The following is a 72,089-nucleotide window of genomic DNA, read 5'->3' on the forward strand; positions in this document are numbered from 1 at the left end:
AGACAATCAATATTCTCAATCCACAAAGCTTCATTCACACATTCTAATCCAATTCATTGAGTCGATTATCCAACCTTGAATCCAAATATTAATAGAATGAGGATCCCCTACATGATTGAGAGTAAAGGACCCATCCCTAAGATATTTTCAATCATTCTTATTGTAATCTTAACCTCTCTTTACATCCCAAGATGGATTCTATGCAAAATCTAACTTGACACCAACACCTACTCTCCATACCAAATGTTATTAAATAATTGGAAATTATTAAAAGAATGTTTTTCATTGTATTGATACATTCTCTATATATTTTCTCAAGCTCCCATCCCAATCTAAAAAAGAACGACCCTGAACATATTTTTGCTTAATATATTTCCTTCATAATCATTCAATTATCAGAAACACCATAGATTTTTTGTTGCCAAAGAAAGAGGTTCTCTAAGAAATCCACTTGAAGCAAACTCAAACATTTAACCATGGTGAGGTGAATAGGTCAATAACCAATAGATGGATACTAAAGACTTCCCATGGTTGGAGAAATGTGGTGGTGGCAGTAGTGAAAAAAAACTAAAATAGGCATGTCCATAGAGTCATAAGGATGTTCAAGGGAGTGAAAAATGGTTTCTTTGACTAAAAATTAGAGTTTTCTATAATATAATGTGATGGATAAGGGTGGAGAATGGTCACAATGGGAGTCAATATTGAGTAGATGGGGTGAAAATGTAAGTGCTCTAACTAAAGGAAACTCAATATTTCCTCCATGTAGTATGCAAAGAACATGATGAGTGGGGAGTTCCTTTCTTCGAAAAAATATTTGTACACTTTCCAAAAGAATATAATGGTGCTTTGAAATGTACAAACACAAAGACACTTGCTCCAATATGTGATAGTTTTCATGAGGGTTTAGGGGTGTAAATGCAGAGGGTTGGGGCTCCATTGGTTGGTAATGGTGTGGGGGTGATGAATGGATGACGAATGGGAAAATGGTCTATTACTAGTGGTGGTGTTAGAGGCCAAGTGTGAAATATGGTGGAACATTAAAACCATTCAAGCTAATGGGTTCCTGGGAACAAAAAAGGGTTGGTTATCAATGAGACAAGGAAGAAGTATGAGGTAATGACTTGGCACATGCGAACAAGTGATTCTCAGGCAAGGTAATATGACATGGATACTAGTAATGGAAAGGGTACTACTATGTGGGGAAATGCATGGGGGTGAAATATTACCAACTAAATCTAAATGTTTTACTGCTTAGAAGTGGAGCATGGGGGCCTTATGGTGAACTCAAGAGGAGTGAAATGGACTATACAAATATATTGGAGGGATAATCTACCATGCTAGTTGAAGTAAATGATACCTCAAGCATGAGTGTGATTCCTTATGTGTGGGGTATCAACATCGACGAAAAAATGGATCTTGTAACCATGAGCCAAAAACCTCAAGTGAAAGTACTATAAATATGCAATAATCAAGCAACTATTGTAAAAAGACAATAATAAAGTGTGGCACACCTGCGTAGTGTTGAATTTTGTAGCTATGGTTGGTCTTCATAGTTAATATTTTTGACCCTTATGTATTTATAATGATAAATATAAAACATTTATTCATGCTACTTTCAAAAGAGAAAATATGTGACATGTTTTCCACGTTGGTTTTTAGAAGAGAAATTTTGAATTTCTTGACTCCAAAACTTAAATTTGGCCCTCCATGAAGTATGATTGGCCTTCCCCTTTTGTCATACCATTTGAACTCCTAGACAATTATAAATAGACTCTTCTACCTCCTCCAAATGGGAAACTCGATCATCATCTATGTAGAGGAAATTATGATCATCTAAGGCAAGGAAGAAGGATGGATCTGAGGTAGAATAATGGATGAGTATGAGCCAAGAAAAAGGGGAAAATCTAAGGTAGAACATAGGATGGATTTTAGGCAGAGATGCGAGGTAAAATAGAGATATTTTAGACTTATTTTTACGCAACCATATCACAAAAAAATAGATCAACGACTTCAAAATTAGCCTCTTTGAGGGGGAAACCTCCTTTACATCACATAAATGAACAATTCTTGGATGATAAAACCTGATTGGTATATATAGGAGTCTAAAGGGTCACAATATAATTAGAGTCTACATAACAATAATAATGTAATGGCACAATAATAACAATAGTGGGCTTCTATGGGGCACAAAAATAACAATATGGTGGTTACATGGGCACAACAATAACAAAAGGGGCTACACTAACAATAAGAATAAGGGGGCTACAATAGTATTATAGGGACTAACATCCCCCTTTCCTTCAAAAAAATTTTCTCCTCATTGCTTGAGTAGTTATGGATGCTTATGTATAAAATTATCATCCTCCCATGTGGAATCTTCAGTGGGTAAGTTCTTCCACTTAATGAGATACTCTAAATTAATCAATTTCATAGCTATTAGGTTTTTGTTTCCATGACTGCTTCAGGCTCAAATATGATTTTTCCTTCTTCGTCAAGTTCTGGAAATACTGTTTGAACTGGGATCTTGTCACTGATAACCTTATTTAAGCATGAAACATGAAAAACTGGGTGTACTCAAGAAGATGTAGAAACTCTAATTTGTTGCCATAATACCAATATTTTTCAACAAATTCTATGGACCATAGTACTTGGGTGATAATTTATTATCCTTCTTAGCTTGCTTGAGAGAAATTTGATTGTATGGTTGTAGTAGTAAAAATACCTAGTCACCTACGTCAAAACTTATTTCACTACGATGTTGATTTTCCTGTTGTTTCATTCGATTATGTGCCAGAGTGAGGTTCTCCTTTATGAGTTGGAGAAATTGTTGTTGATGCTTGATCTGATCTTCCACTACTTGAACCTTATAATTTTCTCTTAAAGATTATGTGATGGACTGTGGAGGATACCCATAAAGTGCCATAAATGGGGTCATTTTTGCTACAATATTGAAGGAAGTGTTATACCACCATTCAGCCAGAAGTAACCATTTGACCCATTGTGTTTGTTTATCATATACAAAGCAACGAAGATATCCTTCCAAACATTTTTTCACTATCTCAGTTTGCCCATCGAATTGAGGATGATAAGATGAACTATGAGCTAATTGAGTACCAAGACAAGTGTACGTTTTAACCTTGTACAAAAAGTACCTACAAACGAATTCTTGAAACATAAAAATAAGCAACGGTGAGAAAAAAAAACAAATATACACAAATATTTTTTCTTGGATCCAAAAACCGGACTACCAGATTGATTTTTCGTTATGTTTCTTTCAATATGTGTGTGTGTGTGTGTGTGTGTGTGTCGAAGCATTCATAAAACCCAATACAGAACCCTAGATTAAAACATAACCATAGTTACCTTGACTAGATCTATAAAATACCATGGGAAGAAAACCATCATGCCCAAAACCATGTGAAAAACCCATGCACAAAACCATGGGTAGGTCCACCCACCATCTTTGGGTCTACCTCCCATCCTTGGATTCACATAAAAAAAAAATCGGGCCACTACCCCCAACCTCATGCGGGAGGGCTATCACCCCCCTACAAACCCCCCAACAAGGGGTGGGGGGGGGGGAGGGGGGCTCCCGGCCCTCTTGTGACCCCCCGCTGCACCCTACACAATTTACATCAAATAACACTAGTCGTGGAAAAAATAACACACACCCAACAACAAGTAAATAATTTCGTCCAAAATTTTTCAAGGGAAATAGGATATCTATCACTTACAATAATCTTTGGGTTACCATGTAGCTTTTGAATTGTTTCCATAAGTGCAATATTAATTGTACTGGCTTTAAAAGGATGAGATAATGCACAAACATGTGCATACTTGGTAATTCTATCAACTACCACCATGATGACATTCTTTCCTTCAGATTTGGGTAAACCTGTGATAAAATCCTTTGAGACCTCCTCCCAACGTTGACTTGGAATGGCTAAAGGTTGTAACAAACTCGGGGTCTTAATTGTATCAACTTTATTTTGTTGGCAAAACAAACATTCTGCCACAAACTTTTGGATGTCATATTTAAGGCCATCCCAAAAAAATTCCTTTTTGACACTATGGTAATTTTTTTTAAATCTTGAGTTCCCTCATACAGGGGAGGTGTGCAATTCCAAAAGAATATTTTGTTTGAGTTGGGAATTCTTACAAAGATATAAGTGATCTTTGTACCATAATTAATCTTTTTTCAAGATAAATGTATTAGATGCACCGGGAACTTGCTATAATTTTTGAATGAGTGTCCACGCTTCTTCGTCATTCTTCCATTCATCTCTTGCTTCAGTTATCCAATCAAGTTGGATAGTAAAAATAACACAAAGAAATGCTTCCACATCCTCATCCTTTCTTGAGAGTGCATCTGCAACAACATTTTGCTTCCCATTTTTGTAGATGATTTCAAAGTCATAACCCAACATCTTTGTGGCCAATTTTTGCTTCTCTTCTGAAGATAATTTTTGTTCCAAAAAGTATTTAAGACTATCATTATCTATTTTTAATTTCAAGTCTCTTCCTATTAGGTAAGGTCTCCATTTCTTTAGTGCATGTAGTATTGCGAGCATTTCCTTGTCATCAATAGGTTTGTGTAAATACTTTCCCTTGATTGGAAGAATTTCAAAAGAAACAAGCCTTCCTTCTTGCATTAAAACAACACCAATTGGACCATTTCCTAAGGCATCACATTCCACAATGAAGGTTTTTGTGAAGTCCGACGTAGCTAAGACCAGTGCTTGCCACGTTTCCTCTTTAAGATGTTCAAAGGTCTTAGTTGCTTATGAAGTACAAGAAAATGTATCTTTCTTCAATAAATTTGTTATAGTATAGGTGTTGTTATTATCCCATAATTCTTGGCAAACTTGCGATGATACCCTGTCAACCCAAGAAATCCTCAGAGATGCTTTAGGGTTGTGGGTATTTTCCATCCCTTAATGGCTTTAATTTTGTTAGGGCCTGCCTTAACACTCTCATGAGATACAATATGACCCAAATATTCCACCTCTTGTACTCCAAAGAAACATTTGGAGCTTTTTTCATATAAGTGCATCTCCTCCAATAGTTTGAGCACCCTGTCAACATGTTGAACATGATTCTTCCAAGACTTGTTGTAGATTAGTATATCATCAAAAATTACTAACACAAATTTTCTAAGGAAGGGTTTGAAAATGGATTTCATCAAACCTTAAAATGTGGAAGGTGCATTAGTAAAGCCAAAAGGCATGACCAAAAATTCATAATGACCTTCATGAGTTCTGAATGTTGTTTTTGGATTGTCTTCAATCTTCATTCTAATTTTATGATATCATGAACAAAGTTTCAACTTTGTGAAGTGAATTTATCCATGTAATTCATTAATGACAGGAATGGGAAATTTATCTTTAATAGTGAGCTTGTTGAGCTCCCTATAATCTAGACCCATATGCCATGATCCATCCTTCTTATGCACAAATACTATTGGAGTAGAGAAATAACTTTGACTAGGTTGAATTATACCGACCTCTAGCATTTCTGCAACCATACGTTCAATTTCACTCTTTTTGGCATAGGGATATCTGTAAGGCCTGATGTTTGGAGGAAAACTTCTTGGAATCAAATGAATAGCATGATCATGATCACGAATAAGTGGTAGGCCTTTAGGAGTCTCAAATACTTTGGAATGATTGTCCAAGACTTTTTGTAGATTTGGAGAAATAGATGATGTCAATGTTTTAACCTCTAGTGAGAATAATTGTGTAATTAAGCCTCATTTTTATTTCTTCAAAAGATTTGTCATGCCATTAGAGATGACTATCTTCCGTAGTTTCGTTGTGATACCCCTTAATTCAACTTCCTTTCCTTCCCAAAATAATTTCAAGAAAAGTTCTTGAAAATTAAAAGTTATCTTCCCTAAATATTGTAACCATTGGACTCCTAGTACAACATCAACACCACCCACTGCAATGGAAAGCATTAGAATATTAAATACATATTCCCCCATGATTAGCTTAATATTATGCCACTTTCTAGAGAAATTTATAGTTCCTCCATTTGAAACCATCACTTGACACTCTGGTGCTGGATATAGAAAGCAATTAAATTCCTTGGATATCTTACAATGAATAAAATTATGCGTACTACCCGAATCAATCAACTTTATTACATTTTTCTTCTTGATATATCCTTATATCTTGAGAGTTTGAGGAGTGGTAATTCCCACCCATGTATTACAAGATATGGTCAGATTCATTTCTTCTTTCTCTAGGGTTGGTTCCTGGTGTATATCCTCCTCTTTCTATTTTTCTTATTCATTTTCTTCCTCCTTTTCACGATCTATATAAAATAATTTATTCTCAGCACACTTGTTATGAAACCAGCTCAAGAAAAGATAGAAAAGATAGATCAACGCCTTAGAATTCAGCCTCTTCGAGGGGGCAACCTCCTTTACATTACATAAATGAACAATTCTTGGATGATTCAAATGACAAAACCTCCTTTCTATATATAGGAGTCTAAGGAGTCACAATATAATCCAGCCGACCTAACAATAATAATATAAAGCCACAAAAATAACAATAGAGGGATTCTATGGGGCACAGAAATAACAATATGGGGGTAATAGGGGCACAACAATATAAATAAGGGGTATAACTATAATAGTAATGGGGTAATCACTAGTATTATAGGGACCCAACATGCCCCTCTCCTTCAAAAAAGTGTTGTCCTCAACGCTTGAGTAATTCTGGATACTTCTGCATAAAATTCTCATCCTCCCATGTGGAATTTTCATCGGATAAGTTCTTCCACTTGATAAGATACTCTGAAATTGATCGATTTCGTAGCTGTCGAGTTCTTGTTTCTGTGACTGCTTCCGGTTCCAATATAATTTTTCCTTCCTCGTCAAGTTCTGGCAATATTGTTTGAATTGGGAGCTTATCGCCTATAACCTTCTTTAAACATGAAACATGGAAAACTGGGTGCAATCGAGAAGCTGCAGGAAGCTCCAATTTGTATGCCATAGTACCAATCTTTTGCAACACCTTGTACGGACCATAATACTTTGGTGATAGTTTATTATCCTTCTTAGCTTGCTTTAGGGACATTTTCTTATATGGTTGTAGCCGTAGGAATACCCAATCACCTACATCAAAACTTCTTTCACTGCGATGTTGATCTGCCTGTTGTTTCATTCTATTTTGTGCCAACACGAGGTTATCCTTTAAGAGTTGGAGGACTTGTTGTTGATGTTCGATGTGATGTTCCACTGCCTGAACCTTAGAATTTTCTCTTAAATATGATGTGATGGATGGTGGTTGATATCCATAAAGTGCCATAAATGGGGTCATTTTTGTTGCTGTATGGAAGGAAGTGTTATACCACCATTCAGCCAGAGGCAACCATTTGACCCATTGTGTATGTTTATCAGATACAAAGCAACGAAGATATCCTTCCAAACATTTGTTTACTATCTCAGTTTTCCCATCAGATTGAGGATGATAAGATGAGCTATGAGCTAACTGAGTACCAAGACAAGAAAATAATTCTATCCAAAAATTTCCAGTGAAAATGGGATCTCTGTCACTTACAATAATCTTTGGGTTTCCATGTAGCTTTTGAACTGTTTCCATAAATGCAGTAGAAATTGTACTGGCTTTAAATGGGTGTGATAATGCACAAAAGTGTGCATACTTGGTAAGTCTGTCAACTACCACCATGATGACACTCTTTCCCTCAGACTTGGGTAAACCTGTGATAAAATCCATTGAAACCTCCTCCCAACGTTGGCTTGGAATGGATAAAGGTTGTAATAGACCCGGTGTCTTAATTGTTTCAACTTTATTTTGTTGGCAAACCAAACATTCCGCCACAAACTTTTGAATATCTGATTTAAGGCCATCCCAAAAAAATTCCTTCTTAACCCTGTGGTAAGTTTTTAAAAATCTTGAGTGCCCTCCTAAGGGAGAAGTGTGCAATTCCATAAGAATCTTTTGTTTTAGCTGGGAATTCTTACAGAGGTATAAGCGATCTTTGTACCATAACAAATCATTTTGCCAGCTAAATGTATCAGAAGTACTGGAATCTTGTTGTAGCTTCCGAATAAGTTCCCACACTTCTTCGTCATTCTTCCATTCCTCCCTTGCTTCGTTTATCCAATCTGGTTGGATAATAGAAATGGCACACAACAATGCTTCCACATCCTCATCCTTTCTTGAGAGTGCATCTGCCACCACATTTTGCTTCCCTTTTTTGTAGATGATTTCAAAGTCATAACCCAACATCTTTGTGACCCACTTTTGTTGCTCTTCAGAGGATAATCTTTGTTCTAAAAAGTATTTAAGGCTATCATGATCCGTTTTTACCTTGAAGTGTCTTCCCATTAGGTAGGGTCGCCATTTCTTAAGTGCATGGAGTATTGCCAACATTTCCTTCTCATAAATAGCTTTGCTTAAAAACTTTCCCTTGATTGGACGACTTTCAAAAGCAATGGGTCTTTCATCTTGCATTAGAACAACACCAATTCCATTTCTTGAAGCATCACATTCCACAATAAAGGTTTTTGTGAAGTCCGGTGTAGCTAAGACCGGTGCTTGGCACATTGCCTCTTTAAGATGTTCAAAGGCCTTTGTTGCTTCCGGAGTCCATGAAAATGAATCTTTCTTCAATAATGTTGTTAGAGGTGCTGCTATTCTCCCATAATTCTTAACAAACTTGCGATAATACCCTGTCAACCCAAGAAATCCTCGCAGATGCTTTATGGATGTGGGGATTTTCCATTCCTTAATGGCTTTAATTTTGCTAGGGTCTACCTTAACTCCTTCATGAGATACAATATGACCCAAATATTCCACCTCCTGGACTCCAAAGAAACATTTGGATCTTTTTGCATATAATTGTTTCTCCTCCAATAGTTGTAGCACCCTGTCAACATGTTCAACATGATCCTTCCAAGACTTGTTGTAGATTAGTATATCATCAAAAAATACTAACACAAATTTTCTAAGGAATGGTTTGAAAATTGAATTCATCAAACCTTGAAATGTTGAAGGTGCATTGGTAAGGCCAAAAGGCATGACCAAAAATCATAATGACCCTCATGAGTTCTAAATGCCGTTTTCGGAATGTCTTCAATCTTCATTCTTATTTGATGATATCCTGAACGAAGATCCAACTTGGTGAAGTAAATTGATCCATGCAATTCATCCAGTAATTCATCAATGACAGGAATGGGGAACTTATCTTTAATAGTGAGCTTGTTGAGCTCCCTATAATCCGGACACATGCGCCATGATCCATCCTTCTTGTGCACCAATACTACTGGAGCTGAGAAAGAACTTTGACTCGGTTGAATTATACCAGCCTCTAGCATTTCTGCAACCATACGTTCAATTTCACTTTTTTGGACATAGGGATATCTGTACGGCCTGATGTTTGGAGGAACACTTCCTGGAATCAGATGAATAGCATGATCATGATCACGCATAGGTGGGAGACCTTTGGGAGTCTCAAATACCTTGGAATGATTGTCCAAGACTTTTTGGAGATCTGGAGAAATAGATGATTCCAATGTGGAAACATCTAGCGAACATAATTGTGCAATTACACCTCTTTGCTCCTTTTTTAGAAGCTTAGTCATGCCATTAGAGCTGATTATCTTTCCTGGTTTCCCTGTAATACCCCTTAATTCAAATTCCTTTCCTTTCGTAGAAAATTTGATGAAAAGTTCTTGAAAATTAAAAGCTATTGTACCCAAGGATTGTAGCCATTGGACTCCTAGTACAACATCGGCACCTCCCATTGGAATGGAAAGCATTGGGATAGTCAATACATATTCTCCCATGGATAGCTTGATATTATGGAACTTTCCAGAGCAATTTATTGTTCCTCCATTTGCAATCATCACTTGACACTCTGGTGCTGGATATAGGAAGCAATTCAATTCTTTTGCTACCCTACAATGAATAAAATTGTGGGTGCTTCCTGAATCAATAAACACTATTACCTTTTTCTTCTTGATTTGTCCTTCTATCTTGATGGTTTGAGGAGTGGTAATTCTCGCCAATGCATTACAAGATATGGTCGGATTTATTTGTTCTTCATCTAGGCTTTGTTCCTGGAATATATCCTCTTCTTTTGACCTTTCTTGCTCCTTTTCTTCTTCCTCTTCACAATCTATGTAGAATAATTTCTTCTCAACACACTTATGACCTTTTGTGTATTTGCTATCACAATTGTAACAAAGCCCTTTTGCTCTTTTTTCTTCCAATTGTTGTGGTGTCAACCTTGTAGGTTGTGGAAGACTAGGGGCAACAACACTTCCGTCTTTATAGTTGTGAGTGGTATGCTTCCTAGTTGCCATAATTTTGCTTTCCAATTTTCTTGCTAACCTGAATGCCTTCTCTAATGAATCAGGTTCCCAAAGGCGAACATCATGTTGGATATTATCCTTTAAAGACCCTATGAACACATCAATCCTATGCTCATCTGGAATATCTTTTACCCTTATGTTCAATTTTTGGAACTCCTCAATGTGCTCCATTATTGAACCCTTTTGTTTGAGACTTATCAATTGGCTAAAAAAAGTGTTGCTTTTTGTATCCTCATAATGTGCTGTCAATTCTTCCATAAGAATTGTCCAAGTGATAAATTGTTTACGAGAACAAAGCCATTGATACCATACAAACTGATTTGGCTCCAAATATACAGTTGCCATACGTACCTTTTGTGCGTTTTGCACATTATTGAGATCGAAGAATTGCTCCATCTGTAATATCCATGTGGCGGGATCCTTGCCATCAAACTTCCTCATATCGATTTTTGGAATATGGTGATTCTTCGATCCAACATTAGCGTCTATGGAATCATGATTAACATTTCTTTCGTTCTCATCATGAGTTTCCTTTACTACCTTTTCACCATTAGTAAGTATTTCTTGTAGAAAATTTGTCAAATCTGTCTTCAAATCTGCCATGCCTGTCTTCAAATTTGTGTTCAAATCTATCTTCAAATTTTCCATCTTAGCTTCCATGCCATTCATCTTAGCTTCCACGCCATTTATCTTAGCTTCCACGCCATTTATCTTAGCATCTATTAACTTTTGTGAGCGTGACATTTGTTGCACTTGTTCTTGTAATTTTGATATATCATGTAGCATTTCTTCCTCTTCTTCATGAGTCATGCTAGAGCTTTCAGGTTCCTTACTAGGTGTTTGCATTTTCTTTCCTCGGGGCATCAATTACCGATAATAATGCCCTACAATGCCCTTTTAATTCCTTCAAAATAAATTTTCAAACCAAGCTTAAGCAAAAATTTAAAAAAATCTACACACCTTTTTTCACTTTGTAGGAGCTCGATATTGCCTCTGATGTATCTCTGTACTTTCCAATCATCTAGTTCTGAATTTGTGACCTGTAGTAGCTCTCTGTGTCCTCTTTACAATGCCACTAGTCTGATCCAAATTGGATTCTCCAAGAAAGAGTTATGCACAATCTCCCAAGATGACCTGATTATAGACCTTTCCAGAAGAGCGAAGTTGTATGAAATGCCACGTGTACAATTTTCGATATTTGGTTCTGAAAAAGATATACAAGAAACTACAATCCATCCTATTTTTGTACCTTCTTACGAAATTTCAATCTGATCCCCAGAGAGAAAGTTATGACAATTTTCCCCAGGTCACCTGTTTTGAATGTAATTCAGGAGTCTGCAAAAAGACCAACTTCCTCAGATCATATCTCCGAAAATATCACGCAAAAATCTTTGAAATTCAGACCCAAGGTTCAGCGCGATTTCTTCTCAAATGGGTTTTTTTTTCGACTTCTGAAACGTCACAGAAAAAAAAAGTTATAGCAAAAATTCCACGATGACCTTTTGGAGCAGCGAAACCCTAGAATCCAAAGCTCTGATACCAAATGTTATGAAACCAGCTCAAGAAAAGATAGAAAAGATAGATCAACGCCTTAAAATTCAGCCTCTTCGAGGGGGAAACCTCCTTTACATTACATAAATGAACAATTCTTGGATGATTCAAATGACAAAACCTCCTTTCTATATATAGGAGTCTAAGGAGTCACAATATAATCCAGCCGACCTAACAATAATAATATAAAGCCACAAAAATAACAATAGAGGGATTCTATGGGGCACAGAAATAACAATATGGGGGTAATAGGGGCACAAAAATATAAATAATGGGTATAACTATAATAGTAATGGGGTAATCACTAGTATTATAGGGACCCAACAACACTTATGACCTCTGATGTATTTACTATCACAACTGTAACAAATCCCTTTTGCTCTTTTTTCCTCCAATTGTTGTGTTGTCAATCTTGTAGGTTGTGGAAGGCTAGGAGCAACAACACTTCTATCTTTATAGTTGCAATTTGTAGACTTCCTTGCTGCTATAATGTTGCTTTCAACTTTTTTTTCCACCTTGAATGCCTTCTCCAATGAATCAAGTTCTTAAGGGCGAACCTCATGTTGGATGTTACCCTTTAAAGTCCCTATAAATACAACAATCATATGCTCCTCTAGAATATCATTTACCTTGATATTAAATCTTTGGAAGTCCTCAATGTGCTTTGCCACTGAACCCTTTTGTTTGAGATTTATTAATTGGATAAAAAAAATATTTCTCCTTGTATCCTCATAATGTGCTACCAATTATTTTGCAAAAAATGTCTAGGTGAAAATCGATTTACGAGAAAAAGTCATCGATACCATACAAACTAATCTGTTCTAAATATAAAGATTCAATATGCACCTTTTGTGTGTTCGACACATCATGTAGATCAAAGAATTACTCCATCTGTAGTATCCATGTTACTGGATCCTTGCCATCAAACTTCCTTATACCGATCTTTGCAATGTGGCTAGTCTTCAACCCACTATTAGAGTCTCTAAAGTCAAAATTCATATTTTTTGTCCTCATCATGATTTTCACGGAGCACCTTGTCACCACTAGGAAGTATTTCATGTAGTAACTTTGTCAAACCTTCCAGGTCCCTTTTCATTTATGTTTTTAAACCATCCATCTTAAAATTAATCATTGCTTCCATTTTAGATTTTAAACCATTCTTCAAACCATCCATATTAGATTCTAGTTCATTTTTGGTTACTCTTTACGAGAGTGAAATTTGTTGCACTTAATCTTGTAATTTTGATTTATCATGTTGCATTTCTTCCTCTTCTTCACATGTCATATTAGAGCTTTCTAGTTTCTTACTAGGTATGTCCATGTTTTTTCTTTGAGGAATTTCAGAATGAAACAACGATATATATGCTTCAACAAGCCCTTGAATCACTTCAAACTGATTATTTAAACAAAAGTTATGCAAAATTTTAAAACAATTACACACGTTTTTCTTTCTTTTTTGGAGCTCGATATTGAAATTATTGTATCTCTGTAATTTTGGCACTCCAAGGTCTGAAATTAATTCATATGGTATCCCTCTGAGTCTTATTTCCAATGCCACAATTCAAACCAAAATTGGATTCTTCAAGGTAACATTATGCCCAATCTCCCACGATGGCTTTTTTATGGACTAGTTCAATAGATCTAACTTGTAAGGAATGGCACATGTCATTGTTTCATCTTTTGGCCCTGAAATTGATACAGTAGAAACTACATTTTGTTCACTTTCTTTCACTTTTTACAAAATTCAAATCGGATGCTTGAAGGGAAATTTATGACTATTTTCCCTAGGTCACCTATTTGAGACTTAAATGTGGAGCATGTAGAAACCCTAAATTCTTCAGAACATATCTTAGAAAATATAGCAAACCAAGATTTGAAACTCCTATATGAATTTCACCATGATTTTGGCTCCACTTGGTTGAAATTTAAGCTTCTAAAGCTTCACAGAAAAAAAATTTAGCGAAAATTCCAAGATGACCTATTTGAAGTAGCGAAACCCTAGAATTCAAAGCTTTGATACCAAATGTTATGCAACCAGATCACAAAAAATATAGATCAACGACTTAAAAATTAGCCTCTTCAACAAGAAACCTCCTTTAAATCACATAAATTAATAATTCTTGGATGATACAAATGATAAGACCTCCTTGGAATATATAGGAGTCTAAGGGGTCACAATATAATTAGAGTCTACATAACAATAATAATGTAAGGGCACAACAATAAGAATAGTGGGCTTCTATGCGGCACAACAATAACAATATTGGGGTTACATGGACAAAACAATAATAGTAGGGGCTACACTAACAATAAGAATAATGGGGCTACACTAGTATTATAGGGACGTAAAACTTATCTAAAGGGAAGTTGACCAGGTGTGACCAGGGTTGTGTTTGACTTTATGTTGACTTGATGTATCTCTATTGAACTTAATGATTTATCTAAGAAAAGGTAGCTACGTTTTTCCCTTATGTGGGATTTTCCAACGTAAATGCTTGTTTTCTTGATTTGGTTGTCTCTTTATGATCGTAATTTCTATTGTTGAAGGTCTTGTATGTAATTACTTTATGGTGAATTTGAATGAAAGAAAGATTAAAGTAAGAAATCATAAGTAATTATCAGTTTAGAAGATCTATTAAAAATATACATGGTATCAGAGCATGGGTTATATAGATGATCTAGGTGGAAATTGGTAGAAACCTTCCTATTCCACTTGGACCCCCAACATTTTTTCCTTTTAATTTCCTATTTTCCAGCACAATTTACTATTTCGTTAATTTTCTATTTCTAGTAGATTTTCTGGTCCTGAACTTCCAAAGTCGTTTTGAGGCCCTAAACAATGTTTTTTTGGAAAAGGGAAAACATGACTCATTTCAGTAGTCAAAAGTTCTTTTCCTTGTATATGCCTTTATGATGGGCTATCTTGCATGCCAAAGTGAGATTGTATGCCAAAGTTACAACCCTGGAAAGTGGATGTTCCAACTAACCTCATAAGGGCCCATAAGCTTTTAATACTTCATATCCTAGGGTTAGGTTTTTTGATGTTTAGAATTTCTCATTGTTTCTTTATGATAAACAAGCCTCATTGTAACTTAGTTCAAAAGGCGTGTAGCCATCACATCTCCTCTTAGAGCTAAGCTACCATCACCCAAGCTAGTTTGTTTTCATTCTACATGTAAACAATTTTCCAGCTTTTTTTGTTTTATTAATTGAAGTTATATTTCTTTGTATCTATGTGCTTTTGTTTAAATCTTTATTTCATTTCATTCCTTCATAAATCTAGATTAGTGGTATCAAAAAGTTCTACTCTTTCTTTGTTTTTTTGTGCATGTCCCCAACGAGGTCATGGTACAAGGAGTTGGGACTTGAACTGGTTGATCCCTTGTAATACTAGCCTTTCCAACCCTAACGACCTCCCATGGAAAAAGAAAATAAATATGGGGGAGTAGGAGATCCTTTCAAATTGTTTCTCAAAAAATCCCTTGAGCAACAAAGGAATGAGATGATGGATAATTTTTCCCAGATCCTTTGGCGGATACCAATGGGTGAAGAATATTCATTTGACAATCACTTCGAAGGCACCACCCCCTTTAAGGTACATGTTAACTTCAAAATTCCTATATTTGAAGGCCATATAGATGCAGATGCTCTAGATGGATGGTTAAATCTGCTGAAAGGATAATTTTCGGTCCATAATTTTTCCGATAGAGAAAATATTACAATTACACTCCTCAAGGTTGCCCCCCATGTTAATGATTGTTGGCATTTCAACTTGTTTTAACTTGTAGAATTATTTTCTTAAGTTTTCATTTTGCTTTCACAAGTGTCGCATTGGTTTTCATGTTTTTGTATCGATGGTCATTGTTGCAGTGACTCTCCTCACATACTTGATTTTCCTTCTATTTTATTAGTTGTTGCACTTGATGTACATGGATTTACTCATACTTAGTTAGATTTTCACTGAACCTCACATCATCGCTCACTTCTGCTCCTTTTTCACACTTCCACAGGGCAGATTTCTACTCTCCTTGGCCAAATCTTGCCTTGCCTAGTTAGGACTTGGGCAATCCTAAGGCTCAAGCCATAAGCTTGGCCTCTCAAACTGCATAATGCATAGTACATTCTAGCTCCAATTGCACATTGCGCAGTTCTAGGGTTCAACCTGTCACCTTGGCCATTGAGACTATGCAATGTGCAGTCTCTCCTAGATGTTGCCCAGGCTGGGACTGTGCATTGCGCAATCCCAAGCCTCAAGCTTCATCCTTTGTTGGGACTGCGCAGTGTGAAATTCCCACAGGTAGCAAGTCCCTCTTTCCAATGAAAATTGCGCAATCCTTCCCATCAAATGCTCAATTTGCTGCTTGATCATGCCTTGCAAGTATATTTTCTTAATATTGATATTTTCTTTCCATGAGTATCATTTTTGTCCCACAAGTACAACACTTGTGAAGCACTTTTCTCCGACATTAATTATTACCATGGCACCAAAGATATTTGCTTCAAAATAGACCACTGAAAGTAGTACTAGGGAAGTAGTTGAGAAAACACTAGTAGACTTTCTAGTGTATGCAGACACTTAGTTATTTATAGAAAAGGGGTCAACACTAACATGACAACAAGTTAATGAAGTTCTTTTAGCAAAGAGCCTTGGGCAGACCTAGAGGACCGACATGTTTATCTCACTATCTAGCAATCAAGATTACACAAGGTTTCATGAAGGTATCCAACCTTCCCATGTGCAGATGCCATCAGCTGGATTGTCTCACACATTGATGAGAAAACCATGACATTGAGTAGTGCCAACAGATAAAATCTTTCTACCTTTTAGGAAGAAGATTAACAACACATGTATCACTTGCCTGAGCCAGTGAAGCTCATGGACTCGTTGTTCTATGCCACCCACAACTATTTAAATACACGAGACATTGTGAAAGGTTGGGTGAAAGAGACATTGAAGTTTCGACATACACCCACCCATGTATACAATAAAAATTCCCTCAAGAAGGCCTACCAACTCTTCGTTGTCTTAGCTTGCAGGATCCATGGTCAACAGAGCACAGGGACCTTTCCAGAAGGGTGAGAAGTCTTATTGAACCAGGTTGTGAGTGAGGGGAAGTCGTTCAACTCGTCAGATATCTTGGCTTGATAGTTGAGAGCCCATGTAGCACAGGCTCAGAGTCCTCTCGATGGTGAGCAAGAAAGGTTCTATATGTATGCATATTTACTGGATGTAATATTTACACAACAGCAATTCCCTGGCATGAACTGGACATGGACACTATGATAATCTATCATGCATATCTATTACAATTTTCTTTTAGATTGTAGTCATCGAGGAGTAATAGCATAACTAGTTGACCACTTCGTCATCTCTCTTTACAAGCTCTTCTTTGAAGAAGATCCACCTTACACGTCACAAGGAGAAATGGAGGCGATAGAAGACATCGCAAATTGGTATGCCTCGCTTGGTGGAACTTTCCTTAGAGTGTTCGACGAAGAGAAGCCTCTGCATGTTTTACCCAAGTATGACACAGATAAGCTTGTCATGAAAGAAGTATCATATCATCTTGCCACATGGTTTTCAATAAATTTTTACAGGAAGAAGAAAGCACCATGGCCCACTCTTCCTTTGCAAATTGGATTATACGAGATAAAGAACTTGAAAGTTACAGATGTCGAGGGAAAGGAAATATTCAGGTTTTCGTTCGGTTCTCGGGACTTTAATCCGCATTATCTCGTGCTACTTGTAAAGACCATTGTGCGAGAGTTTACTTTCCATGGATCAACGGGGCATTCCACTAGCCAAATGAGGATCCGTGGAGGAATTGATACAATGCCTCCAAACTCCATGAGCTAGTCAGTTTAGTAGGGACTTCACAGGTTGCTCCACGTATGGCAGCAACTCCATAAGAAACAATAGCAAAAGGCAACTATCCTATGTAGGACAAGGGAATGAGAAATATTGTAGAAAGTCTAGAGGGATAACAATGATGCAAGATAAAATCAAGTCATATTATTATGAAGTAGCTTTAGCAATAGAAGCAAAGAGGAAGAATAGGACACAAAGAGAAGAGTGGAGGAAGAGAGAAAAGAAGAGGTTGCAGGAAGCAAAACTGAAGTTGCAAGATCTAGAGCATAAACTGAAGGAAGAATGAGAATTGAGGAGGGAACAAGAAGAGAAGTGTAAGCAGGAGGAAGAAGAAAGGAAAGGCATAATAATAGAAGAAACAACAATGATATAGGTTGAAGAGTAGGAACAATACCACCCAATAGCTGAGGAGGAAGGTGAACGGATGTAGGATTGGGAGCTTACTCAAAAGATTGAGCACTTGATCGAAGAAACAAACATGGAGATGGAATAGGAGCCCTAGAATAAAGATATTTATCTGATGTCGAGCGCACCACAAGTCACCATTTAGTCTCCACCACCTCCAGTAGTTGAGGTAGTCCCAAGCGAGGAAGGAGATGTTGTTCCCCTTGATGATGATCTGATAATGGATGTGTACAATCTTTCATTTGATGAGTTCCAGAAGATAAGGCCACGAGATGTTCCCTTGAGAGGGATATTTAGTTACATGAAAATGAGGAGATTTTAGCTCTAAAGGAGGAACCTTAGGATGATGTGGAGAAGCCACATGTAGAGGAGTAGAGAGTGGAAGTGCCCACTCATGTAGAGACTTATAGAGATGGAAGGAAGTGTACCAAATAGGCTCACAAATTTATGCATGATGCTAGAGAGAATGTGGGATCACCCACATCACAACACATGCAGATGAGGTCACGAGATTGGTACACTATCTACATGGCTCTGATGAGCGAGAGTGTAGAGGTTGAGCCATCCTCATTCGAGGAAGTTGTGTATCAACCAGTATGGTTTGATGCCATGGTTGAGAAGTATGAATCCATTATTAGAAAGAGTGTTTGGGAAGTGTTCCCAAGACTAGTAGACAAGTTAGTGGTGAGTTCTAGATGGATTTACAAGGTAAAGCAAGCAGCAGATGGCAGTGTGGAGAAACACAAGGCCAAATTTGTGGCTAGAGGGTTCTCTCAGGTGGAGGGAATTGATTATGATGAGAGCTTTGCTCCAGTAGAAAGGTACTCTTCAATCATATCTATTCTAGCACTATCAGCGTAGATGGGATGGAAGGTACATTAGATGGATGTGAAGACAACATTCCTCAATGGTATGATTTAGGAAGAGGTGTATATTGAACAACCAGAAGGATTTTATACCTTCAACAAAGAGTCGCATGTGTGCAGACTCAAGCGAGTGTTATATGGACTAAAAAAAGAACCTCGTGCTTAGTACACTAGGATTGATAGCCATTTCACTGGGTTGGGCTTCATCAAAAGTGAAGCAGATGCAAACCTTTACCATATTGTGGCTGAAGGTAAATTGTTGATTATAGTATTATATGTTAATGATATTATTCTAATAGGTGATGAGAAGTTGATAAAATCTTTCAAACAGGATCTTGCAAGAGAATTAAAGATGAAGGACTTGGGGCTCACGCATTACTTTATTGGTATGGAAGTATGGCAAGGAGATGGGGAACTATTTGTCTCTCAAGGAAAGTATACCAACGAGATACTGAAGAAGTTCCATGTGGAGAGCAAAACACCCATGGAGACTCCTCTAGCAGGTAATTGGAGGAAGGAATATATTACTTTAGGTGAAGTAGTGGAGGCTACTATTTATAGACATCTTGGCAGTTCACTTATGTATTTGGTGAACACATGACTAGGCATGTGTTTTGCAGTTAACCATCTTAGTCAAGCCATAGTTAATCCAACAAAACTCTATTGGAAGGCAGCTAAACATGTGTTGATATACCTCAGAGGCACCACTCAGTTTGGTATTTGGTATAGATGGACATAGGAAGTCAAGGTTCAAGGCTTCAAAGATGCAGATTGGGAAACGATTACATCCGACATAAAGAGCACATTAGGAGGAATCTTTAGTATTGGGTCAACAATAGTTTCTTGGTACAACATGAAGCAAAGATCATTTGCACTCAGTTTAGTAGAAGCAGAGTACATGGCTTCGGAAATCAAGAAACTTGTGAGGCTATCTGGATGAGGAAGATCCTTGTTGGGTTATTTGGTCAGCGGATGGATCCTACAGTGATTTACTGTGACAATCAGAGTTGTATCAAACTCTATGAGAATCTAGTTTTTCATCATCGTTCCAAGCATATCGACATCCAATATCACCATCTATGAGATTGTGTTAAGAGGAGAATCATGTTTATGGAGTACATTCCTACAGAGGAGCAGGACACGGATATTTTGACAAAGGCATTGTTAAGATGCAAATTCCATTTTTACAGAGGTAGGATCGGGGTAGCAGATAATACCTTTCTTGTTGAGAGGGAGTGTTGAAAATGCAACAAGAAAATCCTAATTTAATTTTGTCCTTGAATTAAATTGGGAATAAAATTGTAATTCCACATCTCATGACAACTTGTAATAGTTAACTAAGTTAATTTGACTTAGTTGGCTCAGTTAATTTGAGTTGAGGGTCTAACTAGAGTCATGTAGAGTGTCTCCTACAATTAGGTGCACTAGTCGAGTTTATTTTGATTTGTAATTATTTAATTCAGTCTAATGGAGTTAAAGTCAGTTAAAGTAGTTCCAACTAATGGAGGAATTAGTGGGAGGTCTAGTAGTGGGGTGCTTCTTGAAGTTCAGTGAGGTGCTTCTTGAAGTTCAGTGGGATGATGCTTGAAGTTCAGTGGGGTGCTACCTGAAGTGCAGTGTGGTTTTGTTTGCAATGATCAACCAGTAAAATGAAAATTCACTTTATTGACCGTATTGGACCCGCCAACATCAGGGGATCTCCCCGGTATGAAGTCCCAACTAGACCTCACACTATTTGGTGTAGGAGTCCCATTCGGTACGATGACCTAGTTTCCATGATCTTAAATATATTCCTTAGCTCTTGCTTGTTAGCACGTGAGAGTGGTCTGCTTTGTCTTCAAACAATGAACTTCGCGTGCTTGGTGATTGATAGTGTTACTTGTGTCAAGGTTCCTTCACCACAGAGGGTAGTCCATGCGAGTGCGATGGTCATTATAACAATTTTATGGGAAAGGTTCTAAATGATGTCTGATGAGGTAGTCCACACAAGAAAGACAATGTTAATAACTGATACAACACATTTTCATAAACATATGTATTAGAGAAAACAAAACAGTTCAATTATTTAACACAGGTTAAAGCAACATGCATTACAAGTGTTCCAAGATAAGTATTATAAATAGTTACAATACATGTGCGAAAAGGTGTTGGCCTGTTAGCAGCCTTCTGAATTAAGCGAAAGTTCTAGGACACATCGGTACAACATTACATCACTAACCCCATGGGTGGGGCATTGGAGCCACTGCTCACTCCTCAAAGAAAAGATTACAGACTCTCAAGGCTATGTGGGAGGAGCCAAGGTGAAAATTCTTTTGCATGTGCAAATGAGATCTATTTATAGCTAAGGGTAAAATTGGCCCTTGCAACTATTCAACTTCCCTCATGACTATTTGACTTTCATGACTTTTCAGATTACAAGTGGGTCTCTTAGACTTCCACATTACATTACATTGATTTACACAATATGGCCAACAATAGTGATGTGGCTTGATATGACTCATGAAACCACTCGAAGGGTTGATTGATCAACTTGCAGGTAGCACAACTTGGAATAGCTTACTAGATGCTTGTGCACTATTCTAGGTGACAGTAGGTCGAGTTGATGGAGGGATGAAGGTTCAGCTGTTAGAGGGGGATCCAATTTTCATAACTTCAATAAAGTGGCTAAGTGTGTGAGTGAGTGAATTTATGCATACGTACCTTACAAACACACACTCACATGAATTGACGACAAGACAATGCAAACCATCAAGACACACTTGCCCAACATGACTGACAGATGGTGTGAGCAACAAGCGCGACATTTGTGATAGATCGTTGGACAACCGCGGTGACGCCTGTGTGACAGTGCATACAAATTCGTGTGTGAGTGCGACATATGTTTACATAGCGAAAACAACATGTACACACAATGGAAGCTAAAGAACAAGTTCTTCATGTAACCAAATAGATGGCTACATGAAACCATCAATTGGTACATCTCTTTGGTTACATGAAGAACTTGTTGCATTACATGTAACCATCAATTGGTCCATAAGGTCATCAATCTGTGGGATCAGGTACCTATTCCAGACAGTGATCTTGTTCAACACCCGATAGTCAATACAGTCTCCAAGTCCCATCCTTCTTCTGTACCAACACGATCGGGCTCCCACAGGGCGATGAACTTGGCCAGATGTGACCTTCAGCTCTTGAATCTACCTCTTGATTTCGTTGTTCTCCAGAACGGAGCACTGATAGATTAGTCCATTGGGAAGCGACGCACCTGGGGTCAGATATATGGAGTGCTTGACCTGACAGTGCAGAGGCACCCCTGTGGGGGAGGTGAAGATGTCCTCATACTCCTCGACGACCTTGTCCATCTGTTGTTATAGTGTGGAGGGGCCCTTTCTAGATGTCGTGGCCACTATATTCTTCTTTCCCTGAGGGCATATCATCAGGAAAAAAATTCCCGATTTTGGAATTGAGCTTACTGCATTTTTTTGTAGTAACAAAAGAGATGGCGGTAGGCCGTGCTACATCTAGTATCATGTACAACTTATTTCCAAAAGTAACAGTAACAGCATGAGGCCTTGGCTCATACACAACATGTCACTTCCATAAGTATTGTTGGCCTAATAATACATCACAAACATCAAGGGGAGAAATGTCACATAATACCTCATCTGTGAAGGGCTTGATGCTGTATGGAAGTTGGCATTGCTGGCTCACGAGAAGATCCCGTCCTTGGTGAAGCCACCCGATGGTGTACGGTTGTGGATGTGTTATGGTCAGTAAGCCCAACTGCTTCATGACCTCTGCCGAAATGAGGTTCTTTTGGCTCCCGTTGTTGACAATGGACTGTAGCAAGGAACCCTTTACCCACATCTGGGAGTGGAAAAGGCACTCCTCCTCCTCTGGATCTTCGGGTTCCTCCTTCTGGATATTTGTGGTGACAACAATGGCGTTGGGCTCCGGATCGATAATTTACTTCCCTTTGTCATTCCCCTTGTTGGGTTCTAACTCAGAGTCGGAACATGCATCTAATTCTGAAGCCTTTAGCTCGGCCACTAGTGACTACATGGCCCTGTTAGTGTCAGTCTTTCCAGCCTTCCTCCAGTGATCAAATGTGCTCTTACAAAGTGATTTTGAAGTGTCAAGGTCAAATTTTGTCATTTCAGTGAGTCTTCAAGCAAAATTTGGTCACTAGGCATTAGGTCTAGGGTTTGCCCAAATGTCAGTCCATGTCACTATTCAGCTGAGTCTATCATCATTCATATGGTTGTCGTTATCATCTCAGTGTCTAATGAGTCATTCTACACCTGGTCCATGCTTCAGTTGCCACCCAGGCAAGGTCATTTCCCTCTCCTAGGGTTTTGAAGGCAATTTCTCTTGGACGGTCAAATCATCGGCGAAACTTGTTTCCTGATGTTCATACACCTTCCCCTATCCTTAAAGTACCTTAAAAAACACTTCCCATCCCTTAGATCCGCCAAATTCCTCATTTTTGCACAAACCCTAGTTTCTAGCTACAACCTGGCAATTTTCTAGGTTTGGCCTGTGTTTTGCCCTTTTCGACCCCTTCCCCTCACTCAATCTCAGAGATTCCACTTTCCCCTGCTTCCTAACATCCCTCCCCACTCCCAAAAATTTCCCCAAGAATTTAGAAGCCCCCTATCCCCTTCATTTCGCTTCATTTCGACAAAATCCCTTGTTTCACACATCGGGACAAGTTGTACTCAAATGATGTGTCAGAGCAATAAAAGAGGAATTTTGGAAATTTGAGAGATTTTTTTGTCCATAACATGCCAAAGAAGAAAAACCTCCTTCACTTTTTGCACAGGTGTCATGGTTTTAGAGAAATGCCAAAATTACAATCGCCGGATCCAAGGAGTTTGGCCAAGGCCCAAAAATAGAGAAAGAAGACCAACCCCCTCCGCATCTTGGCCAAGGCTTCTCTCACTCATCATGACACTCACTAGCCTCTTCACAGCACCAAGCACAAAATTTTTTGGAAGTTTTGGCTCATTTTTGGCATTTTTGGGCAATTTACAGGTTTTGGCTTCTCAACGGGTCTCACCCCCGGTGAGACCCTTTGTCATCGTAGCTCTGTTTTGTAGAAACTCAGCATTGGTGGATTTTTCATGCAAAGTTACATATGCCCATCCATTACCTTGAGTTTTCATGGAGTTTTGGGCCTCCAAAAGGTCAAAATACAGTCAAATTTTGACTTTCTGCCCCTTTTTTGAGCTGCAGAAGTAGTCTTGGGATAATTGACTTTTGACTGGGAAAATGACCTCCAAATCTAAAAATTATGGTTGGGTTGGAAAGTAGACTCCGATACCTTTCCAACGAGCTATCCTGCACCTGATTCTGACACTGGGAAGGCCTCCAAACAGGGCTCCAAAGTGCGCGACCCGTTGAGCTGGATGTGCGCGACCCATTGAGCAGATTTGGCCAGATTTGACCAGTTCAGCCCAAAATTTGCAGATTAGCACCAGTTTGACTTGCTGAGGTCGATGATGATCCTTTTGACTGTAGTTGTGGCACTTTTTGGGTACTTTTACTCTTGTTTTACTCTTCTATAAGTTTCTCTCATGTAAAAGAGTAAATTTGACTGTATGAACTGGTTTCCAAGTTTTTAGAGGCAAGTTGTTTTGACTGCCTATTTTGTAGTGCTTAGTTTATAAGTGGTTCAAACAACTCCTAGAAGGATGATCTCGATCCCTAGAGGTGGGGGAAGAGGTTAGATCATCTATATTATGTACTTTCATGCTCATTTTCAGGGTTGGACCTTGAGGGAGGAGCTATCATTGTATATTTCACTTGTATCTCTGCAATTTTTGGCTAAGGAAGACCAGGGTTTTGCAGTCATCTTTGGGATTCTTGTGGACTCATATGTTGATGGTGTGTTTCTACATGTTATTGTAAGCTTTGTTATGTGATTCATTTCCTTTCTATACTGTTTCATATTAAACAAATGAAGTGATAAAGTTAGAATTCATGCTAGCCATGCTCTGCTTTTAAATTTGTTTAATTTCTATGTTTTCTGTTGTCTAAAGAGAATTCAAATCCATTGTTTGCTCTCTTTAGCCCTCTCATCTTTCTTCTAAATCATCCCTTTCAGCTAAAGACATCAAGACAGGTTCCTACCTTGCCCCAAAGACCCCCCTGCAGAAACTGTGTCCAATCCCCGCACCCTAAATTGCAGTTCCTCAATTTGCCACCAAAAACCCCAAAAACCCCCAAATCAACCTTCAAATCAGTTTACTAGCCTAATATCAGTGTTACCTTGATTGGTCATCTCTTCCTATTGAAAATTTACCGAGATTGACCGGAGAGAGCCTTCTCCTGCCCCGTAGGGCTAGCTACGAGACTGAATGGTTTGATGTAGCTTTGAGATTTGCCTTTTCAGCCTGAGGTGAAATTTCAAGCGCTAACAGGCCCGACACTCACTTGTGTTGTGAGTGGAGCTCTTATGGAACTCACACCACTTTCCCATGTCCTTCTTTGACTTCGTGGTGTTGTTCTTTTATTTCGACCTTGGAATGTTGTCCTAGGCCGCCATACCTTGGCTTTTTCCTTTGTTTTGCGGTCTGGGGGCACCTTTCCCTTGCTTCGGATTCACAGATCCAAAGTCTCTCTTCTTCTATTTAAGCTTTTGCTCAATCTTGATGGAATATTGGTATGTCGTGCCAAGTGAGGAGATGTCCAGGAACTCCATCTCATCCTAGATTTACTTGTGTAGGCAATCATAGTACTTGAGAACCAAATGCTTCTCAGAATCCTTGATACCCAACTTCATGCAAAGGGTATGAAAAACATTGGTAGACTCTGACACGTCTTGGTCCCTTCCCTATCGTAGCGTTGTCCACTTCATGTATTTATCCTCATAGCTCCCGATAGGGTAGTACTGCTTCTTGATGGCATCCCAGAACGAGTTCCAAGTGGGTGCGGCTAAAAACAGTGAGTTCATACTTTCATCCTTCTGTTCACAGTAGGTTTCCCACTAGTCCTTGATGTGGGGGGATGCTTTGAGAAGTGCAAAAGTGATCTTTTCCCGGCTAGAAAAATCATGAATGGAAAAATATCCTTCTAGAAGAATTCACCATTTATATACAATGTCCTCATCTATTTGACCCTCAAATATGGGAATGTCAAAGTTAACTTGTACATTAAAGGGTGTGGCACTCCCAGAGTAGCTGTCAGAAGTAGATGCGTCGCCCTTGGGTAGTCGCTGAAGGATCTAGGCAAAGTTGTCCATCATCGTATTCCTTTGTCGCTCGAGGGCTTCTTTGAGGAAGATTTTGATAGGATCTCCTACCCCATGGTATTTATTTTCATCTACCATGGGAGGTCGTCGTGATTTGCAAGGCTAGTCTTGCAAAGGTTTGACCCATTCAATCCCTAACTCCTTATATCCTGACCTCGTTGGGGACATGCAAAGAAAACAAAGAAAGAGCAGACTGCTCTGATACTACTGATCTGGATTTAAATTGGAATGCAACAAATTACAGATATAACCATAAATACAAAGATGCAGTATAAATAACACTTCATTTCATTAATATCAAACATTGAAATATGCTTACAAATAGAATGGAAATAAGACTAGCTCGGGCGATGGTAGCTTATCTCTTAGAAGAGATGTGGTGGCTACATGCCTCTGAACTGTGTTACAATGAGGCTCAAAGGCCTATTTATTGTTGAGAAACTATGGAAAACCCTAAACATCCAGAAACCTAACCCTAGGAGATGAAGCGCCAAACTATGGGCCCCATTTGGGTAAATTAGTACATCAACATCCTGGGGTCATAACTTTGGCATACAACCTCCATTTGATGCGCACAATACCTTGTTAGAAAGATATATCTGAGGACTACAACTTCTGAGCGATAAACATTGGTCGACGACCCATGTTTCTCTCAGTTTTCCCAAAAAACTTCGTTTAGGGCCTCAAAACAGCTCTGAAGGTTCAGGACCCGAAAAATTGCAAAAAATAGTAAATTGTACTACAAATAAAAAAACCGAAAAACTGAAGGAAACAATGGTGGGGGTCCAAGTGGAATAGGCGGGTGGTGTGGAAAGAAAGAGGCCACGAGGCCGAGGATTTCCAAGCTTCTCAAGATCCAGCATGCATAAATGCTCTGAGGGATTGTGGGCTACTTAAATTCTTCCAGACCACAGGGTTGAGGGCGCAGATGGAGGTTCTACCCTATTTGATCAACCTTTGGGATGTAGATCGAGTGATCTTCATCATCAAAGGGAAAGGACTGGAACTAGAGGAGATGGACATCTATTTTATCATGGAATTATCCCGTCGAGGAGAAGCCATTCAACTCTTTGGATCTCGCCAAGGAGGTGAGAGTACTAGGAGTCTAGTCCATAGATACTGTCTTAGAGATGAGATAACCAATGAAGGTAAGGTGAAGATTGAAAAAATCACCAATAACCTCATTCTGAGAACAATTTTGTTCACCATGGCACGTGTATCTAGCATGCAAGCTCTTCATGAGGCTTCCAAGTCTCAGTTTGAGTACACTATTTCTTGTTTAACCCCCACAATTTTCAACTAGCGTGGAGGCATTTTGGCAAACATGAAGCACCAACTAACCAAGGGTAAGCACGGACACCTGAAGCAATTATGGTTTGGTTCTATACTGGTGACCTTCTTCTTGGAGCAAATACCACTCTTCTGGTATCAATGGGCAGAAGTACCACATCTTGCCCCCCGAGATCCGAGGCTCGTGAGATGGAGCCAGCTCATGCCTCGAGGAGGCACAGGTCAACATATGCACTATCCACCATAGTTCTTTGCATGGCTTGAATTCCAGTTGCTTATGGTAGATGACTATGCTTATGCTAGCACAAATTTCAGAGGGGATCCAGATCTACCTCTACCACCAGGCGAACAGTGGACCGACGTAGGTAAAAACTTGTTTTTTGAATTTTTTCAAGTTTTTATGATTTTTATAAAAGTGTGAACTAAGACTCAACTTATGATAAATGTGCAGATGTGGGACCAAAGAGACCACTAGGAATGTTGCCAATAGCACGGTGATCTTCCCATCTAATAGTGGCTGTGGACTATGAGGAAGGGGTTGACCCCTTAGGTGAGATGGAGCGCAATCTGGAGGCAATCACTTGAGGGGTTCCAAATTATGCCACCATCAACGATGTTGCACTACGTTGACAGAGACATACAATGGGAGTCTCTCTGAGACTGCATCAGCTGCTAGGCCAATTGATTAGAGCAGCCACGTGCTACCATGAGCACAATGTAGTTTGATGGTTCTTCTAGTATTTTACACAATTTGTAGGATTTGAAAGCCAAGTGTCTCAGAACACTAAATTTGCTAATGCATCAGTTAATGTATTTAAATTATGTGGAATATGTTGATATGTAATGTAATCAAAATTTCTTTCCAACAATCTAACACATAGATACATACGCAAGATTTGTGGATTTCTTACTGAATAATGATTGTTTAATTGTAACCCATCGAGTTGTGAATCCAACTTAACAACTAAATCACTAATGCCAAGAGCAACTGCGTTTGACAAGAGTTCAATAACGACACTATATTCAACAATATTATTGGTTGTTTGACCAAGTTAGATACCTTGTAAGTTAATCAGCTTGCCATTGGGGTCATAAAGTACCCATGCAGCGGAAGATAGGTTTTGCACACTACGACAAGAACCATTAGAAAAACAAATGTAATGACCTGAATACATCTGCAAACCGAGTGGAACGCGGGGTAAGTATAAAAACATATGTCTGCAAAGAAAAAAAACACACAAAAAATCAAAACGCACACTAATGAATTAACACACTAATGTAAAAAAGTTATCATTTGAGCCTCACACATAATACTTTTTGAGGCACATCCCATTACAGGGTTGTGACAATGCATTTGCCTCATAATCACATAGCTCATAGGAACCTTTCTATAAGACACACTTGACAATGTAGGGCCCATGCCACATGGGATTGAACTTGCCTGCCCCCAACTTATCGTTGGCTTGATTGTAAATAAGGACCAAGTCACCTTCAACAAAAGTGCGAGGAGAAACGGTTTGGTCAAAATGAGCTTTGACCCGTTACTTTTGAGCTTTGATGACCATCATGGCGATGCGATGAGTATCGTCGAGTATCTCCATATATAGTAGTCGTTCCTCTTCAAGCGAGGTATTCATAAGAAGTTCTTTAGCTAGCTTAAGCAAAGGGATTTCGCATTTGATTGGAAGAGTTGCCTCTAAACCGTACACCAGCTGGAATGGAGTGAATCCAGTGGCTGTCTTAGCAGAATTTCAGTAAGCCCAAAGAGCTGAGAATAACATTAAATGCCAATATTTTTTGTGCTTCCCAACTGTACACCGAAGCATAGTAATCCAAACCTTATTGACTGCTTCAACTTGGCCATTAGCCTGTGGATAATATGGAGTCGATCTATCATGTCAAAGACCCAACTGAGAAATTAACTCTGCCATCATGTGCTGACAAAAATGTGATCCATGGTCAGTCACGATAGCTTCAGGGACACCGAAACATGCTATAACGTGGTTAAAAAGGAACTGCGTGGTAGTAATGTCGTCAGCATTATATGTAGGCATTTCCTTGGCCCATTTCGTAAAATAGTCGACGTCAACAATAATATAACCATGCCCCCCTGTCGAGCGAGGGTTATAGGTCATGAAATCAATGCCCCATTTGGAAAATGGGCCATTGGTAATTACTGGGTGTAGGGGTGTGGGTGGGGTGCGATTCTTGTGGTTGAAAATATGACATTCATGGAATTTTTGGACAACTAGAATGCAATCTTTGAAGATATAAGGCCATAAATAACTGGCATGAAGGATCTTCTGAGCAATGGCATATCCAGACATATGACCACCACAGGTGTTGTGACTTGTATTTTGTTGTTTTTTTTATTTATTATTTCATTTGAAAATCACTTCAAAAGATTTTTAAAAAATAAGGGCAAGAAGGAGGGGCAATAAGATATATACTGGAATCCAAATACATGAAAGAAATAAAGGAAAATGTTAGATTTACAAAGGAGAAAGTATAAAGGAAATGACTAATGTGATAAATTCAAATTGCAGTTATATGGAGCGGGCCTTATATATACGTGTGTGTGTTAATGATGTGATTAGATTGCAATCGCAAAAGGTGCAGCGGACATCTACATGAACTATACCACAAGAATCGTCGATCGCCAATTGCGATTCTTGAAAACTATGCAGAGCTTTGAAAAGGCCAAAGGTTATATGGGCACACATGTATATATATATATATATATATCAAACATAACTCTCGGAGTCGAAATGCAGAAGAAATGAAGAAATAAAGCGCATTTTTGAAGAAAACAAGTGTTAGAAGAACCGGACCCGAAATATTATATGCTACATTTTAAAATTCGATGGATCCGCGTCAGGGATGGTGGCATCACAGATAAACGTTGATTGCAATCAGCGATTGGGTTCTAGACCCGAAAACTTATATGGCGTATTTTATAAGAGTGATGGGTCCGAGGGATATGAAACACTTATGTTATATGTAGGTGACCCCGCCGATTGTGATATGCGATAAGGGTCGGACCCGAACGCATATATATCATGTTTTAAAGTCCGGCGGGTCCACCCTTTATGCATATATGTGTTGATAAACACCGATTGTGATTCATTGATTCTGGACCCGATATTTGATGTATTGTATTTGATAATCCCTCGCGTCCAATTATATTATGGGCCATAAAGGTTTATGTGATATTCATATATATTGTGTTGACGCAGTTTTATATAAAGTTTTATTATAATGGATTATAATAGAAGGGTGGACTTGAAAGCATATATTTGTTATATTCTAAAGCTCGACAGATCCGCCATCGTTGTGCAACACTTTATATATATAACATGCCGACTGTGGGCCGATAGCGATATACATTAGGTTATAGAAAACTTACAGACCATCCGATCTAAAAAGCATAGATCAACAGTGGAGATGGATTGGCGGGAAGGATACCTTGGGAATAGTCTTAAACCTGTATTGAAAACGAAAAACATATGTTATCATATATTTCCATTATAAACGCATAGTTCCAGTATTTTCATGGTTATTGTAGCTAGGTGTGTAAGTGAAGTTTTACAGATGTTTTTGGTCTGATTGCGACTTGCGATAGAAGTCAATGAAGTGTGGAACGGGTAGATTTGGTAGTTATAAAGCAGAATTTATGTTGAGTCCCGGATTAATGTTAAACGTTAATTTTTTTGTGTAATGTTGGAAATCAGGGATTAGAGTGTTGAAGAAGAAGACAATCTAATATGTTTCTTGGCATTTTGGGCAATCAAAATGCAATGTAAGCCCAAGATTATGCAAGCATCATTACAGCGTTTACAAAGGCATTTGGCAGTAAACCGACAGAGCAAGCCAGAAGTTACCATATGTTTCTAAATTCAGTTTTGTTTTTTTATTTCTTGTCCTTCGAGGTGTTTTTACCCTCTGTAAATTCTGTAGCAGTTTTGTTCATATAGTTATAAAGCAGTTAGATAGGTTTCAGAAATCAATAACTGTTCCACATGTATAAAAAGTGGAAAATTTACTAAGAAAGGGCTAGAATTTTGGAGAACCAGGCCACTCCATTTATGATAATATAATTGATTAATAAAATAACCAGAAGTTTCCAGGAGTTGTTATATATAATTTGTAAGTTTCACTGTCATGTGTCATGCAATGTTTTCTTCTTTTTAAGTGTAGTAATGAAGTTGCAGGGTTAAATCCCTTAAAGAGTGTTCCTATACTTAAAGTCTTCATTTCCTTTCTAAGTTATAGACAATAGTTTCTGTGAGAGACCAGCGTATTGTCTATGATTTATTCCTCATGATCATAATTCCTCTAAGTTATAGATAGTAGTTCCTGTGAGAGATCAACATATTGTCTTTAACTTCCTTTTCAAACTTTCCTCATTCATCATTTATATTTAGCAACAAATGGAATTCTGAGAATTTCATATCATACATGTATTAAGGGTCTAAGACCAAATTTTCCACGTCCTTCATTTGGAAATCTAATAAACAATAAGTGACAGTAAATAATTTTTATTAGTGTTTTAAGCACGATTTCCCTACAGCTAGGAAATTGGTTTCTTAAGGAACAACAACAGGCACCGGAGTGGCAATCATTTAGGACCCGCTCATCCTCTTCAAGGGTGAGACATTTGCGAAGGACAGAGTCCGCGCCGACCCAATACAATGTATCACCAATGATCCGATAAGGTTGGGACTGATGCCAGATGTGGTGTCTGTCAGAGCGGGACAACTTAGATCAGAAGGTCTAGGTTTGGAGATAAACAATAATGTCTCCATACCAGGGGTCAAGAGTGTTGATTAGAAACAAAGTTTCATCAGGTATCTACTCAGTGAAATTGGTTGGGGTGCTTTTATATGGAAGAGAACATATTAACTCAGAAAAGACGAGCGATTTCTTTGATTTCGCAGCAGAAAATTCCAAATCAAACTCTTGCAGGATGATGATTGATTTGGAGTACTTCCCCCCCAACAACTGACGAGTCAGTATATATGTCATGGGGTTGTGTTGTACTATGTTACAACCCCCACCCCATTTATACGAATAATAGTTGATATTTGACATTTAAATGGGGACCCTTTTTAAATTTATTAGTCTTTGAAAAATGAATCCTAACTCTAAGAAATTGCCTTGAAGGCTCTTAGAAAACAACCCAAGTTTAGGATCTTTATCACAAATCAGATTTCAAATTTTTCCCATGTGATAATTATAAACATATTTAATTAGATCTTGAATTGCGATATGCAATGAAACCCCCCGTTGCGATATTCTGATCAAAATGCCTTGAGAACACGCGATCACACTTCGCAGAGTCGGAAATAAATAAGCTATGCCATTGTGTCATCATTTAATGATTTGCGAAATGCGATATTGCAATTTTCATAATTGCATTTCACATTATATGTAGGAAACGCTATATTACAACGTTTAAAAGTTGCGATGCGCGAATAAAGCACCAAGTGTGGGAAGTTATTGTGTTTTAATATAATAATGAACGGTTTGATAGGGTAATTAATATTTAGCAGCCCAAGGAGAAGTAATGATGTTTCAAGTTATGGCTAGTTAATGCTAAATATCTCATTCAAAATCCCCCCACGATTCAAATTCATTTCAGATAGCTTTCAGCCTTAATTTCCATATATCATCTACGCTGATATATCTCTTCCATTTCAGGCAAGCTTCAAAAGACATGTCATTGCGAAAGGTGATGCAAAAGCAGAAAAAGCAGAGCATTATAGAGTCTGAGCTATCAGAAATGTCTCCTATATTCTCTGATACAATCTGCAGCGCCGATGGGGGAGTGATAGCATGGGAAGTCATATACAATAGGCTTGAGGATGAGCGTCCCAAAATTACGGTCATAAAGGCAATGACGGATTCAATAAAACCTTCGGGAGTCCAATTCAAAGATGCTTCCTGTTCTTTCCTTCACAGAATAGGAGCGAGAGTGAAAATACTCCCATATATTGATATGATTAGGTGGGTGGTGGAAAATCTCACTATTGAAGACAGGCAATTTGGGAACTCAAGGATGGAGCTCATGGGATCATTCAAAGCTAAAGACCTGAAGAAAATGTACCATATACCTGACCCTTAGGACATATATGACAACTCATACCTTTCCAACTTCGCAAAGAAAAATGAAGAACCTTTCAAGATGATCCAAGGTTGGAGGGTACTGGAGAACAAGTTCAAATTTGACAAAACGGGTATGTATCCTGTAGCCTCCTTAGCAAACCCCTACAAATATGCAGCTTCTATGTTATGTAGGCTATATGGATTACCTAAAAATACTAAGTTTTCCATAGAATGGATTCCTTTGATTGATGCCTGTGTCAATTACCACATTATGAATTGGGCCACTATCCTATCTGATAACCTAGCCACTTCCATCTTCGAGTATCGTCAAAAGAGATCCTCCTCTGCAGAGAACCTTCCTCCATTCTATTTCAATGCTTACATCATGGATGCCATCTATTTCTACACTAAATTTCCAATCATGGGTTGGAAATGGACCTTGCAAGACCCCTACCCTATCCATCTCAACCATAAACAAATTTGGGAATCCCATTATATACCCCATTTTTATAAAATATTCCATGTTGTTATTTTTCCATTGCATCAATTAATTTTTAATAAGAAAGGCCCCACGTTTTCCAAAGAAGCCGCTAAGTTTACATACATCATGGTTTTTGGCAGTACAATGGACCCGCATGTCCTCCCTTTGTATGTCTCTGATAAATTATTATCAAGAGAAATAGCCCACCAGACTGTGGGAAAAGGCTTGACCAAGACCCTAAAAGATAACAAAAATTCACTGTGGCTATATTTTCCTATTCGGTGCGTTCCTTTTCATTATCAAATTTTAACCATGCAACCAAGAAGTCAGTAAGGCTAGACAGCCTCAGGCTCCATACTTTACCGAAAAGGCAATTTGATCGATAAAAAATAGCACATAACATTACTACTGCAGTAAAGATCAAACCTTTTAACCATGAGGATAATAATTCTGAAGACCTTTTACAGTCATCTGAATCCTTCGAACAAGCATTCGAGTGGGAAAAGGCAAATCTGAGTCCTGAATATTTTGAAAGCTTTCAGGAGTTCAGAAACAAAAGGCTCGAAATAATTCTGCTGCATTTGTTAAAAATCGAGGACAAGCCTACACCCAGTGTGACTGTCAACAGTGAGGGACCTAATTCTCGCATAGAGTCTCAAGTGGATATAGGGAAAGCACTGGATATAGGGAGGGCCCAAGACACCAAGAATACAACAGAATCCAGTAGGAGGTTAGCTGAAAAGCAGGGTATGAGCGACCCGACTAAAGATACCAATTCTGAGGTCAAAAGCAACAGTTTGGAACAAGAGTGGGACCAATTCGATAAAAAACTACAAGGCACTCCTAAGACAACAGATGTTCAGGAAAACACAGAATATCACACTCCTCTACATACCCAGAAAATTATAGAGTTTGAGCCAATGGATGAGTAAGGGACAACTTCGCAGTAGACAGAAATCATTCCTACTTTTCCCACATCTGAAATTGTCCTAAAGGTGACTGAAATTCCTCCTTTAGATGTGTTCTACAACCCACTTCACAAGGCCGTAGTAAGGAGAGAGAGGAAAATAAGGAGGATAGAGACACCCAAGATCCCACCTGGAAACAAGCTGATGGACATAGTCTGGAAGGATATTCCTTCCAATCCAGCTAAAAACTTGACCAGACTGTCATAGTTTACAGGGGCATATGCAACTGCCACCATGGATAAAGCTACCAAGATATCTATTTTGTTAAGGGAAAAGGATGAGAAGATAGCACAGCTTGAGCAATAGTTGCAAGTTGAAAAAACAAATGTGAACCAACAAGCTGCTAAACAAATCGCTCAATTACAGCAGAATATGGAAGTTCTAAAGATAAGCAATGAAACATACACTTCTACGAAGAATGTGCAAGTTCAAGAATTTCAAGAGGCCATGGAAAAATATGAATATATCCCTACTGTCGAGGAATTCATCAAAAAGGCACTAGAGCTAAATTCCCTTCTACTGAAACAACAACAATTTGGCCAAAAGATGTCACATATCGCACTTTATCTGATCACCAGTGACCAGCTAACGTATAAGGCAATTGACCAAAGAACTGAATTTACTGATCTAAACACATAATTCTCAGAATTATTCGAGTGGCAAGAAACAAAATAGGGAAGGAGGGCTAATTTGCCTGAGATAGAGGAGACATAAGGACATTCTATTCATGGATTGGGATGCAAGGATCAAAAAAGTTGAATCAGTAGTAGCAAGAGCAGTCGGGGTGTCGAAGAACAGAGTAAAAGTGGTAACCCACACTTTGTATGCCACCAACCTGTTGAAAGAAGGCAACCCGAAAATACTGCCCGATTTAAATGACTTGCATAAAAGATGGAAGGAAAGAGCAGAAATTCAAAGGGAAGCGATCGTAAAGTTAGAAAATACTGACTGGGAGGCATATTGGCAATACCTTGTCAAGCCACACAGTCAAATCATGACCCTCAACTGCTCACTCCATTCAACTCAGTGGATGCTGCCACCTCTCATAGATGCTATTTTTGCAGGACAATTCAGAACACAGTTTGGGGCACCTCCTCAAGTCAAACTGATGGCTGATATATGCGATTTAAAATAGAAGTTAGCACAAAACAAGTCATCATCATAACTTCTGCTCATCAAGTCATTTTTATTTTTAGAGTTAGTTAACTAGTTAGGAGGAAGGTTGTTTGAAACCTCCTCAAATTTTGTTGTAATCTATTTTTGAACATTAGTTAGAATAGTATTTATACCCTTCTCATGCATTTAAAGAAGTGTCCATAATTTTATCAAAAACATTTGCAAAGAATGCACTTATGTAAGTTTGTGAATGCCTTGATAAAATTATGGAACATGGTCGTTTCTTTTAAATATAAGACTACTTTCCTTTGTTGATGCACTACTGTATATTTGGAAGATAATTTGATTTGAAGAAAGGAGTTGATCTATGTCATCAGTCAAATGAGCAAAACTTCACACATATGGTACTTATATCTTTTATGATTAGTTCTGTTTCAGTTTAATTAGTGATAACACTTCATTTTCATGAATTGTATATGAGATATGCTCTTTATGTTAAGTGTTAATTGCACTACTGTATGATGCCCAGCTGAAATTGTTTATTTTCGTATATAATCATCAGATATATGTGATATAGTTTATACATTTCTTTGACTAACTATTTAGTCAAAGAAATTATCTTTACATGTTATCACCTCTGTTTAATGCATGATTGATCTTTATTATCACATGTCAAATAGATGTCTTTTTAGATCGCATATCGTAGAAAATACCCAGGTTTATATTAGATTAAGTTATCTAGATATTTTCATGATAGAATAGGCCATTTAGTTATCACTATCCTTACCATAATTGCTTGAAAACCACCCACTCTCATTTTAAAACCCACACTGGGAAACTGGTCCCATCATCCCCAGTCGGAGCCACCACTTTAAACAGAAAAGGAGTTGTCTTAAGGTCCAGACCGGGTGGTTATCCCCCATGTTGGAGCAGTAGAAATCTGAGGCTTCAACAGGTTGTAATCAGAAATCACGGTGGTTTTTCGTAAAAGGATATAGTGTTGAAATATTTGGACAACATGAAATGCCGCCAAAGCAAGCTTCTCGACATGAGCATAGTGATACTCTGAATCAAGAAGGTTCCAGATCAGATAATAAACCATGTGCTCATTTCTGTCATCGTCATCCTAAACTAACACCATGGAAATAGTGGTATCAGTCGCATCCAAATACAGGATGTAATCGCGACGGTAATCGGGGGGATGCAGTAAAGGAGCACTAATCAGGGCTTTCTTCAAAGCATCGAAGGATTCTTGGGAACTTCATCCCAAATAAAAGGGATCCCCTTCTTAAGTAGGCGAGTATAGCCTTTGGCAACTTCATCATAATTCGGGACAAATCGACAGAGGAAATTATCTTTTCCCTACAAACTCTGCAATTGCAGCAGTGACGAAGGAGGGGGTAGATTGATTATGGCCTCAACTTTCAAAGGATCAATCCTGATACCTCCACGAGACACAACAAAACCTAAGATATAGCCAGACTCAACGCAAAACACACACTTGCGTGGATTGAGATGAATATTGTAATGCCTACATCGTAAAAAGATAGCTCTTAAGTGATCCAGATGGTCATGACATTTAGTCGAATGAGCAGGAAAGTCGTCAAGGTATGGATGAACAATGTGTCGAATCTCATGGAATGCATAGGACATTGCTCGTTGAAAGGTAGTGCCAACATTATTCAAACCGAAAAGAAGTTTTTTGTAAGCAAAAGTACCCTAGGGACAAATAAAGGTTGTTTTATGCTGATCTGTGGGCGAAATGTTAATTTGGTTATAGCCAGAAAATCCATCCATGAAAGAAAAATCTCACTTGTTGTGCATTTGTCGATGATCTGGTTGATAAAGGGAGTAGGATAATTGTCTTTAGGACATGCGCGATTGATATTGCAGTAATCAACGCAAACACATATCGTGCCCTACTTTTTGGCAACATGGACGATATTGGATACCCAATCCATCAATTGAATAGGATAAATGAAACCTGCTTTCAAAATCTTTTCGACTTCTACTTTGATAGCAGCAGCCTTTCGAGGGTGCATAGGGTGAAGCCATTTTCGAATAGACTTAGCACTAGGATAAGTTGGGATTTCATGCATCACTATGGATGGATCGATACCAAGAATTTCCTCATATGACCAAGTGAAAATGTCTCGGAATTATTTAAAAAGTTGAGTATAAATCTTGATCTCATCTAGAGAACAAGAAACCCCAATATGGATGTTCTCGACAATCCCTGGTTTAATGGAAATGTCAAGAGGCATCGTAGCAGTGATGTTTCCCATATTACCCTCCAACAAGACTTCATGTACTCAGATAGGTGTCTAAAGTGGAGGTGTAGGAGAATGAGAAACTTACGCTTCAGAACAAGAAGGCATCTCATTGAGGCAAGGGAGAAAGGAAGAATGACGATGTGGATGGTTTCATGGAACTTCCTCCATAGACATGACCTCCATGATTATCTCGTCAGTGGGGAATATCTCGTTCAAGGGATCCGAAGAATACCAAGAACCAAGCTAAGGGGATGGCACATAAGTGTCTAGGTTCATACTGAAGACAGTATGACTTCTTGAAGCAGCCATCGAAGCTAAAACAATTTCTTGATCATTTATCTCCAATGGACTTAAAGGCATAGCATCACCAAATGAGTCAATTTGATCTTCGGTAGGGATAATCCAAGGATCCGTAGAATTCGAGATCATATTGACTGAATGAACATTTGGAGGCGGGAGAGTAAAAGTACCCATTAAGGCAGATTCTTTAAAGAGACCTTCCCCCACGCTCTCGTAAGGAATCTCAGTATTTCCCACATAAGGAACATTACTGTTGGATGAACTAGAAGAAAAGAAAGATAGTTGATCAACTGTGACTATTTTTCCTTCATGAGGAAAACGAAGTACGTGGAACAAAGAAGATACCACACAAAACATGGTGTGAGTCCAACTTCAATAGTCTTGCCTTCTAATGTAATCGATAAGTTCGTGAGAATACCGTATGGTCATGAACCTCTTCCATCAAATGCTTCCAAGGTGTTCAAAGATTGGTTAAGAGGAGGAGAGCCAATGGCTTTCCAACACGAAACTGACATGATGCAGGTAGAGGCATCTTCATCAATAACTGTTCTATGAATCATCTTTCCTTTGATAAGGACCTGGATCAAAAATGAAATCTGATGAGGAAGAAGAGGTACATGATTCTTGAGATCGAAAGTAATCAGACTTGAATCAGAAGGATCAATATCGCCTATAGCAGACAACAGTGACTTCCACTACGTTGGACGGGATTGAGGAACCTCCAAAGAAAACATCACCGAAGGTTCCTGAGCTAAATCCTCAACAATATTATAATGTTGTGCATCTCTAACATTCGGATTAAAATATGACTTCCGAAGAACACTTTTAGGGGGTGGTTGGATGACAGACTCACTGTTAGGGCACTTGATGTAGAGCGGACCAGAAGAGGACGGACCAGAAGTAGAAGGGTTATCAGTGACTTCTTTCTCCATTGTCTTCTTAGACATAGCTTGATATTCCTTGCTTCGAGTAGTGATCAAGATAGGTGATGAGCCTTGCATCATGAACACTTGGGAATCTAAGGAAGCAAAAGACTGAGGTTGGTCTACCATTTGGGTCTGTTATGACAGAAAGGGTTTTTTTAAGATAGTTGGAGTCCCTTTCAGTAAGCAACTAACTTCAAATCGCCGGGGAAAATCCTTAGTGTAATGATCCTTGTCACAAATGAGGCAAGGATACTTTGGATTTCTTCGAGAAGCGTCATTAGTAGAATACTTAGGAGGGTCCTATTTTGGGGCATCGGCTTTGGCCTTTCCTTTGCCCTTCTTTTTACCTTTAGAGGATTTATTTGCTACGGTAGTCTGGACAACATGAACCTCAAGGTTTTACCAAGATTGGATGAATTCTTAAAGGGATTAGTGGAACCAGTTTTCAGGACCAATTATTGCTTCGAAGAAGCTTTTGTGGGATCCTGAGACACGGGACCAATCACATCGTCAATAGGTGGTGTATTCGAAGACTTCGAGGCTGTCAGATCCAATGATGGTCTCAGAGCATCAGGTAACATCTAATACAATGTTCCATATTGTGAATATAATAAGTCTAAATACTAGGCACGAGCGATAGCTTTCTCTTCAGTATCACATCCACCCATTGCTGTGTCCTTAGCAATTTTGTTGATGAATGATTTTGTGAACCATTCCATCAATAACTCATCAGCAATCTCCAACTTGATGAGGTGATGTCAACGTCTCCATTCATGGATATGATTAGAGATGTGGGTTGTGGTGTCTTACTTAAGTGACATAAGCAAATGGGTGCCAGTTTCATAGCAAACTGGAAGCTGGAAATGAGTGAGGAGAGACATAACGAGAGATTTGAAGTCACCGTAGGTTCTGTTAGCACTTGAAATTTCACCTCAGGCTGAAAAAGGTAAACTCCAAGGCAACATCAAACCACTTAGCCTCGTAGCTAACCCTACGGAGCAGGAGAGGGCTCTCTCCGGTATATCTCTGTAAAGATCTTCAACGGGCGAGATAACCAATAAGGAAACACTGATTTTAGGCTAGTAAACTGATAAAAAGGTTTGAATTGGGAAGTTTTAGGATTTTGGTGGAAAATCGGGGAAAGGCAATTTTGGGTGCGGGGATTGGACACAGTTTTTGCAGGGGGTTCTTTGGGGCAAGGTAGGAGACTGTATTGATGCCTTTGAATTAAGTGAATGGATAGGAATGACCGGTGAGGGGCTAAAGAGAGCAAGAAACCTTCAAGAGTTCTCTTTAGACAGATGAAAACATAAATATTAAGCAAACTTAAAAGCAGAGCATGGCAATCATGAATTCTACTTTAACACTTCATTTGCCTAATTTGCATAAGGAAAAGTAAGGAGATGATTCACATAAAAAACTTACAAGTACAAAGAGAAACACACCATCAATACATGTAACCACAGGAATCCCAAAAAGGACTGCAAAACCCTGGTCTTTCTTCCTTTGCCAAAATTGCAGAGATACAATGATAATACAATAGAGCTTTCTCCCTCAAGAGTCCAACCATGAAAATGACCAAGAAAGTACATAATATAGGCAATCTAACATCTTTCCTTGCCTCTAGGGGTCGAGCTCACTATCCTAGGAGCTGTTTCAACCAATTCTAAACTGAGCACTAAAAACTAGGCAGTCAAAACAACTTGCCTCTATAAGCTAGGAAACCAATTCATTCATTAAATTTTTGCCTATCTCATGAATGAATCTTCTAGAAGAGATAAATAAGTGTCAAAATATCATAAAATTACATCATTTACAACAAGAAGGATCAAAATCTACTCCAAAAAGTCAAATCCAGTCAAAAGTGCGTTTTGCTGAGCTGTAGGTGAATTTCTGTGAAAACTGCCCAACACGTCGTGCCCTGATCCTGAACACGTAGCGCGCCTTTGGAGCTGCTTTTGAGGCAATTCTAGGTGTCCAAATGAGGCAAAAGTGGGCTTGTTGGAAAGATCTGGATGTCTACTTCCCAACCCAAGTGGAATTTCTGAATTTGGTGGCCATTTTCCCCTCCAAAATTGCAATCTCCCAAGACTGCTTCGTGTGTGTCAAAAAGGTGGCAGAAAGTCATTTTTTGCTTTTTTTTTTTGACCTTCTGGAGGCTCAAAATTTGATGAAATCTCTTGGTAATTACTGAGCAGGTGTATCTTTGCATGAAAAATCTAAATATGCTGAGTTTTCCCGAAATGGAGTTGCACATCGAAAGGGTTGCGCGCGGCGCGCGACGTGTTGGTGGAGAAAACCTGTTTTTTGCCCAAAAATTCACAAGTGACCCAAAAATGCTCAAATTTTTTTGAAATTTGTGTTGGAGTTAAGTCATTTAGCATCATGCTCCTTCAAGGAAGCCTCAGCCAAGATGTGGAGGGGATCGGGCCTTTTCCTTCGTTTTAGTGCTTTGGCCAACCGTCTTTGGAGCACCTTCATTCTTGCTTTGCATACGTGCATTTGGGCCCAATAGTGGTTCTTCATGTTCCGGAGCAGGTCCTTATCTTTGTTGGCCTTGGCCAGCAACCTCTCCAAATGAGCATTGACCTGGAGAAGCATAGCTTCTCGCTCAACGGGTACCAAATCACCGGGTCTCTTACGAGCCAAGTTGCGGTCTTCATGGATCCTCCGCAACTCATTAAGAGTGTGCTCATCTTCAAGTTGCTTGTTGCGCTGCTCTAAGTAGGTGATTTTCCAATTTTCCATTTCCAATCTTTGCTGCAACAAGTCATTTTCAGCCCTTAGGTGCTGGATGATCTCCTTTGGCTCTAGGCTAGGAGAACTGATATCAAGGTCAACAACATCTATGCTTGGATCCCTTGATGGCCCCTCATCAATATTGGGCTTCTTGCCTCTCTCCTGTACCTGTGCTGCTGTCGGAAGCGAGGCCCCTTCCACCTGGTGTGGAGATAACACTCGCGGTGCTGATGAAGAAGGCGAGACCCCTTCCACCTGGTGTGGAGAAAATACTCGCCTAGCTGATGCAAATAAGGCCCTGTGGCCTTTCTGATATGTGACCCATGGAGGGGAGCTGACATGTCTGGTCTCAAGAATATCATGCTGCTGTGAAGGCCCTCCATCCTCATGAACAACCTCAGGGGGTGGTGATGCTGGTGTTGTGAAAAACTCTCGAGAGATAAAATCCTCCCATGGGATACCCTGCTGAGCCAACTGATGTATGACCACAAGCGGATCAAACCATAATGATAGATTCTCCTGTGTTGCTGTGCTGGGCTCTTTCTCTGCATCAAGGGCACCATCTTCTCAATATTCCGACACATGAAAAATGGTATGTTCATCATCCGTACCCGTGTGAAATGCATCAACAAGCGAATATGGTACGAATACAAACATGAAAATCTGCCCTCATAGGTGAAATAGCGCATGATGAGCCTCATCAAGGGAGCATACTCATCCCTCAAAAATCTGAAAGGAAATACACCAGTCATATACCTCATGTAGGCAGGTTTAATGTAGGGCTCATACTGAAATCTGTCCAATAGTTTGCGCTTGTTCCACTCTTCTCCCACATTGGGTATCCCTGTTGCTTGAGCAAAAATTTCAGATGAAAATATAAAATCCACCCTTGCAAGATTTACATGCCCATCATGCAGATGCAAAACAAACAAGTGGACCAATTCCCTATGGTGTTGAATTTGAGAAATCCTCTCGCAAAATTCATAACATGAGAGGTGGTGGAAACATGTGACTGCAAGTGGACAAGCCTGCAAATAGGTCAAAGAGGTGGGCTCCTCTCTCACATGGTGACCACTCTTACCACCCCTGTGAGGCCTCCTTTGTACCTCAACCTCTGGTGTTGACTCACGGTCATCACTTTGCTCATAGTCGGTTTCGGTTTCTGACATGGTTTCAAGAGCAAAGTGGCTGAAATGTACTGCTGCTTCTGCTCAAAAATCTGTTGTTTTAATTGTTGAAATTTTGTTTCAAGGGGACAAATAACACAAGGGAGATGTTAGGGAGGGGAGACTTTTAAGGGAAATTAGGGAAAATACATGAAAAAGGGAATTAAGGGAAGGAATTATGACATATACAACATCATACAATTATAATTTGCAAGGGTTTTATGGGAGATAGGGTTTAGGGTTATATTATTGATTTTTAGGAATAGGGGTAGGGTTTTAGGGCTTTTGGTATTTTTGGTAGGGGGATTAGGTAGAAATGATATGGGAGGTGGTAAAGGGATGTGGGGAAAAAGTGGGGGTGAAAAGGATGACCTTGAAAACAGCAAAACAAACCCTAGATTTACTAGCACTTTGACATTCTTAAGCAAATACACATGGACTCCTCATTTGAAAATAATGGCTTTTAAAAACATTCTCATGCTCTTTCAAGCTTTAGCAAACAATACATTTTGATGATTGGAGGCCTACCTGCAACCTTGAAGAAATTTGGGGTCGTTTTGCAGTTTACAGGCAATTTTTTGTGGATGAATTCCCAACACATCGCGCGCAGGTCTGGACGGGTCGCGCGCGCCCAACACGTTGCGCCAGTGCTTTTTTTGAACTACTATGACCCCCTTGACACGTCGCGCCTGCCCAACGTCGCGCGCAGGTCTTGACGGGTCGCGCGCGGGCTCTGTCTGCAATTTCTCCCAATTTCTCTCCAAATCGCTTTTCACTATTGCTTTGAGGCAAATGATGATCAAATGGAGGGAGGGAGGGGCTTTATAGGCTTAATTTAAATTAATTTCCCCTCAAACCCTCTTTCTAATGTTTATAACTTGACACTTTTTCAAAATTTAAATGTTGCTGACTTTATGGTTTCCTTTTGTCCTGAAATTGGTTGAACTAATGCTTTTTCTTGAAAATTTTTGCAGGGATAGCTTCTGAGGAATCTTGGCAAAGGGGACCAGGGCTGCATGCTGACTTTCGAAGAATTTTGAATTTTTACAACTTTTTACAAAAATGAGAAAATGACCTTGTCTTTAAAAACAGGGTTTTTAAATCCAAGGTAAAAATTAGTTGTACAAGATGAAATCTTTTGAAGAAATACTTTGATGGTCTTCCCTCTGGCCTGTTGGGCATTTATTGACTTTTAAAGACATGACCTCAAAGACAAATTGGAGCTAAACCCTAGACCTAGGACTTTTGACCTCAAGACAAGACAAGAAACCTTGAAAGAGTTTATTGACTGAAGCAACTTGATCCAGCAGTGCCAAGAGGGGAATAAAGACACCAGCTCCTCCATCAGGGTTATGGCATGCCTAATGGAATGCAATGAGATGACACTAACGAGACACCTACTTATGCAAATGCAAAGAGCTTTGATCGTTGATGGAGGGCTACTAGACCGACTCTAAAAAGTTCCTCTAGGAAATTTGATGTACTACTTAGCAGAAACACTTGTGAGAGTCCTTTGAAAGAGTCGAAGACAGATAGAATCATCGACATACGAAATGGAGGAGCACCAGAGGTGATATGCTATCACGTGGGCTTGTGGATCCTCCTTCGTGTTTCCCTCGAATTTGGGGCAATCGCTCGGAATCTTCGTTGGAACTGGAGGCAAGTACAGTGAATGAAGAATGGGATCATTTGTGAGCCTCGAAACATCAAGTAGTTCCAACGTAGCCAAGAAAGGAAATTGCATGTTAAATGACATATAGGGCATTTGAGGAGACCCAAACCACGAAGTCCATCCTTGTTGGTAAGAATTTTCCCCCCACAGTCAGGGATTTTGTCCATATGGAATCTGGTTTTGTCCCCACTAAAGGTTACCTTGCCCGTAAGGAGGATTCAACCCCGGGCAGGTTTGATACTACCCTGCCATAGGCCACTGATGAGTATTGTGTGCGGAATACAGGTTATAAGGGGTTATAAGGATTTTGAGCCTGCTGCTGCAAAGGTTTACCTTGACCTTGCAAAGGCTGGCCTTGCTGATATGCATATAAGGCTTATTGCTGCCAAGGCTGACCTTGTTGCTACAAAGGTTGGCTTTGCTATTGTAAAGGTTTCCCTGCGACTGCAAAGGTTAGCCTTGCGAGGACAAAGGTTGGGAGGATTGCTGAAAAAATTGCGTCTACGACTGCAAAGGTTGTTGCGACTTTTGAAAAGGTTGCCCTTACTATTGCAAAGATTGTCATTGCTGCTATGAAGGTTTCCCTTGTTGTTGTGAAGGTTATCCTTGTTGCTACAAGGGCATTTGGATAGTTCCTGGGTTATACCTTGAGGGTATTGATAGTTCCTGAATTGGAACTGCCCATATCCACTAGGCACAGTGGATTGGCTAGGCTGAGCATAAGGCCCAACTTGAGGAATGTAAGGCGGATTTACCATAGCTTGCGAACCATATGGGACATAAGCCGGTTTGAATGGAACCTGAGCCATATATGGCTGCTGGTATTGGACGTTACCTGACCTAGATGGACCAACAGGGTTAGGAATTACGCCATAAAAGGGTTGATTTATTCCAACCATGTGAGTTTGTTATCCACTCACATTGGTTTCGCCAGACATAATGGGGATATTCAGATCTTGCCCCCCAGGTGGTGGCACAGTCTATCTACTCGCTGGAGAGATAGAAGAACTTACCGAGACCTAACCTGAGATGGTCAGTTGAACCAGAAGAGTCGGTCGAAACGGCGAAAGAGGTTGAGACGTAATGGTAGGTTGAACCAGAATTGAATTGACCGCAGTTTAAACAATCGATCGAGAGGTAGTGTTTTGAATGAACGGACTTGATTTAGGCACAGTGCCACAGACTAGATGGGGTTCTAATACAATGACGAGGCACTAGGAGTGTCCGAAACCAACTGAGCTAAAGAGGTATAACCATGCAAAAATATGGGCTCACTAAGCTCATGATAAGAGAGAGACGAGACTATTCTCGTATAAGGAAAACCTTTTGGAGGGAACTCATATCCCTGCTCATCATCTATGTGAGGAGAGTGGGTAGCAGAAACTTCTGAATGACCTAGAGAAGAGACTAGGATCTCTCCTTCTGACTCCATAGATGGAAACAACTAGCGATGAGGAACCAGAGATGTACAAGGAGATAACTTCAAAGGAACAATAGGCCGATCGTACGGACTATACGGACACTATGGAGATATCACAACAGGATTGAACAATGAGTTCGGTGGATAAACAACCAATCTTTGTAGACTTTCTGGAGTCTACGAACTCTCAGGTGTCCGGATAGGATTATCAAAGGAATTCAGATCATGTTCTTGTGGTGACCAATAATATGATGGAGGCAGGTGAGAAGACAAAGGTTGGATACTCAAAACGATTCCAAGTTCAACACCTTGATCCTAAAGCAATTGAAGAAGTTTCGGATGAACTCCTTTGGTGGACCCTTCGGTATCAAACAATGAAGGGGAACTATGAGATGGACTCAATGGATCAGCCATGATGGCTTCCCCTCAACAACAAAAAGGAAAGGAAACAATTTGATTAAGGTTTTAACAATCTTGAAATTAACAGGGAATTACTCAATTTGGTCTAAGAAGCAACTGCTTGGGATTGACATGTTTACCGTGGGCAGTTAAATTTTAGAAACAAAAACATTGCCTTTTCATTTTTTAAGAGTCGAGAAAAGGGAGAAAAGGTGACTCTAGTCGCTTTCAATAGTTTTGTGAGCGTGAAAGGACAAGTTGCTTGATGATATTTTCAAATTTAAAGAGTCAGAAAAGATCAAATGACTACTCAGGTGAATCTAGGTAAAAGGAGTACCAAGTAACCGTGAACTGCAATATACACCTTAGCCAATAAATTGACCAAGGACTTGATGTACGTGCATAAAATATCCCTGAATGTTGTGTTCGGTGTATCACGTTTATAGGGCAGCAGACTCGGCTTCCTATGGATAAAGGATTGAAACCTAGAGGGGTCTTGCTTTATATACGTGACTATACGAGGAGCACAAGTCCGTGCTAGCGCTGTCTAATGCCGAAGCGAACGATAACTGCTAAGTTTTAATGACGTCAGAACACGTCTCTAACCTAGACCACTAGATATGATCGTTAATGTTTCAAATTATCCTTAGGTTAATTGATATATTTTAAAGTTGATCTTGTAATTATGTCTCAATTTTAGGGCCTTAACGATGTTTCTTCTTCCTAAAATGCAATCTAGATGATGAAATGAAATCTTTCAATTTGATGAATGTTATCTATGTAGGGAATAAAATCACTCAAATCATGCATCAAAACAATGCAAAATGCATTTATGGCCATCTTCAAATGCTAAATGCAAAATATGAAATCTAATCTTTCATACAGTAAGAAAATGCAATCTCGAAACAAATCTCAAAGCAAAAATTTCCTTAAGATGTAATGATGATTTTTCTCTTTTTCAAAAATGCAACTAATGTAATCTAGTGTAAAGGAAAAGAGAATGCAAGCAAACGAAGATGTATGAAAATCTCTTTCACATCAATGATTCGAATGCAACGCAAAATGTTCTGAAAACTAGGAAAAGAATGGCACTTTCACTTTCAGTTCGAAACATAAAAACTTCAAAGCAAACACTTTCTTTTGATTCCACAGAGACAAACGATTTGTAATCTATCATTCTTAAAATGAAGCTTAAGTAAATTTCACTATATCCACTAATGAAAATAAATTAAGGAGAAAGAACTAAAAATTGATCTACAAAGTATGTCTGAACACACCAAGACTCTTTAACATAGGCAATCGACCTCTGGTCTCTGATGGGAAGACCATCGAGTGTACAAAGGTTGACCTAGAAGACCTAGAACCCTAAAAGGCTAATCAAACTTCAAGGACGCTAAAGTCAAGCTAAAATACAATTTCAATTAGACAAAGAGAGAGTCAATGAAAAACACACTTGTAAATCACAGGGAGAACACAACTAGCACTGAAAATCAGAGAGAAAACCCTAAATTTCTAAATTTTCTGCAGTCATTACACCTGTTAGAAGTAAAGAGGCGATCATCACTACTGTAACTAAAAAACGATATCATCGCGACCGTCAGGCTCAAATCCACAATGGTTGAGGAAAAGGACAAAGAAATCCAAAATTTTCAAAAACAACTCAAGTTAACAATCTTCAAGCATTTACTAGACAATGACACTAACTACAAGTAAGCAATGAAGTGTAAAAATCAACGGTTAACCAAACTTGTCAAAGACAAGGTGAAGGAAAGGAAGGAAGGGGTCATAGGCTCCCAGTGGAATCATCATTTTGTTGACAAGGTTAATACTCTCTACAGACAAAGACGATCCCTCTAGCCTAATGAGTGGGTCTAGCAACTGAAGGGACAATCAACTAGACATCTTCCTAGGTTATGATTGAGAAATAGAACAAGAGAGAAGGCCTACCTTGTTCCAATGCTAATCTGATTTCCTTTGTTGATATCCTTGAACCGCTCATGTCATGGCCTTATTCCTACTTCTTTCAGTTCTTATGTGCTTGCACAAATGACCAATAGACAACAAAGCATGCCAAAACTGATAGAAAATCCAATAATAATCTGTTTAGCTAATCAAGGAATGCCAAACCAATACATACATGAACATATATATTTTGGGAAGATGAACCAACAGTTGTATTATTATTTAAAGAATAAAGGGGAAGCTTACAACCATAGCCTTGACATTGAAAGGCTCCCCTTGAGTGGTAATCCAAGTCCAAGCCAAGAAACTCCCCAACATTCCTTCTCCAAGTCTAATGAATAAGCTCTAAGCACAAGATCAGCAATATAGGGGTGCAAATGGACATAGATCAACCATTTGGGAATGGTAGAGGGGAAATTTATAGGTTGGGAGAGGGAGTTAGGTCTCCTCCAAAGATAGGATTAGACCCACATCTTAAGGAGGTAACTCATAAGGATGAGACCAAGAGGCCAAATGAGGAGGATTTGACCTCATCTATGCCAAACCACCTCCATCTCGTCGCTCTTGAAGCTTCTAGATCATGAAGCTTCTCATCCTCTTTGGGAAAACTTCCTTTTTGATACCATCACGAGTATGAGAGAGAAAAGAGCAATGCCATCGCTAGCTTAACAAGGTGCAACAGGCGGTCATAGCAGTTTTGAGCTTCATAAGGGCGATGACTCTCAATTTAGGGTTTTAAGAATTATTTCTTTAGGGAAAGCTCCAGGGATTTTCCAAGAAAATTTAAAGGAGGGATCTGAGTTGTATACATCTATGAGTATACTATATAATGATCATGTTTTAGGCACTTCAAGGTATGTCACAAGGAAGTGCTGGAGGCGTGACAAAATGTTGTGTAACAACCTCACAGTGTTTGGTGTAGGAGTCCCATTCGGTACGATGGCTCGGTTGCCATTATCTTAAAGATATGACTTAGATCTTGCTTGTCAGCACATGAGAGTGGTCTCCTTTGTCTTCAAAAAACGAAGTTCACATTCCCGGTGATTGATAGTGTTACTTGTGTGAAGGTTCCTTCACCATAGTGGGAGAGGGTGGAGGTGAGTCTCTAGTTGAATGGGAAGATTCCCAACTCTATCAAAGACACACAATGCACAATACATGCACAGCTTTCGGTGGAGCAGTCCATACATATGCGATAGTCACAAACACACAATGAAAGGGTAGCACGTACAACACCCAGCGGGGCAGTCCGCATGAGTGCGACAATCGTTATAACAAGTTTATGGGAAAGGTTTTGTTTGATGTCCGTGAGGCAACCCACACGAGCAAGACAATGTTCACAGCTTATACAACGCATTTTCATAAACATATGTATTAGAGTAACCAAAAATGTTTAATTTTTTAATGTTGGTTAAAGCAACATGCATTACAAGTGTTCCAAGATAAGTCTTACAAACAGTTACAATACATGTGTGAAAATGTGTTGGCTTGTTAGCAAGCTTCTGAATTAAGAAAAAGTTCCAAGACACATCGGTACACCATTACATCACTAACCCCATGGGTGGGGTGTTGGAGCCACTGCTCGCTCCTCAAAGAAAAGATTACAGACTCTCAAGGCTATGTGGGAGGAGCCAAGGTGAAAAGTCTTTTGCATGTACAAATGAGGGCTATTTATAGCCAAGGGTAAAACTGGCCCTTGTGACTGTTCGACTTCCCTCATGACTGTTTGACTTTCATGACTCTTCAGATTACAAGTGGGTCTCTTGGACTTCCACGTTACATTACATTGATTTACACAGTATGGCCCACAATAGTGATGTGGCTTGACATGACTCATGACACGACTCGAAGGGTTGATTGATCGGCTTGCGGGTAGTGCAGCTTGGAATGGCTTGTTGGATGCTTTTGCGCTATTCTGGGTGACAGTCAGTCGAGTCAATGGGGGGGTGAAGGTTCAACTGTTAGAGGGGGATTCAGTCGTCAAAGCTTCAGCAAAGTGGCTAAGTGTTTGAGCAAGCGAATTTGTGCATATGTGACCTTGTAAACACACACTCACATGAATTGACGACAAGACACTTCAAACCATCAAGACACACATGCTTATTATGACTAATAGACGGTGCAAGCAACAAGCACGATGCTTGTGATAGATCATTAGACGACCATGACGACACTTGTGTGACAGTGCATACAACTTCGTGTGTTAGTGCGACAGATGTTTACATAGAGAACACAACATGTACACACGAAGCGAAGACCTTGAACATCACTAGAACGAGGCCACAAGCATGACATAGAAATAAACATGTGGAAGACGACAGTTGGTCGAACAAGTGAAAAAGAAGTGCAACATGTAGAAGCAAGACATAAAGTGAATTTTGAGTTTGCACACATGCATTTACTGAGGACAAGATAATATGACAATGGAAAGCAGTCCTGCAAACTCAACTAAAAGGTGTACTTTGAAAGATGTTTTGTACTTACCATACTTACCCTCAAGATGATCATGCATCCGATGGAGTTTGCATGTGGTCCTGATCTTTTCCATTACTCGATTCCTTGGTCCTTCTCCTCAACTCCTTGGAAGCGATTTCAACATGTCACCTTTTCTTGTAGTCACTGAGAGGTGAATCTATGCAATTTCAGTAGACAATGACTGATGCCGGAATGAGGCCCTAGGAGGCCCGTCTGTGCAATTTCTGCATGCAAGATCGACAGGACAACTTGAACAACACTGCGCAATTTTGAGGCTCAAAGCATTGTTGCGGGACAGGGGTCCCGGGAGGACACCTTTGCACAATTTATGAGTGCATTGCAGCTAGACTTCTCTGCGCATTTCTGGAGGGAAGTGTTGGCTAGGCGGGCTACGAGGTTTCAACAGGCAAGGGAGGTTGGCATCTCTCCGCACTGTGAGGTTTCAACAAGAAAGGGAGGAAGCTTGATGGTTGCAGAAACAAAGTGTATAGTTCTGGGAAATGGATGAGGCTGGGTTGCTTGGGAAAGTAGCTAAGTGTTAGATCAGTGAAACATATGAAAACATTGATAGGACTCGACTGTGATTGCACACAGACACTTAGTGACACAACGTAGACCATCCAGAATACATAAGACATACTTTTCTTGATGCAACAACCTTCGTGATGTGAGTGCGTGAGGTGAGTGTGAAACATGTCTATGTGATGACAACCACTCATACACGCACAATTCCCTTAAATAAAGACACCATCCCCTTTGCATGACAAACAATAACCCATGTGACCGAAAATGGCATATGCTACATAAGATGAGAACGCAGACAACTCTTTAGGATCAAGGACGGGAGCTTGAAATCATTATCTTATCAGCAAGCGACCAAGGACAATCGATCACAGGATCTGAGGTAGGCTCTGAAATTTGCATGCGAGCCAAACTTTTGGAGGGTGGTTGTAGCCGCTACAACACACTCATAGTTAAATCATGCATGTCAAATTAGAGAAAGACCCAGTTAAGATTATATTTCATGGAAAATGTATTATCAGTTGTAAAATCATCTAAATTAAATCGATGGTGCATGCAATCAGAGGAAGGCCTATGATTGCACAATTCATAATTGTGGAATTTCCCAATTAAATAGGGGCTAATTCCCAAGGGAGAAGCACAAGGAAATAGGGACTTGGGCAAGCAAGAATTTGGCTAAGTATTGACTTGGGCTTGTCTAGGAAGCATTGAGATATATAGATATAGTGAAGAGCTTGCTCGGGCTTGAGAAAAGCATTGTAATCTTCTCATATTTTCTTATTAATGCAATATACAAATAAGAGGGGTTTTTAGTTGTGGATTTCCCCATAAAATCATTGTGTTATGTGTCATTGAATTCTTTCTCTTATATGCTTTGTGATTTCATCGATCAATTATTGTTTCCACTGATGAGCAAAGTAGATTCAAGTCTATTGTTTTAGAATTATTACAATTAGCAGTTCAAATCTACAAGTAATTTCTACAGGGATATCACTGATTGAGATTGAAAATAAATCCTTGGCTAATAGGACCATCACCAATGAACCCATTTTTCCATGAACCTAAAGGCTATGAGTATATGGAACATGTATTTCTAGTTGATCCTATCAAAGGCTTTGGAAAGGTCAAGCTTGGTAAAAAATCCTAAATTATTTATGACTTTTAGGGATTGGTCTATCTCATGGGAAAGAAGGATTCCATCTATAATTTGGTGACCTTCAACATCACCAATTTTCTTAGGAAAGATAAGATTGGGAAGAAGAGTTTTAATCCTATTTCTAAGTACTTTGGAAATAATATTTATAGATAAATTACAAAGTGTTATATATTTGAAGGAGGAGGGAAGTTCCATTTTTTTTCTCTTTGGGTATGAGGGTTATGAAGGTGGAACCTAGGGTTGAAGAAATTGAGGCAGATATTATGTAAATTTCCATAATTTTTAACACATCCATTCCTATAATAGACCAATATGCTTGAAATAAATCAACAGTAAATCCATATAGTTCAAGGAACTTACCTTCCGGCATATCCATGACTTCTTTTTCTACTTCTGATAGAGAAATTTCTTGAAGAAAAGAATTATTCTACTAAGAGGAGATGAGGGAAGAAATACTTCTAGTTATATTCCTTATAACTTCCCTTATATCTCACCGAGGCTTTGAGAGAAGATATCTAAACTGAGACACCAACTCCTTTTCCATATCTTTATGCTACTCTAGTTTTTCTCCCTAGATAGTTCAAATACAAGAAATTATGTTATGATGAAAATGTTAAATGATCGATCTATGATATAATTTAGTGTTCCTCTTGCCTTCCTTAAGCCATAAATCTCTTGATTTTTTCCTGCATATAATTTCATCTTGAGTTATGTTATGATAATTGTACGTAAATTTACAATTCCTTTTTTTTCCCAATATCTCATATTTTCCTTCCCTCATTATTTTTTGTTGGGATTGTTCCATTTCTATGTGAAGCCTCTATTTTTTCTACCTAGATATTACCAAATTCTCTTTTGTTCCATATTTTTAATTTTTCTTTGATGTATTTGAATTTGCTTTGAAATTGATACATGAGGGAGCCTTCTATCAGAGGGGATTCACTCCACAAATTTTCCATGTTGGTTTGGAATGAAGGATGTCTCGGTAAAAATGCTTCAAACCAGAATGGTCAATTCCTTGGGCTTCATTTCCAATAAATATGCAACAAAATGGGCCAATAGTCATAGCCATAACTTGGAAAAACCTTTGCTTCTATGGCCATTATTGAAAGAATCAGCAATTCTTAAATTAAAAATCTATCTAATCTTGAGGCTATATGTGCCTCTCCTCCTCTTCGATTATTCCAAGTATACAAGTCATTGTTAGTTTCTTAATACATTCACTTCAGATATTCTATCATCCTTGGAAGTGGAGAGAATCCTTTTTTAGTCTTTTAATTCCCCCTTTTTCTTGGCTAGTGATTGAATAGGCTTTAAATCCCCCTTGATTATCCATCTACCTTCTCTAGTTTTTTCATGAATTTTATTTACAGACTGGAGAAAATCATATCACTCCCTAGGGACATTTGGGCCATATCCATTGGTTATGAATCTGTGATTTACTAAGCCTAGTTTTTATAATTTTATTATCAGAGTTCAGTAAGTAGCCACGAAATCCATAAGATTTATTCTTTCATATGGCAACAACTACTATGCTCCTATGGAATCAACTACTATTATTTTGCAATGCTTCCCATTGTAGCGGCTACAACAACCCTCCAAAAATTTTCCTTAGCTTTGTTTTTGAGCCTTCCTACAAGCCATCCTCAGCAGCACGTCTTGCACTGTCCAAGTACAAATGCTTCAGTTGAGTTTCAGTGGCCTATCAGCCTGTGCTGTTTAATTTGTTTGTCTCCCACCCACAGGCTGACACTTCGGGACTTAACCATTTTCTGGTTGTGACGCTCACCTAGGAAATTGCGCAATCTTGGAGGGGAACCAACCTTCCCTCCAGAAATTGCGCAACCTATCTAGGCTGCCCACTGGGCTCCAGAAATGCGCAACCCAGTCATGCAGCCTTCCTTCTAAAAACTGTGCAATGTAACCCAACACTAGGATTCAGCTCAAAAATTACATAATTTTGACTGACAGCCAGGGCTTTAGTCTAGAAATTGCGCAATGCATGAGGGACAACCAGACTTTCTCAACACAAAAATTGTGCAATTGTCATTCCCAGGCTTACAGACTGTTGCATGTGCTCCCAAGTTGACCAATTCCCTCAAGGATTAAGCAATCTTGATTTGCATGCATAGGCTGCTTTTTCTAGGAAAAAGAAAGAAAGAAAAAAGGAAAAAGCATCCCTAGATTTTAGGGATCCATTTTTAGCAGCTGGAGGTTAAATGCAAAATCCATTTTAGAAACCTCCCGCCAAGTGTCACTTTTTCCTAGATTTGTGGCATGTGCATCATAAGCCTGGATCTTACCAAAATGATTTATTTGATGCTTCAGAGCTCATTCCTCACATCGATCTTGGAGCTCTGATATCTCACATCGCATCTAGGAGCATTTGGCACATTCAACTCATCTTTTTCCGGGTAAGTCTACTTTTCATGTCTTTTGCTGCTTTTATGTCGAATTTTTTATTTTTCTTTGTGTGGTTGTTGTTCGCTTGGTTTTATTGAATGTCTGCTATCATTTTAATCCATGTCAGCTTGTAGAAGCACTGTTCCAAGTTTTTCATTGCATCTCACTGTTTTCGCATGCATGACACTGTTTTTCCATTGACGGTCGTCGTTGTGGCGGCTCGCTTCGCACACATTCTTGTTTTCCCATTTTCTGAATCCTGCACTGACTATTTGCATGCATGATCATTCACTCTTGTTTACACTTAGCTTCGCCATGCATTTAGAACTTTTCATGTTTTCAGTCACCCGTCGGCGGGTCTAGGTTGCCTTGGCACGAACCTTGCCTTGCCCAACTAGTAATGTGCATTTCTAAGAGTGAAGGCTCTGCTTTCCTCCCATAAATTGTGGAAATTTGGCCCAACACTAGCCTCCATGATTTCTCTACGCAATTCTAAGAGGTAGTGCCTTATGAGCCCTAGAAACTACTACGCAAATGCAGTGTGCTGGTTTGTAGTCATTGCTGACTGAAACTACACATTGTGTAGTTTCAGTCCTCAGTAAGCCAGGTTGGATTGTGCATTTCACAGTTCCAGTAATCAGTCATCTTCCTGATAGTCTAGACTATGCCTTGTGTAGTTTTGGCAGTTAGTCTCCCAGCCTCCTGGTGAAAATTGTGCAATGTTCCTAGTCAGTCACCCGGATATGTTGCATGTCAATCCTCAAAGTCGTTTTGGGTTTCAACTGAAAAATTGCTTGTCATGAGTGTTGTTATGTCTCCAGGTATCGTAGGTGTTCATCCGTATCTCATCACTACAAGTAAAATGGCCTCCAAGAGAGCAGGGTCAAAGGACACTGTCAAGAGCGCAACTGGAGATGTAGTTGAACAAATGTCTATGAGCTTACCTATCTACGAAGACACCAAGATTTCCATAGACAAAGATATCAATATGAAATGGCGAGACATCAATGATACATTCTCAGGCACATTTGAGAAAAATATAGAATACCGTAAGGTCTATGTCAACATTCACAAGTCTGGCTTGTATCGGATTGCATGTAGGTATCCCGCATTTCCATGCGTGAACATGATCCACTAGATTGTCTCACATAATGATCCCAAGATAATGGTGTTGATCAGTTCGAGTTGAACAAAGATTGCTACCTTTAGGGTGAAGGACTTTCAGTAGATGTATCACTTTCCATAGTCAGTAATCACGATGGAGAAATCCTTCAGCAGACCCAGCAACAGTGCAAACTCAATAGATATCTTGAAGAGCTGGGTGAAAGAGCCAACCAAGTTCAGGATAACACCCAACCATGTTTACAATAAGAATATATTGTGGAAGTCATATCAATACTTGTTCATCTTTGCATGTCGCTTATACAACCAAGACAGTAGAGATACCTTCCCGCAAAGTTGGGTGATTGCGTTGGATCAACTGGACAACGAAGGAAGACCTTGCAAATGGTACGACATGTTGGATCTCAGGTTGAAGAAACAAGTGACAGAAGTCCGACATCTGCCCAAGGGTTAGCAAGCGAAAATATATATGTCCGCTTACATACTGGATGCAGTCTGTGCCCTTCAGCAGTTCCCAGGCTTGGGTTGGGCATGGACACCTTCAGAAACCTCTATGCACACTTATTGCAGATTGTTCTCTAAATGCAGCTTCCGTGGAGTTATCATACAATTGTCAGACCACTTTATCACCCCGGTGTACAAAATTTTATTTGAGTAGGATCCACCTTACATGTCACAGGAAGAAATGGAGGCATTGATCGACATAGAAGATTGGTATGCCTCACCCCTTGGCACCTTCATACAAATGTACAATGTGGAGAAGACTCTGCATGTTTCACTGAAGTTTTCCATGAACAAGCTCGTCATGCAAGACGTGTCATATCACATCTTGACAAGGTTTTTAGCGAGACTGCACAAAACAAAGAAGGCACCTTGGCCCGCTCTTCCTTTACAGATTGGGTTGTATGAGATATAGAATCTCAAGAATGCTGAGGCCGAGACAGAGGAATTCAAAATATTCACCTTTGGCACCAGAAGTTTCAATTTGTATGACCCGCATTGCTTAGTGAAGGACCACTGTACGAGAGTGCAACATCCTTGGATCCACGGGGCATGTCATTTGCCTGAGGAAAACCCATGGAGATATTGTTATCACTCCTCAAGGTTCAATGAACTAGTCGGCATAGCTGTAGAGTAGTTAGAAAACCATAGGGAAGTAGCCTCATAGAGAGAAGCATCATCAACAACAACAGAGGGTATCATACCTGCGCATGAAAAAGGCAAGAGGAAGGTTGTTGACAGCGCAAAGGCAGATCAGAGCTGCAAGTTCAAAGCAGATCTACTTGTATTGAAAGCAACTTTGGAGATTGAGGCTAAGAGGTGATAGCACAATAGGAGAATCGTGTAAAGGAAAAGAGAGAATTAGAAGATGGAGGAAACAGAAAAGGAGTTTCAGGAGTTGAAGTTACAACTCAGGGAAGAAAAGGAGTTGTGCAGAAGAGAGAAGGAAACGTGGTAGGAACAGGCACAATAGGAGGCGCAACATCTATATATTGATGAAACTACGCCCATACAGGTTGTAGACTCATTCGAATAGATGGCACAGAGTAGACAGGGTGAGCAGTCACAAGAGTAGGACTTAGATCAAGAGATTGAACAAATGCTAGAACAAATGGACATGGATATGGTTAAGCTTGGTTTGGATCAGGATATTGACCTCATGCCTCAGAACCAAGAGGTCACTCCACCGACTTCACCAGATCCAGAAGAAGAGAAAGTCCCAAGTGATCGAGGAGACACGGAGATCCTTTAGGACAATCTAGAAGCGGAGATGAAAAACATATCTTTCAACGAGTCACAACACAAAGTTGTGCAATCACGCAGAGTGCCCACTCCGGATGTCCATATATCTCCTGTGCAGTTTGAAGAATGAGTGATCATATCTGATGTATACAATCATCCAGTAACATTGGTCGATGCTACCAGAGCATATACAGAAGCCACCATCTCGAGTGTTCTATTCTTGATAGCGGAGAACGAGCGTATGGCTAAGGAGTTACAAGTGGCTAAGCAGGGAGGAGAACAGGTTACAACATCCGCCTGAGCATAGTTGAGGAATGTGATATTGGATGAAGTATCATCTCTCTAGGTAGTCATGCGGATGTTGTACTCCAAATTCGTCACCGTGCACAAGTCAGTTTTCCATCTCAGCGGTTGGCATCAGCACTGTGCTAAGAGAGCACGCATCCTTTCAAATTTTCACACTTTTGTCGATCGCATGCAAAAATATGGGCTCACTAAGCTCATGATAAGAGAGAGACGAGACTATTCTCGTATAAGGAAAACCTTTTGGAGGGAACTCATATCCCTGCTCATCATCTATGTGAGGAGAGTGGGTAGCAGAAACTTCTGAATGACCTAGAGAAGAGACTAGGATCTCTCCTTCTGACTCCATAGATGGAAACAACTAGCGATGAGGAACCAGAGATGTACAAGGAGATAACTTCAAAGGAACAATAGGCCGATCGTACGGACTATACGGACACTATGGAGATATCACAACAGGATTGAACAATGAGTTCGGTGGATAAACAACCAATCTTTCTAGACTTTCTGGAGTCTACGAACTCTCAGGTGTCCGGATAGGATTATCAAAGGAATTCAGATCATGTTCTTGTGGTGACCAATAATATGATGGAGGCAGGTGAGAAGACAAAGGTTGGATACTCAAAACGATTCCAAGTTCAACACCTTGATCCTAAAGCAATTGAAGAAGTTTCGGATGAACTCCTTTGGTGGACCCTTCGGTATCAAACAATGAAGGGGAACTATGAGATGGACTCAATGGATCAGCCATGATGGCTTCCCCTCAACAACAAAATGGAAATGAAACAATTTGATTAAGGTTTTAACAATCTTGAAATTAACAGGGAATTACTCAATTTGGTCTAAGAAGCAACTGCTTGGGATTGACATGTTTACCGTGGGCAGTTAAATTTTAGAAACAAAAACATTGCCTTTTCATTTTTTAAGAGTCGAGAAAAGGGAGAAATGGTGACTCTAGTCGCTTTCAATAGTTTTGTGAGCGTGGAAGGACAAGTTGCTTGATGATATTTTCAAATTTAAGGAGTCAGAAAAGATCAAATGACTGCTCAGGTGAATCTAGGTAAAAGGAGTACCAAGTAACCGTGAACTGCAATATACACATTAGCCAATAAATTGACCAAGGACTTGATGTACGTGCATAAAATATCCCTGAATGTTGTGTTCGTTGTATCACGTTTATAGGGCAGCAGACTCGGCTTCCTATGGATAAAGGATTGAAACCTAGAGGGGTCTTTCTTTATATACGTGACTATACGAGGAGCACAAGTCTGTGCTAGCGCTGTCTAATGCCGAAGCGAACGATAACTGCTAAGTTTTAATGACGTCAGAACACGTCTCTAACCTAGACCACTAGATATGATCGTTAATGTTTCAAATTATCCTTAGGTTAATTGATATATTTTAAAGTTGATCTTGTAATTATGTCTCAATTTTAGGGCCTTAACGATGTTTCTTCTTCCTAAAATGCAATCTAGATGATGAAATGAAATCTTTCAATTTGATGAATGCTATCTATGTAGGGAATAAAATCACTCAAATCATGCATCAAAACAATGCAAAATGCATTTATGGCCATCTTCAAATGCTAAATGCAAAATATGAAATCTAATCTTTCATACAGTAAGAAAATGCAATCTCGAAACAAATCTCAAAGCAAAAATTTCCTTAAGATGTAATGATGATTTTTCTCTTTTTCAAAAATGCAACTAATGTAATCTAGTGTAAAGGAAAAGAGAATGCAAGCAAACGAAGATGTATGAAAATCTCTTTCACATCAATGATTCGAATGCAACGCAAAATGTTCTGAAAACTAGGAAAAGAATGGCACTTTCACTTTCAGTTCGAAACATAAAAACTTCAAAGCAAACACTTTCTTTTGATTCCAAAGAGACAATCGATTTGTAATCTATCATTTGTCAAATGAAGCTTAAGTAACTTTCACTATATCCACTAATAAAAATAACTTAATGCAAAAGAACTAAAAAGTGATCAGTAAAGTATGTCTGGACACACCAAGACTCTTTAACATAGGCAATTGATCTTTGGTCTCTGATGGGAAGACCAACGAGTGTACGAAGGTTGGCCTAGAAGACCTAGAAACCTAAAAGGCTAATCAAACTTCAAGGACACTAAAGTCAAGCTAAAATACAATTTCAATTAGACAAAGAGAGAGTCAATGAAAAACACACTTGTAAATCACAGGGAGAACACAACTAGCACTGAAAATCAGAGAGAAAACCCTAAATTTCTAAATTTTCTGCAGTCATTACACCTGTTAGAAGTAAAGAGGCGATCATCACTACTGTAACTAAAAAACATATCATCGCGACCGTCAGGCTCAAATCCACAATGGTTGAGGAAAAGGACAAAGAAATACAAAATTTTCAAAAACAACTCAAGTTAACAATCTTCAAGCATTTACTAGACAATGACACTAACTACAAGTAAGCAATGAAGTGTAAAAATCAACGGTTAACCAAACTTGTCAAAGACAAGGTGAAGGAAAGGAAGGAAGGGGTCATAGGCTCCCAGTGGAATCATCATTTTGTTGACAAGGTTAATACTCTCTACAGACAGAGACGATCCCTCTAGCCTAATGAGTGGGTCTAGCAACTGAAGGGACAATCAACAGACATCTTCCTAGGTTATGATTGAGAAATAGAACAAGAGAGAAGGCCTACCTTGTTCCAATGCTAATCTGATTTCCTTTGTTGATATCCTTGAACCGCTCATGTCATGGCCTTATTCCTACTTCTTTCAGTTCTTATGTGCTTGCACAAATGACCAATAGACAACAAAGCATGCCAAAACTGATAGAAAATCCAATAATAATCTGTTTAGCTAATCAAGGAATGCCAAACCAATACATACATGAACATATATATTTTGGGAAGATGAACCAACAGTTGTATTATTTTTAAAGAATAAAGGGGAAGCTTACAACCATAGCCTTGACATTGAAAGGCTCCCCTTGAGTGGTAATCCAAGTCCAAGCCAAGAAATCCCCCAACACTCCTTCTCCAAGTCTAATGAATAAGCTCTAAGCACAAGATCAGCAATATAGGGGTGCAAATGGACATAGATCAACCATTTGGGAATGGTAGAGGGGAAATTTATAGGTTGGGAGAGGGAGTTAGGTCTCCTCCAAAGATAGGATTAGACCCACATCTTAAGGAGGTAGCTCATAAGGATGAGACCAAGAGGCCAAATGAGGAGGATTTGACCTCATCTATGCCAAACCACCTCCATCTCGTCGCTCTTGAAGCTTCTAGATCATGAAGCTTCTCATCCTCTTTGGGAAAACTTCCTTTTTGATACCATCACGAGTATGAGAGAGAAAAGAGCAATGCCATCGCTAGCTTAACAAGGTGCAACAGGCGGTCATAGCAGTTTTGAGCTTCATAAGGGCGATGACTCTCAATTTAGGGTTTTAAGAATTATTTCTTTAGGGAAAGCTCCAGGGATTTTCCAAGAAAATTTAAAGGAGGGATCTGAGTTGTAACATCTATGAGTATACTATATAATGATCATGTTTTAGGCACTTCAAGGTATGTCACAAGGAAGTGCTGGAGGCGTGACAAAATGTTGTGTAACAACCTCACAGTGTTTGGTGTAGGAGTCCCATTCGGTACGATGGCTCGGTTGCCATTATCTTAAAGATATGACTTAGATCTTGCTTGTCAGCACATGAGAGTGGTCTCCTTTGTCTTCAAAAAACGAAGTTCACATTCCCGGTGATTGATAGTGTTACTTGTGTGAAGGTTCCTTCACCATAGTGGGAGAGGGTGGAGGTGAGTCTCTAGTTGAATGGGAAGATTCCCAACTCTATCAAAGACACACAATGCACAATACATGCACAGCTTTCGGTGGAGCAGTCCATACATATGCGATAGTCACAAACACACAATGAAAGGGTAGCACGTACAACACCCAGCGAGACAGTCCGCATGAGTGCGACAATCGTTATAACAAGTTTATGGGAAAGGTTTTGTTTGATGTCCGATGAGGCAACCCACACGAGCAAGACAATGTTCACAGCTTATACAACGCATTTTCATAAACATATGTATTAGAGTAACCAAAAATGTTTAATTTTTTAATGTTGGTTAAAGCAACATGCATTACAAATGTTCTAAGATAAGTCTTACAAACAGTTACAATACATGTGTGAAAATGTGTTGGCTTGTTAGCAACCTTCTGAATTAATAAAAAGTTCCAAGACACATCGGTACACCATTACATCACTAACCCCATGGGTGGGGTGTTAGAGCCACTGCTCGCTCCTCAAAGAAAAGATTACAGACTCTCAAGGCTATGTGGGAGGAGCCAAGGTGTAAAGTCTTTTGCATGTACAAATGAGATCTATTTATAGCCAAGGCTAAAACTGGCCCTTGTGACTGTTCGACTTCCCTCATGACTGTTTGACTTTCATGACTCTTCAGATTACAAGTGGGTCTCTTAGACTTCCACGTTACATTACATTGATTTACACAGTATGGCCCACAATACTAATGTGGCTTGACATGACTCATGACACGACTCGAAGGGTTGATTGATCGGCTTGCGGGTAGTGCAGCTTGGAATGGCTTGTTGGATGCTTTTGCGCTATTCTGGGTGACAGTCAGTCGAGTCAATGGGGGGGTGAAGGTTCAACTGTTAGAGGGGGATTCAGTCGTCAAAGCTTCAGCAAAGTGGCTAAGTGTTTGAGCAAGCGAATTTGTGCATATGTGACCTTGTAAACACACACTCACATGAATTGACGACAAGACACTTCAAACCATCAAGACACACATGCTTAACATGACTAATAGACGGTGCAAGCAACAAGCACGATGCTTGTGATAGATCATTAGACGACCATGACGACACTTGTGTGACAGTGCATACAACTTCGTGTGTGAGTGCGACAGATGTTTACATAGCGAACACAACATGTACACACGAAGCGAAGACCTTGAACATCACTAGAACGAGGCCACAAGCATGACATAACATTCAACATGTGGAAGACGAAAGTTGGTCGAACAAGTGAAAAAGAAGTGCGACATGTAGAAGAAACAATAAAGTGACTTTTCGAGTTTGCACACATGCATTTACTGAGGACAAGATAATATGACAATGGAAAGCAGTCCTGCAAACTCAACTAAAAGGTGTACTTTGAAAGATGTTTTGTACTTACCATACTTACCCTCAAGATGATCATGCATCCGATGGAGTTCGCATGTGGTCCTGATCTTTTCCATTACTCGGTTCCTTGGTCCTTCTCCTCAACTCCTTGGAAGCGATTTCAACATGTCACCTTTTCTTGTAGTCACTGAGAGGTGAATCTATGCAATTTCAGTAGACAATGACTGATGCCGGAATGAGGCCCTAGGAGGCCCGTCTGTGCAATTTCTGCATGCAAGATCGACAGGACAACTTGAACAACACTGCGCAATTTTGAGGCTCAAAGCATTGTTGCGGGACAGGGGTCCCGGGAGGACACCTTTGCACAATTTATGAGTGCATTGCAGCTAGACTTCTCTGCGCATTTCTGGAGGGAAGTGCTGGCTAGGCGGGCTACGAGGTTTCAACAGGCAAGGGAGGTTGGCATCTCTCCGCACTGTGAGGTTTCAACAAGAAAGGGAGGAAGCTTGATGGTTGCAGAAACAAAGTGTATAGTTCTGGGAAATTGGATGAGGCTGGGGTTGCTTGGGAAAGTAGCTAAGTGTTAGATCAGAAACATATGAAAACATTGATAAGGACTCGACTGTGATTGCACACAGACACTTAGTGACACAACGTAGACCATCCAGAATACATAAGACATACTTTTCTTGATGCAACAACCTTCGTGATGTGAGTGCGTGAGGTGAGTGTGAAACATGTCTATGTGATGACAACCACTCATACACGCACAATTCCCTTAAATAAAGACACCATCCCCTTTGCATGACAAACAATAACCCATGTGACCGAAAATGGCATATGCTACATAAGATGAGAACGCAGACAACTCTTTAGGATCAAGGACGGGAGCTTGAAATCATTATCTTATCAGCAAGCGACCAAGGACAATCGATCACAGGATCTGAGGTAGGCTCTGAAATTTGCATGCGAGCCAAACTTTTGGAGGGTGGTTGTAGCCGCTACAACACACTCATAGTTAAATCATGCATGTCAAATTAGAGAAAGACCCAGTTAAGATTATATTTCATGGAAAATGTATTATCAGTTGTAAAATCATCTAAATTAAATCGATGGTGCATGCAATCAGAGGAAGGCCTATAATGATTGCACAATTCATAATTGTGGAATTTCCCAATTAAATAGGGGCTAATTCCCAAGGGAACAGCACAAGGAAATAGGGACTTGGGCAAGCAAGAATTTGGCTAAGTATTGGCTTGAGCTTGTCTAGGAAGCAGTGAGATATATAGAGATAGTGAAGAGGTTGCTCGGGCTTGAGAAAAACATTGTAATCTTCTCATATTTTCTGATTAATGCAATATACAAATAAGAGGGGTTTTTAGTTGTGATTTCCCCATAAAATCATTGTGTTATGTGTCATTGAATTCTTTCTCTTATATGCTTTGTGATTTCATCGATCAATTATTGTTTCCACTGATGAGCAAAGTAGATTCAAGTCTATTGTTTTAGAATTATTACAATTAGCAGTTCAAATCTACAAGTAATTTCTACAGGGATATCACTGATTGAGATTGAAAATAAATCCTTGGCTAATAGGACCATCACCAATGAACCCATTTTTCCATGAACCTAAAGGCTATGAGTATATGGAACATGTATTTCTAGTTGATCCTATCAAAGGCTTTGGAAAGGTCAAGCTTGGTAAAAAATCCTAAATTATTTATGACTTTTAGGGATTGGTCTATCTCATGGGAAAGAAGGATTCCATCTATAATTTGGTGACCTTCAACATCACCAATTTTCTTAGGAAAGATAAGATTGGGAAGAAGAGTTTTAATCCTATTTCTAAGTACTTTGGAAATAATATTTATAGATAAATTACAAAGTGTTATATATTTGAAGGAGGAGGGAAGTTCCATTTTTTTTCTCTTTGGGTATGAGGGTTATGAAGGTGGAACCTAGGGTTTGAAGAAATTGAGGCAGATATTATGTAAATTTCCATAATTTTTAACACATCCATTCCTATAATAGACCAATATGCTTGAAATAAATCAACAGTAAATCCATATAGTTCAAGGAACTTACCTTCGGCATATCCATGACTTCTTTTTCTACTTCTGATAGAGAAATTTCTTGAAGAAAAGAATATTCTACTAAGAGGAGATGAGGGAAGAAAATACTTCTAGTTATATTCCTTATAACTTCCCTTATATCTCACCGAGGCTTGAGAGAAGATATCTAAACTGAGACACCAACTCCTTTTCCATATCTTTATGCTACTCTAGTTTTTCTCCCTAGATAGTTCAAATACAAGAAATTATGTTATGATGAAAATGTTAAATGATCGATCTATGATATAATTTAGTGTTCCTCTTGCCTTCCTTAAGCCATAAATCTCTTGATTTTTTCCTGCATATAATTTCATCTGAGTTATGTTATGATAATTGTACGTAAATTTACAATTCCTTTTTTTTTCCCAATATCTCATATTTTCCTTCCCTCATTATTTTTTGTTGGGATTGTTCCATTTCTATGTGAAGCCTCTATTTTTTCTACCTAGATATTACCAAATTCTCTTTGTTCCATATTTTTAATTTTTCTTTGATGTATTTGAATTTGCTTTGAAATTGATACATGAGGGAGCCTTCTATCAGAGGGGATTCACTCCACAAATTTTCCATGTTGGTTTGGAATGAAGGATGTCTCGGTAAAAATGCTTCAACCAGAATGGTCAATTCCTTGGGCTTCATTTCCAATAAATATGCAACAAAATGGGCCAATAGTCATAGCCATAACTTGGAAAAACCTTTGCTTCTATGGCCATTATTGAAAGAATCAGCAATTCTTAAATTAAAAATCTATCTAATCTTGAGGCTATATGTGCCTCTCCTCCTCTTCGATTATTCCAAGTATACAAGTCATTGTTAGTTTCTTAATACATTCACTTCAGATATTCTATCATCCTTGGAAGTGGAGAGAATCCTTTTTTAGTCTTTTAATTCCCCCTTTTTCTTGGCTAGTGATTGAATAGGCTTTAAATCCCCCTTGATTATCCATCTACCTTCTCTAGTTTTTTCATGAATTTATTTACAGACTGGAGAAAATCATATCACTCCCTAGGGACATTTGGGCCATATCCATTGGTTATGAATCTGTGATTTACTAAGCCTAGTTTTTATAATTTTATTATCAGAGTTCAGTAAGTAGCCACGAAATCCATAAGATTTATTCTTTCATATGCAACAACTACTATGCTCCTATGGAATCAACTATATTATTTTGCAAATTCCCATTGTAGCGGCTACAACAACCCTCCAAAAAATTTTCCTTAGCTTTGTTTTTGAGCCTTCCTACAAGCCATCCTCAGCAGCACGTCTTGCACTGTCCAAGTACAAATGCTTCAGTTGAGTTTCAGTGGCCTATCAGCCTGTGCTGTTTAATTTGTTTGTCTCCCACCCCAGGCTGACACTTCGGGACTTAACCATTTTCTGGTTTGTGACGCTCACCTAGGAAATTGCGCAATCTTGGAGGGGAACCAACCTTCCCTCCAGAAATTGCGCAACCTATCTAGGCTGCCCACTGGGCTCTCAGAAATGCGCAACCCAGTCATGCAGCCTTCCTTCTAAAAACTGTGCAATGTAACCCAACACTAGATTCAGCTCAAAAATTACATAATTTTGACTGACAGCCAGGGCTTTAGTCTAGAAATTGCGCAATGCATGAGGGACAACCAGACTTTCTCAACACAAAAAAGTGCAATTGTCATTCCCAGGCTTGCAGACTGTTGCATGTGCTCCCAAGTTGACCAATTCCCACAAGGATTAACAATCTTGATTTGCATGCATAGGCTGCTTTTTCTAGGAAAAAGAAAGAAAGAAAAAAGAAAAAAGCATCCCTAGATTTTAGGGATCCATTTTTAGCAGCTGGAGGTTACATGCAAAATCCATTTTAGAAACCTCCCGCCAAGTGTCACTTTTTCCTAGATTTGTGGCATGTGCATCATAAGCCTCGATCTTATCAAAATTATTTATTTGATGCTTCAGAGCTCATTCCTCACATCGATCTTGGAGCTCTGACATCCCACATCGCATCTAGGAGCATTTGGCACATTCAACTCAACTTTTTCCGGGTAAGTCTACTTTTCATGTCTTTTGCTGCTTTTATGTCGAATTTTTTATTTTTCTTTGTGTGGTTGTTGTTCGCTTGGTTTTATTGAATGTCTGCTATCATTTTAATGCATGTCAGCTTGTAGAAGCACTGTTTCAAGTTTTTCATTGCATCTCACTGTTGTCGCATGCATGACACTGTTTTTCCATTGACGGTCGTCGTTGTGGCGGCTCGCTTCGCACACATTCTTGTTTTCCCATTTTCTGAATCCTGCACTCACTATTTGCATGCATGATCATTCACTCTTGTTTACACTTAGCTTCGCCATGCATTTAGAACTTTTCATGTTTTCAGTCACCCGTCGGCGGGTCTAGGTTGCCTTGGCACGAACCTTGCCTTGCCCAACTAGTAATGTGCATTTCTAAGAGTGAAGGCTCTGCTTTCCTCCCATAAATTGTGGAAATTTGGCCCAACACTAGCCTCCATGATTTCTCTACGCAATTCTAAGAGGTAGTGCCTTATGAGCCCTAGAAACTACGCAAATGCAGTGTGCTGGTTTGTAGTCATTGCTGACTGAAACTACACATTGTGTAGTTTCAGTCCTCAGTAAGCCAGGTTGGATTGTGCATTTCACAGTTCCAGTAATCAGTCATCTTCCTGATAGTCTAGACTATGCCTTGTGTAGTTTTGGCAGTTAGTCTCCCAGCCTCCTGGTGAAAATTGTGCAATGTTCCTAGTCAGTCACCCGGATATGTTGCATGTCAATCCTCAAAGTCGTTTTGGGTTTCAACTGAAAAATTGCTTGTCATGAGTGTTGTTATGTCTCCAGGTATCGTAGGTGTTCATCCGTATCTCATCACTACAAGTAAAATGGCCTCCAAGAGAGCAGGGTCAAAGGACACTGTCAAGAGCGCAACTGGAGATGTAGTTGAACAAATGTCTATGAGCTTACCTATCTACGAAGACACCAAGATTTCCATAGACAAAGATATCAATATGAAATGGCGAGACATCAATGATACATTCTCAGGCACATTTGAGAAAAATATAGAATACCGTAAGGTCTATGTCAACATTCACAAGTCTGGCTTGTATCGGATTGCATGTAGGTATCCCGCATTTCCATGCGTGAACATGATCCACTAGATTGTCTCACATAATGATCCCAAGATAATGGTGTTGATCAGTTCGAGTGGAACAAAGATTGCTACCTTTAGGGTGAAGGACTTTCAGTAGATGTATCACTTTCCATAGTCAGTAATCACGATGGAGAAATCCTTCAGCAGACCCAGCAACAGTGCAAACTCAATAGATATCTTGAAGAGCTGGGTGAAAGAGCCAACCAAGTTCAGGATAACACCCAACCATGTTTACAATAAGAATATATTGTGGAAGTCATATCAGTACTTGTTCATCTTTGCATGTCGCTTATACAACCAAGACAGTAGAGATACCTTCCCGCAAAGTTGGGTGATTGCGTTGGATCAACTGGACAACGAAGGAAGACCTTGCAAATGGTATGACATGTTGGATCTCAGGTTGAAGAAACAAGTGACAGAAGTCCACATCTGCCCAAGGGTTAGCAAGCGAAAATATATATGTCCGCTTACATACTGGATGCAGTCTGTGCCCTTCAGCAGTTCCCAGGCTTGGGTTGGGCATGGACACCTTCAGAAACCTCTATGCACACTTATTGCAGATTGTTCTCTAAATGCAGCTTCCGTGGAGTTATCATACAATTGTCAGACCACTTTATCACCCCGGTGTACAAAATTTTATTTGAGTAGGATCCACCTTACATGTCACAGGAAGAAATGGAGGCATTGATCGACATAGAAGATTGGTATGCCTCACCCCTTGGCACCTTCATACAAATGTACAATGTGGAGAAGACTCTGCATGTTTCACTGAAGTTTTCCATGAACAAGCTCGTCATGCAAGACATGTCATATCACATCTTGACAAGGTTTTTAGCGAGACTGCACAAAACAAAGAAGGCACCTTGGCCCGCTCTTCCTTTACAGATTGGGTTGTATGAGATATAGAATCTCAAGAATGCTGAGGCCGAGACAGAGGAATTCAAAATATTCACCTTTGGCACCAGAAGTTTCAATTTGTATGACCCGCATTGCTTAGTGAAGGACCACTGTACGAGAGTGCAACATCCTTGGATCCACGGGGCATGTCATTTGCCTGAGGAAAACCCATGGAGATATTGTTATCACTCCTCAAGGTTCAATGAACTAGTCGGCATAGCTGTAGAGTAGTTAGAAAACCATAGGGAAGTAGCCTCATAGAGAGAAGCATCATCAACAACAACAGAGGGTATCATACCTGCGCATGAAAAAGGCAAGAGGAAGGTTGTTGACAGCGCAAAGGCAGATCAGAGCTGCAAGTTCAAAGCAGATCTACTTGTATTGAAAGCAACTTTGGAGATTGAGGCTAAGAGGTGATAGCACAATAGGAGAATCGTGTAAAGGAAAAGAGAGAATTAGAAGATGGAGGAAACAGAAAAGGAGTTGCAGGAGTTGAAGTTACAACTCAGGGAAGAAAAGGAGTTGTGCAGAAGAGAGAAGGAAACGTGGTAGGAACAGGCACAATAGGAGGCGCAACATCTATATATTGATGAAACTACGCCCATACAGGTTGTAGACTCATTCGAATAGATGGCACAGAGTAGACAGGGTGAGCAGTCACAAGAGTAGGACTTAGATCAAGAGATTGAACAAATGCTAGAACAAATGGACATGGATATGGTTAAGCTTGAGTTGGATCAGGATATTGACCTCATGCCTCAGAACCAAGAGGTCACTCCACCGACTTCACCAGATCCAGAAGAAGAGAAAGTCCCAAGTGATCGAGGAGACACGGAGATCCTTTAGGACAATCTAGAAGCGGAGATGAAAAACATATCTTTCAACGAGTCACAACACAAAGTTGTGCAATCACGCAGAGTGCCCACTCCGGATGTCCATATATCTCCTGTGCAGTTTGAAGAATGAGTGATCATATCTGATGTATACAATCATCCAGTAACATTGGTCGATGCTACCAGAGCATATACAGAAGCCACCATCTCGAGTGTTCTATTCTTGATAGCGGAGAACGAGCGTATGGCTAAGGAGTTACAAGTGGCTAAGCAGGGAGGAGAACAGGTTACAACATCCGCCTGAGCATAGTTGAGGAATGTGATATTGGATGAAGTATCATCTCTCTAGGTAGTCATGCGGATGTTGTACTCCAAATTCGTCACCGTGCACAAGTCAGTTTTCCATCTCAGCGGTTGGCATCAGCACTGTGCTAAGAGAGCACGCATCCTTTCAAATTTTCACACTTTTGTCGATCGCATGCAAACATGGACAATGAGGTACAAAGGAGACCCATTACATTTTCCAAAGATGATGAAGCTAAAGATGGTAGAGTTGAAGGCATGCATCCGAAGTCAGATTCGGAACTATGAGGAACTCCTCCAACTCATCACCAGTTTGCAGGCTTCACATGCACAAGTGTTCAGAAGCATGGTTTTCATTGTTCGCACGTATGTGATCCCATCCAATGGAACACTCACCAAGGCAAAGTCAAAGAACCAAGTCCGACTGGAGTTGGACATGTAATTTGATGAGTTGATGCACATAGTCACGAGCCCAGACTTGGATATTAGCACATATACTATGCATCAGTATGTTGCTGGTCCTGCTGCACTCAAGACTATGATGCACATGTTATCAGATGAGTTGGACAGAGGTTCCAGGTCAGTGTACCCAGATGCAATGGAGGCAAGAGTTCACTTTCAGAAGGATGTCACCACTGAGCATGTAGAAATAACAATAGACTACCAATCTTGCCATCAGTTCACCACCGTCAATCATCACGAGGATGTTGAAGAGTTGGTCTTCCCACAACTATCCGAGTCTTAGTAATATCTTGCATGGCTTGCTCAAGCCTATTTTTTCTCACATGGGTACATGTGCAGATTGTAATGTAACATGTTGTAATAGTGAAAGACCAAGGGTTAATATTAGA

Source organism: Pinus tabuliformis, chromosome Q, assembly GCF_031772625.1.
Source record: "Pinus tabuliformis cultivar Carrire ecotype Pingquan chromosome Q, CPIR1, whole genome shotgun sequence".
NCBI classification, from domain to species: domain Eukaryota; kingdom Viridiplantae; phylum Streptophyta; class Pinopsida; order Pinales; family Pinaceae; genus Pinus; species Pinus tabuliformis.